Raw genomic sequence first — 72,089 nt, 5'->3', positions numbered from 1 at the left:
TTTTAATACCCATGCAACGCCGGACCTCCGGTTAGTATACATACATATATATATATATGTATTCAATGCATTATAATAATTATGCGTTATGATCTTTCATGCAATCATGGTTTTTGAGCATGCTAATAGCAACCAAGTAATTATTCCGAGGTAAGGCAAGGTAGCCGCGTAGCATTGTGTTTCACCCGCATGTCTGCGAATAGGAAATTTTCGAGTTTGACTCAAGTACAAAGCCTTTTTTTCATGCATATTTTAATCTTTATAACTGGACATAATAAACAATAAACCAACAAACCCTTAAATTTATATATATATATATATATATATACGACCAAAATGCCTGGCATTGTACGAGTATTAAAAATCAGCTTATAAACAGTGACAGCAATGCCACACTTATAAACTCAGCTTATAAACAATGCCATCTGCCATTAGCTTAGTGCAATGCCAATGGCTAACTTATGTACGCTAGTTATCTACGGCTCTTACTAGTCCATAGAATGACGTTGCACCGCAACAAAGATCGGTAGCGTGTTTTTAACCGCATAGCGACATAATTATATTGCCCAATGAATCCATCAATCTTGCGTAGCTAAACTAGTAAGGCATTTGCCTGGTGAACGAGAGATTCCGAGATCAAATCTGCATGTTGGATTCTTTATTTCACTGTTTTAATAGCTATGGCTGGACATACTGAATTACCCACAGATACACACACAGACTTTGAGATAATTGATAAAATCTATAATTGATAAAATAATGTTATAAGTTTCACGATTAATTCCGCCAAATTTCTTAACCCACTCACTTATAGATATGTTATATAAAATAGTTATTGCCATTTTCTGGTATCATCGTTAATAGCATATTAATATTATTAGGTGATTATTATTAGTATTAGATGATGAAGAGTTTGTGCCAACCACTGAAGACTGGGAAGAGTTTGAGCGCTATGTTGGCCAGCGTCAAACACTCTCCAATTACATGTAAGATAGAGCTGAACTTAACCAAACTTGACAAAATATAAAGAATATCCATAGAGTTATTACTCACATTTTTATGTTTACAATATCATGGATTCTGATAAGGTTTTGTAAAATCTGTGTCATGATTGCATGGTTATATGTTTATTCTTTTTCTGATCAAGCAAATATGATATAATAACAGGAAATGATGTTGTACAAAATCAATCTTATTGCAAGTCAACTATTGTGTTGTGATTTCAGACTCAAATCCTCCTTCAAAGAGGAGAAAATAATAGTATGTGTGACAGCACTACAGCGACTATTTCACTGTCACGCATGCGCCCTCCCCTGCTCATTCACGATGGTGCGAGAAGGCGGATGGGTAGAGTTCAAGGTTACATGTGCCTCCTGTCACCAATCGTACACTTGGGAAACAACTGCCAGGGTGAACAGAGCTCACATCATCAACCCCCTGCTGGCAGCTGCATCCCTCTTTTCTGGCGGATGCCTTACGCAGAACCTCCATTTTCTGTCGCTCCTGAACATTGCGATACCAAGCCACAGCGTTTTCCTCTATCAAAAAAGAGAATACTTGCATGGTTTGAGTGTTAATATTTACCCATAAACTTGGAAAATGTGAGTAAAAGCTTGGCACACTAATTGAATAACGACATTTGGAAACAATTTTTTTCTTGAAATGAAAATATGTCATCCTTCAAGCAAAATATATTATAATTTAAAATTCTGATTTTTCATCATAATATAACACAAAAAGGGGGAAAAGGATTCTACATTCTTAGACTAATGATACAAATTAATCTTGTATAATGAAGTTTAACAATATTTTACTGTGTATTGCTGAGCAGTACACCTTGCATAACGAGGGATTGATGGCAGCAATCGATTGGGAGCTTGATTTGGCAGGTGACGGTAGATACGATAGTCCGGGCCATTGCGCACTATACGGGTCCTACACTATGATGGATCAGAGCTGCGGTTTAATAGTCAGCAGCCATCTTGTCAAGGTAAAACTTTGACAGTTTTTAATTCACAGCCTGACAAAAACCCAAATTGTTTAGTAGTTATCAATACATAAACATGAAGTTGCTGATCTAGCTAAATAATTCATTCAAATAATGTGAAAGTGATTGTTGGTCGTAACTTTTTTTACTTTGCAGTCAACGGAGACCACCAACTCAAACGCCATGGAGCTGGAAGGCTTCAAGCAATGCCAGTCCGATCTAATTTCCCACAGCCTGAGAGTGAGGTCCATTACAACGGATGTTGTTACAAAGGTTGTGCGCATACCGCAAGCTTGTGTTTTGACTTATGCCGCAAATTCGTCGCGGTGAGCGATGGCCTTTACCTGCCTGCTTGGTGTCTAAGATTTGGGCTCTTTTCCCACCAACGGATGATGAAGAAGAGTTTGCAGACTTGCAAACAAGATTTGCGGCATAAACCAAAACACAAGATTGCGGTATGCACACAACCTTTTCCGAGCATTTGGCGATGGCTCTCCAAATGGGAATAGATTATCTACCAAAACAATTATTGAAAAATAATAATTGCTGATCATCAAAATTATCTCGATCTTTATATAATAAAATCACAAAACTAATACACTCTCTACTGTAGTAAGTGTACAAGCCAAATAATGTATAACAGTTCTCCTTGTGTTCCACGAGTTCAGAATATGTGTGTTCAACCGATGCATTAAATTTGTAACACAAGAATTGTAGATAATGCTTGACACATTAGCATAGCTTTGGTGTTGTTGGCATTAAATGAAAATCCAACTCACTATGATATTGCAGGTAATTATTCCACCCCAACTCAAGGGATGCAGGCGCCACAAGTTCGTCCACAACAGGATGCATACACAGGCATTCATGCTCCCCGCGGTCATGGAGATGATGCGCAAACTCAGCATCACGGCAGCACACACATTCAGGAAGAGATGGCATGTCTTGACAGCGCTTGCAGACACACCACTCTGCTGCCGGTGGTATTAGCTACTAAAGAAATGAACAGATATGTCTATGCAACCATAGCTAATGCATCAGGTCGATGTTATCCAACAGTATATCAGTGCAGCACTAGATTTAAATATTAAAACTGTTAATGTTGTCATTCGAGAAAAATCTGTAATTATTTTTTCGCAATATGAAGCGATAATTATCATCACTAAAATCATATATATAATAATAATCGTTTTATCACTCTCAAGCTAAAACTATTACTACTAGCTAGCTTGGCACATAAGAGTTGGCTAGTGGCGGTGCTTACTTGCTGGGAGGTTTGATTCTGTTGAGGATTTTCTTCAGATAGAGCGTCAAGCTCGAAACGCCCGGGTCTTAACTCTTCAGAATTTGACATTTTTTTATGATCGCAACTCGGACATGTACACGTATGTTGAATTGTCGGATGGAATGGCCAAGCTTAAACTGTAAAGTAGTGAGCATCTATATTTGATACGGGGTCTTAGGTAAAACCTGAAGTGTTTGTCATAAACTATTGCTACGATAAGTTTTATATTGAGCTTTGTATTGGCCTTTCAATTCATGCGAAAACATCACGTGACAAGACAATAACCAAACTCCACGGATACGTCATCGAAATCAAGAGATTCCAATCTACGGCGGCTTTTTGTTTTTGAGCTTTTAAGAACTTGTAATCACATTTCCACATATTTGCCACCTACCACACAACAGAGTAAGACATGGCGAATCTTTTGATACCAAATAACTGTAATGTGAATTTTGTTGCAAGTCAGCCTTTAAGCCTGGTTTCCATATGACAGCACAATGACCGTGGGCAGCGGAGTGATCATGGGCGATGAATTGCTAGGGCTGCAATGCAGTGTTTCCATAACGCGCAGAGGCGCCACGTTTGCATCTGAAAGGGTGGGTAACTTCCGCTTACTCTTTCGTACGGGAGACCAATTTCTTCGCGATTTTCATTTTCTATCGCTACCTGCTCCGCCATGCTGATTTCTTGTAACGGCTAAAACGTCCCTCCGTTGGCATTGTGGGATAGTTAGAGAAGGTCGAGCGGTGTATTGGAAGATACATCATCAAACGCACCCATCGCAAAAATCCATTCGGTTGAATCCTTGTGATCATCGTACGTACATCGTGCGTTCGGCGTGCAATGACGTTTCCACATCACAGCCGGCCTACGTACGACGTTATGCGCCTTGTTGCGCACCTTGCGCTGTCATATGGAAACCAGGCTTTATACGTATATACAATCTATATAAATATATATGCAAGTGTTTGTCTGTTTATGCCTAATTTATAGGGACTAGTTCAACTACCAACACATGCAGCGCTTGAACTATTAGAAGCAAAATACTATAAGAGAAAATCTTGCCTGACTTTTCGCCAAAAATACTCTCGCAGTCTGATGTGACTTGAGAGAACATGATTTTTAACTATTTAGCAGACTGGACTTGGTCAGTGCTACTGGCAAGTGCCCTTGACACCAATGCACAGGTCAGCATTTGCTACTCGTTCTGGCTTCTGGAAAATGAAGGTCTTGCCCTTTGGTCTCATCTCGGCGACTACACGAGCAATATGTCACGTACACAAGACGCACCGAGCTGCATCACAATGAAAGATGGTTGGAAACAATAATCAGGAGGCGGAGCTTATTGCAGGCGCAAGCACATATAATAAAGGGCTGACTAACATTGTTGCGATAGATGCAAAAAACCCAAGTAGCATTTTCTGTCTATCACTCACTCACCAATTTTATTCTCCTTAGTTAAAACATCATTGTGTTTGGGTCCAAGGAGGCCATAAGAGTTGTCTCAGCGTGTGGTGTGTTTGCCCAATTTTGGTGGTGGTTTTGCAGAAGGATCAGACGGTCTTCGACGGCCAGCTCAGTATCTCGACATATTTTGACTTCGATATTTACCTCCATCCAAGCTTGGCATTAACGAGCAACGAGCAACACAGCAGATGATTAATAGACAATTTTTTTGATCCGAACATTTTGACAATCATTTTGTCAATTGCTTTGTTGGACTATTTGAATTTGCTCTGTGAGTGTTTTTTAAAGACGGTGAACATTTTGTATCAGTAGATTTTAATCTTTTATAAAATCGTTTTTTTTGTATTGCAGTGGAGAACTTGTCGTAAATATGTTGTTCAATTTTAAGTTTCACAGTTTTGGTGTTGATTTAATACAATAGCAATGAGTCATCTCCAAATTAGGGATCTAATTCCACCTTGAAGCACTAGCAAGCTTTGAACCTAGCGTAAATGGCTATAGGTTCGCAGCTTGCAGAGCTGTACGCTCACACTCTCCGCATGTTTGTCCATTTTATGACATTCATATATCATTAAATATTTATTATTAAAAATATATATTCTTGTGGTTGAACAATCCATGTGTTTATTTGTTATACGTGACTTGTAAAGAGCAAAGGTCCAGGCTAAGTCCTTTACGATATGCCTAACCTGTCTGTTTAACAATTGGCAAAAGAACTATTCGTTAAGGTTAATTTCTATAACTGACGTCATAGTTAATTGCTTTCATGTTTAACAAAACAGTGTAATTGTGTGTAACTCTTGTGCAAAAGCAAGACCTAAAGCACTGTGTAAGGTCATTCAATTTAAAAGCTAAATTAAATGCAGTATGTTAAATGATGAGATATCCTGATTACACACCAGAAACTAAATAAAGCAATAATCAAAGTGTTTTTATTGTCACATCGCTTTTACCTCGCAGACAAATTAAGTGGTAGTCTTAGAGTATGCAAGATTGATGATGCACAGAGGGTGAGATACAGAGCTTGTCTAATTTAGACTAATCTAATTTACTGTATTTATTTATTGGTTTTTAAATTTTGCTTTCAGTTTGATCTTTGATTCTTATGACCAACTTTTTTACGTTTGTGTCAATTTTTTTCCTTTTGCATCACTTTCACTATGCATGACATAGAATAGTTTCACCTCGGGCTTACAGCATTTTTAAACTTATGTCATCATTGTTCTTACTCATGCTTCAGCGTTAGTTTGTTTTGAAAATTCAAAAGCACCTATATTATCAAATTGAGGTTTTGTAATGTCAAAATGTACATGAATATAGCTCTCTGCAAATTTTTGCAATAAAAAATACTTTTCTATTTTTTTTGGCTTCCCCTTAGGCGAACTTTAAAAAAAATTTTCATGAGAAAATAAAAGACTTTAAGTATCTAAAAGACAAACTTGTACTAAATAGTTTTATCTGTAGAGATGATTAAAGCCTCTGCACATCATTGAGGGCAAAAATAAAAACACAGGTTTACTAACTGCATACAGGTTCTTATATATATTTAGTTAACATATCATATGATACCTCACCTAATAAAGGTGTTTAATGTTTGTACCATCTCTAATATATTGAATGTGAATCTACAAAATGTGTTATTGTTAAAATAGTCACAAACCAAACCTTTACTTTGCGACTGGTTTCTGGCACAACAAAAAACTCATATCCCATTTTAGTCATTGTGTTGTATTAAATAAAATATATCTACGGCAACTAAGACATTTTTAATTGCAGTGAGTAGTGTAGCATTTTTATCTAATATTCATGATAAATGTGAATGATTAAATCTATTGAGTAAATAAAGCAGTAAGAAAGTTTATGTTACTAATGCTAGCCAAAACTGTTCTGTGAAAGCACATGCCTATAATCATTGCTTTCCTGGTTTAAGATAAAAATTATTAGTTAGATCAAAACCAGGAGCATCCCTGCTCAATACAAGACTGTGTGACTAGTAAAGATATTGATCATCAGCGTCTTCACAGAATAAATCATCACGATTGCTCAACAGTTGCTTACAGTACTTTGGTACTTTTCTTTTAAAGGGATAAGCAGAGAAACATTCCTATAACTTTAGCTTCTAAATATTTCAGCATAAGTTAATTGAGGACACCTGTGTCAAAAACCCTCTCACCAGAATTCTACAGAGTTTGACTGTCATGTGTTTGAAGAGAACCAGTTTATACGCATACATGGCTGAGATGATCAAAATATTCCATAAATGTAGTGGCTCCAAGAAGAGAAGTACTCACATGTATAGTAGCATACGGAGCTGTATTGCCCAAAACAATGGTCAAGAGACTGTCAATTAGTAGTTACAAGAGGGCCGACAGCTCGACTCAGTCAAGCGGGGCGGGTCTGGGAGGGGAGCCGAAGCGCCCTCCTAGGGAAGGGGGTGCGGGGGAGAAAATTTTGAGAATTAAGAGCAAAATTAGAGCATTTTAACGTGTATCTTGTATTATTTAAGGTGGATATCCAGGTCCTGCCAAGGTGAGTTTTTTGCAGTCTTGAAAGAGAGCTAGCTAGAGAGTTACATGGTTTTGAGTTGTAACCATATATATGTATATTTACATTTATATTCATAAATATACATACATGTACATGTGCACATAAAAGATTGATTGTTATAGCTTGACACCTGTCTTTTAAAAACTTGTAAAAAACTTGAAAAAATATGGTGACAGTATTAAATTATATAATTATTCCATAATCATATATGTTTATTTATAATATAAATTTATTTATTATATTCATATTGTAAGCTTCTCTCAGGTTGAGGTAGCAAAATTAATATTCAATTTAAAAAAATCATAATATAAATAACGTAATATATTATATAAGAAAGGGATAGTGACATAAGATAGACAGGATTGAGGTAATAAATTAAATAATTATTTATTATTAGTTTTTTAAATTATTATTTATTTTATAAAATAAGAATAATTATTTATTGAATTCACGTTATGATCGATCGGTTGTTTTGTTCATGACAATGAGATTGTTCAATGATCATCTATCAAATGTCTGGGACTCGGGCAAAGAATAAGACTAAAAAAAAGTAAAGTGAATTGAGAAAGAATAAAAATTAAATTTTCAACAAATAAATAAAATATTTCACTATATTATCATGGTTAATGTAGAAGTCCGTCTGCACGCTCACATGATACTTAATTGTAGCTTTACCTGAAAAAGTTTGTGATAGGTTGAGTAAATTGTGTCAATTCTGAAGAAACTTTAGTTTTTTTACTGCTGACAGGATCCTTGCTAGGGGCCATTTTGTTTGCTGATTGACAGTGACTGGCTCATTCCCGCTTCAACAGCAATGATCCCGCATTCACTACCATCCTGTTTTCAAGAGGAGATCGTTGGAATTCTCGTGCTTCGCGAGGATCCCATAGAGACATGAACACAATGAAGTTGGTCATAAAATGGAAAAGTTTCGAAATCTAATATTTATTAATTTTCAGGTTTGTATTCCCTGGTTGCAAGTTGGGGCTGGAAATGTTAGGCGACTAGCTATGAACACCTGGGGGCTTTGGCTCAAGACTTTTCAAGCTTCAACAACTTTCAAAGTATGCATAAATACAAATAATTGTAAGCATCAAAATCTACATAAATATAGTGTTTATAGTTCATGGTAGGCAAAACTTTTTCTTTATTCAACGAACGATGTAAAACTCATGACACTAAATATTTTTTGTGAGGAACATTGACAGAACAAGAGCTATTACTTATTTAGTGCAATAGCTCTTGTTTTGCCAATGTGTCCATGGCAGAAATCTTTCACAGCTGATTTTGTATCTATTTCAACATATTTATATATGTGTAATATTAGAAGATTATTTAGACAGCCTGTCCCATAGTGTTTCTCATGTGTTCCTCAATGTTTGGATTGCTTCAATGCAGAAAAGTATCTCTCGCCCGCAGTGACCCACTGCATTGGTGGCAGGCAAAACCAATACTAGATTAGTAAGCCTTTCCACATCATCGCTAGTTGTGCTAAAGCGTCTCGCTAGAGCGCTAGTTATTTAGTTGTTGAAAATTCCAAGTGAATGAGCTTACTATGGTATGGCGCCTTACAGTGCCTCGCATTGCGTGTTCGCAACTCGAGTTGCACAACTCGAGTTGTGAACACGCAATGCGAGTTTGTAAAAGTAAGGTGCAATATATTGGTGCAAACTCGAGTTAGTAAATATAACTCAAGTTGTACAACTCGAGTTGCAAACTCGGGACACTAAAATTCCCCATTACCTCTGGTTTTACAATACATACATACATGTAGTTTAATTTCTATTAGCTAATGGGTGCCTACGTATGTACCATTGTTAATATAACCAGATCTACGGTTATGCTACTGTAATACCAATATATTGCACCTTACTTTTACAAACTCGTGTTGCATGTTCACAACTCGAGTTGTGCAACTCGAGTTGTGAACACGCAACACGAGGCGCTGTAAGGCACTATAGCTTAGACTGAAATTCTTACTAATTAGCCGCCGAAAATCACTAAAAAGTTGGGGCCGCTCAGCCGCCCCAGGTAATACGGGCTTGTGACTTTTTGTGCCACATAATGACTTCCACCATATACACTTGTACACTATGCCGATTTCGCACTTTCCGAGATTTTGACAGACAAAAAGTGCTCCAGATAGATCTGTAGTCTCCTAATAGGACAATACAGTCCTGGTAGCATAGACATATTGTGTCTTCTCGCTGTTTTACTAACTTCACTACTGCATCATCGATTTCTCACAACTCCCAAGACTACCTACAATTTCTGTGACCACAAGCTTCAGTGTAACTTGGGTTACACTAACCTGATCATACAACAGACTAGGTAATTTCTTGTTAAATATGGTTCTTGTCAAAGCCTACACTTTAGATTTGAAAAATCACCGAAATGACACAAGTATGACTCATGGTTGAGTTTACTCTAGCTAAAATTTGCAAAGTTTCAGCAATGCAGGCAATGAATATTTTATTGCTGTCTTAAGAGTGTCAACACTTTACTGCTTAAGACCACTTAGCAAAATCCTAAGCTGCTTTCAAACTGCGCCAACGTTGTATTTGAGACTTCCGTCAGATCTAATGAGCTTGAGATATTAATCATCTTATACATTGAAGGTATAAATGTAGCTGAACTGGTGCAATGGAGCACCGGTTGGTTGGTTGTCCGCGGATAATACTCTACTCAATCTTGAGTCAGTGTCAACAGTGGTAAGTGAGTTACATAAATTTGTGTCAATGAATTTTCCTGAAGATGACTGTCACACCAATCCACAGCAGCCCAAGGCATACCTGAAGGAGTCCACATCAGTCCAAGGCATACCTGAAGGAATCCACATCAGTCCAAGGCATACCTGAATGAGACCACATCAGCCCAAGCCATATCTAAAGGAATCAATCAAATTTATTCTTTCTGTGAGATACACACACAAAGACTTTGTGGTCAGGAAGATGATATCCAGAAAGCTGGCGCAGACATTAACCCGCTAACTGAGAGTCTATTTGTGTCTATTCTCTCTCTATTTTTTCTGTTTTCATATCTCCAAGCAACAGCATAATGTATGTATATCCAGTAATCTGTCCCATTCCGTGACAGTATCGAGTTTAAGTGAAGTGTCAATATAACAGTTTGATTTCTGAGGTTGGCAGATTCGGAAGGCAGCTGCGGTGATTTTTACAAGCCGCAGTTTCAATTATTTTTATATCTCATAACCAAATTATTTAAATCACAGCAGAAGTTGTCACCGAAAAGTTGTCACCGGATGGATAATGAGCTTCATTTCTAGAGCTCTTTTGTCCACTCGGCCCACGAATTATTACGCTCCATTTAAGGAGTTTGGCGATCAAAAGAAGATAACTCTACTAGTAAATACGTCAATCATCAGATTCCTCCAGAAAAGTTTTGTAGGGCTGCCCTCATGCATACCTTTGATTATAAAAACTCCAGATAGGCTCACAGGCTATTTTGCAGCTCTCCTTTACGATTCTTTAATTGAAAGCTCGCAACCAATGAATACTTCAATAGAGGTTTCATGCTTTGGGCAATAAAGTCGTCGATCGGATTGGCTAATAACGAGTTACTGACGTAGAGACTAAATGAATCGTGTCACCCGATGATGAGATCCTTGGTTTTTTTTGCGTAGTTCTATGCCGTAGCCAAACTTCTATTCAGGCTACACACTTGTGAAGGCCGTGTCACCTTGCAAGCCATGGAAGTGAAAACACGTACTGTTTACTATTAGTCATCCTCATCGTGAAACATTGTCACGCGGCTGCGGCTAGATTTCATTGTGTTTTTCATGTAACGATCGGTTAGGGTCTAAATGTTATTTTTTGTGTTCAATAATTGTTTTTTTAGTTACTTCGACACTACTTTTGCGCCATTCGTCACATTGACTTTGAAGGAACCGTTTTAGATTATCGAAATACCTATTCGATACTTATATACTTTGTTCAATATATTTTACAAATAGGTGTGTTTGTATGAGTATGATGTGAAGTGTAATGCATGCTGCATTTGGCCATCCGATATTTAGGCCGTTTCAGAGTTTGTATAGGATTTATCTAGAGCGAACGATTACAGTTAAAAATTGGGAATGAATCAAGGAAATAAAATTGCAAGTTGATTCTTTTGAATATCTTTATGTCTGAAGTGGTTGAATGGTTATTGCTAATTTATGTTATCAGATTTGGTTGATAACTTGAAAAAAACTCTACGTTTGATCACAAAAATAGGTTCTAGCTACCATACGTGGCAACATAACTGTATCATGAGGTATCTATTATTCGTGTGGGTGTAGATTTGTCACTATATCATATTATTCTGTGCTATCGTTAATGTTGTTGGTATGAAAATTGAGAGGTAGATTATTGCATAATCACACTTCGTTGGCTTAGTTGTGTATTGATCCTGAATTTTTGTTTTAGCGTATTACTTGGTATGTTGAACGTGTTGCTAGTTTTCTCATTAGAGCTGTTTTCCGCAGTCTTTCTTCCGTTTAGATTAATGATTGATTGTTATCTAAAACATGTGTTAGATGAATTTTAAACAGATGACTAAAAATCAACTCTGTTGTAAGTAAAGAGAATTAGTAAACATAATACTTTAAACTAGTGGCTCTACATAAAACTATATCTTTGTTAAATTTTTTATTGAGTAGCACAACACTGCTTCCTGTCTTCAATAGAGCCGTTTGGATTAGCAAATTATGCTTATCTAGCAAGAAACTATTGAACATCTAATTTGTGCTGTTTCTTGACCTAAAGGCTCAGTTACAAAAAAAGAAAGTACTTTATTAATGCTTTTTTGACGCTGAAAGCTAAATCCCTGGTATTCAGGCATCAAGTTTTTTTAAAGCTGAATTCACTCGCTTGACGTTTTTGGAAATTCTTTGATATACTTATTATTGATAAATCTAATGTGAGCACGCTAAATTATTTTCTACTCTGTTATGATGTCTGCTAAACTGAATGCGTTGTTGAATAAGTAAACTTTAGTTAAATTAATAAATGAAAATAAACAGACTCACTACTATTTAGCCTGTGCAATAAATAGGTTTTCACAAATGATTTTATCAGTCCAGCCATTTAGTTCTGTAAGGTAATTGGCGATGTATATTTAAATATTTTTATGCATACTCAAATCTATAGGATGATTTTCTTGCGTTCAAAAATTGCTGGCTTTTGTCTTCCAAATAACTAGAAGTTCCTGTTGTGTTAGTGCATCCTCAGTAGTTGCAAAAAGAAAAATGAAATTTATCAAAATAGCTAACTATTGACTTGTTCAAGTTGGGAATCACATAAATAGAGATATTACGCGTCCTAGAGACTCTGTAACTAGCATAGACTACTTGTAATGGAAATTTACACACATTTCATTCTCTGAGGCTCATTTTTGAACGGATGCTACTCTGTAAATTGATTTTATATAGATTCAAGTTATTTAGTTTTGATTCTGATAGTTTTTGCTAATTTCTTTTCAATGATATGATGCAATAACCATGCTAAGCATATTTGGTTAGCCATATCGGTTAATGTCTGAGAGGCATGTGTAGACGTATTACAAGTTCTATTTAAATACAGTACAACCTACACTATATGATAACACACAGTTAACTCCTTGTGCCATAGTGACTAACCCTAATTGTGTCAAAAGTTGGTGCTTGTTGTTCAAGCAGAGCATAATGGGATGCTGAAAATATCTAACCTGCAAACAGCAGCTGATACTTTTAACAAGGGGAATCATATCCTAGCAGTAGTTTTCTAACTTGTTAAAACTTCCTGTACATTTGATGTCCTCTATTCTCACAACCGGCTTTTGAGCAAAGTGTTAATTTGGCAAGAAAGTATTCTTATTTGTTGCATACTCGTAAGTCTAGACAATTCTATGGTTCAGTTTTTATGGATCTAAAAAGTTGAAAAGTCCCAATCTCAAATGTCTCTAGATATATACATGTTTTGAGTCTTTTGTGCTACATATAACCTGAGTGTAGACTTCAAGCAAGTTATGCAGTTTTTGATTGAAGTTTTGTGCCCAAAAACAAGAAAACTTAGTTACAGTATTCAGCCTTACTGAGCCTGAGCATAAGCTTTAAAATATTGGCAACATCTTTGATGTTGGAATAGGTCTAAAAATAATTTTTTTTATTCTACAACTCATCCTCATTAACAAGGCGGTTCAACATGACCATCCCACATACATTAAGGGCTAAAAATTAACACTTTCGTCAAGATAAAAAATATATTTCTTCCAAGTCTCACCTAGCAGTAGTTGGTTAGATAGCAATGTTCCATGTTGAATTTGAATTGGCCATCTGCATGCTGCAAATACGGAAGACTAAAGCGTTGCCAAAAGGCAGAAAGGAAACATACGATTATGAAAGTGATAAAAAAAATTGTTGATACAAACCAATAATACTACAGTTACTGTGCAGCCAATAGATCAAAAAGTTAGTTTTCCTTGCTGAAGCGCCAAATGAGTGATTTTGGGAAGTTTTGAAATAGGTTTGGCTATTGAAACATATTTTATGCTTCGTATAATGTAAAATCTCTATAAGGTAATCATTCTCTAAATGCATTATTTGCATTGTTGTGGTGGCTAATAAAACTGAATTGGGCAAATTAGTTTAGATTTAGTTTAGGAAAGTTTCATGTCAGCTGACTTTCCCTTATTTTGCAAGTTCTATTTTTCAAGCCTTCATTTGGTACTGGAGCAGGTTGCTCAGCTAAATATATTTGATTTACAATTCCTCCTGTATTAGTTCTACGGTATTAATCTATTCTTGATTCTCTAGAATCATTGATAGTATTTTGGATGCTAACGTCAATTTATAAGACTTGGCATCATATAGCCATAGTTAGGGTTAGTCATAGTTTGTCATTCCAATACTTGTTTATGTCAGCTATTGTAACCATTGAGTGACACGTGCTACTAATGTCACCAGAATTACCTCATTTCACAAATTGTAATTGTCTGTGCAGTGGTATTCACGGTTTTGTCAGTTTGTATGATAAAATGACAATTTCTTTGCCGGGTTTTTTCTTGTCGGTTAATTGGTAGTACCTAAGCAGGTACTGCCTACTGAGGTAAGTAAGTAGTACCTGACTTACACCAGAAACTACCTACTCACAGAGGTACTACCTTTGTAAGTCAATTCACACGAACCCTCAAATTTATGTCACAGGCTGGTTAAGGTTTATGAGCTGACAAATAGTCATGGTTTGACATGGTTTAGAGGCTAAACAAAATTTTGAGAGCAATCAAACAACGAAAGCTTATGGTTGTGATAAACCTGTGGTTTAGACATGTTCTCACATGCCTGAGATGCAAGAGAGAGTCTACTAGAAAATATAATAAGCACATATTGGGCCTCAGTAAGCTGCCAAAACAGCTGCTCGAGTAACCATGATTATCTCAAACTTACTGTAAACACAATAAAATACAATTTAGGCAGTTGCTTTAGGTTTCGAAATATGTATTGAGTACTGAGACATTACACAAACTTATATTCCTGCTACGCAGTTGCATGAAGATTCTCATAGCAAGCATAAGCTATCAACCATCTCCCTCATAGGACAACATTGTTTTAAGTTTGCTTTCGCGTGGCCATGTGTTAGCGTCAACTGCTGTTTTACTCTTTTCATTTACAACTTTCAATAATTCTTATTTGGCCTGTTCAACTTCAAAATCAAGAGTTATTTTAGTTGATTATTGTCGATCATTTACTATTTGAGCTTCAGTTAGCCTTGTTGTCTGACTGTTTGGTATTTTTTTATTTTTGTATGCGACCTATTTTTATGTTACATCACTTACTGGTAAGTAAAAAGTTAGTCTCACCAGATTGTCTCCGGTAATGGAGTATGTAAGTTTGTTTTGTGATTAGTTGCTATAAGATGATGTATAAATGATCTTGCATTACCTCATTGGTTTTTAGTCAAGGCTACTTCAAAGTGGTTTTTTTCAAGAATGCAGTTTTACTCTTGTATGTAAATACTAACCTGCTGTAATCGATTCCGAAGCAAAATTGTTTTTTCAGTTTCCCATTCTGAGTAGTAATATCTGATTAGGTACTTACTCTCTTATTCTAACCAAACCCCATTATTCATGTACCCATGCTTAAACTTAGCTAGGTTGCTTCAAAAAAGCATTTAAAGTTCAACTCTTTCACTACCGCATTAAATTATTACCTAATGAATATTCTGCCCGAATTAAATAAAACGAATTTTTCAAAAAACCGATATACCGCTAGTATTTAAGAAATATCTTGTGAATAAAAGCAGATACAGTTTTACTGTAAAATGCATCTTATTCGAAACAAAATTCTCTACAAGATAAGTGTAAACTGAATTTCTCTCTCATACAATCTCCAACGTTTTATTTGCGTTGAATGAATGTGGTGTGTTTTTCTTTGCCATGACAATAACGATCTGGTTTTCAAGTTTTTAAAAATAATTAGAAATGGAATCTTTGAACCAACAACTTTTCTTTTTGTTGCACGCGATTCGTAACAAGGTTGTTTCACTGGAGACAAAATTTGATTGGTCTAGCTAATGTGTGTGCTTCGTAGTGAAAAGTGAAACCTTATTGAAAAGCCGATATATCGTTTTACGGTTAGTACTTGAATCACTGCAAATTGTTTGAAATATTTAGCCAAAAAAAATTATATTGATAGTAAGTGATTGGCAACAAGGTTGTTTCACTGGAGACCAAATTTGATTGGTCTAGCTTATGTGTGAGCTTCGTAATAAAAAAGCGAAACCCTATTGATAAGCCGATACATTGGCTTACGGTCTGTACCTGTATTACTGCGAAAGCCGATACATCGGCTTACGGTAGCAAAAGAGTTTACTCGAAAGCATTATTTCCTCGTACATTTTGTTTAATATTCATAGTGCGTATTATCCAAACAAACATTGACAGTATGAAGAACCCAATTTTCAGAACTTTCATTGGTCATAGAATTCAGTCTCTTAAAGGTTGAATTGCAACAAAATTCAAATTACAGTTATTTGATACCAAAAAATTCACCATGTCTTACTCTGTTGTGTTGTAGGTGCCGAATATGTGGAAATGTGATTACAAGCTCTTAAAAGCTCAAAAACGAACAGTTCGCCGCAGTCATTGCGAAAATGCCGTAGTTTGGAGTCTCTTTATTTTGATGTTCTCAAACATTTTGGTTATTGTTTTTACATGTGATGTTCTCATATTAATTAAAAAGTCAAAAAAGGCTCAATATAAAACGTTTCGTAGTGCTAGTTTACTTATAACCTACCATAAAAATTCGCAAAATTTTTAACCTTAGCTCGAAGGAGTGCATATCATATTCTGATAAGTATGACGAGCCTGTTGGTCACCTGTGATAGTAAAAAAACGCTGCAGAAATTGTTCGCGCTGTTTGGCAGGAAGTACGGGTCACATGGTCAGATTACTGGACAATTAGACCAAGCCAAAACAAAACTGTAAAGTAGCAAGCATCTATATTTGGTAAGGGCTCTTCGGTAAAACCCGAAGTGTTTGTCATAAACTAGTGCTACGAGAAGTTTTACATTGAGCCTTTCATTGGCCTTCCAATTCACATGGAAACATAACTTGTCAAAACAATAACCAAATGGATTGCATACGTCAGAGAAATAAACTGATCTATGGCAGTTTCGTGATGGCTGCGATGAACCGATCGTTTTTGAACTTTTAGAGCTTGTAATAACATTTGCACATATTTTGCACCACAACACAGCAAAGTAAGACATGGTGAGTCTTTTGATACCAAATAACTGTAATGTGAATTTTGTTGCAAGTCAATCTTTAAGCACTTTTCAACTCTTAAATCACAGCTGAAGAGCCTTAATCTTTATTTTTTGCTATCAGCTTGTCAATGTATAATTACCTTCAAACCATGCAGATCTTTTCGTTCATACATTGTCATGATTGTTATATAACGTGAAGGTACTTGCAGAGCAAGGCTGTCTGTTGGGTTCTTCATTGCTTATATACCAATGTCCTGAAAAGCCATAATGTCGCCATAGAGCCGTTAATCATATAGACTCGTAGACTGATAGCTTCACGCCGCTGCGATGTTGCCATTGGCCTTGACTCCTAGTAGGGCCTCAACTTTGCTGTAGACATTGTTACACTACGTAAGACCACGCAACACAGTTACACACCATTATTAGGGCTGACATGTAGCCACTCTTCCTTACCAATGTTAGGGCTGTCATGTAGCCACTCTTCCTTACCAATGTTAGGGCTGACATTTAGCCACTCTTCCTTACCAATGTTAGGGCTGACATGTAGCCACTCTTCCTTACCAATGTTAGGGCTTTCATGTAGCCACTCTTCCTTACCAATGTTAGGGCTGACATGTAGCCACTCTTTCTTACCAATGTTAGGGCTGTCATGTAGCCATTCTTCCTTACCAATGTTAGGGCTGTCATGTAGCCACTCTTCTTCACCAATGTTAGGGCTGTCATGTAGCCACTCTTGCTTGTTGTTTGAGAAAGTTTTTGTTATTCAGTTAACAAACATGGAGCCAGCATTCGCTGATGTTTCACTTTCTCCTAATTCTGAGCGCACAGAAGAGGGTAGTGGTCAGGCAACCGCAGCTAGCGAAACACCTGCTGTAGAAGTAGAAGCAACTGAAGGCGCATCTGGGAAGGCAGCTCCGGAACTTACTGCAGACAAGCTATATGAAAGTCATACCCGATATATACATAATAAAGACAAGTTCTACACTGCCAGAGTGAGTAGAAATTAATATATCTATTGGTATGTTTTTTTTTTATGCTGAAGTAACATTAGCTGGATAATTCTTTTGGTATTTACTCTTTAGTAAATCGTAAGCTTCATTAACTTTTGTATTTATTCCGTACATTTGTAGTATCTACCCATGCATGTATATAGCTGCCTCTTAATGCAGTATATAGCTACCTCTTGTGCCATGCATCTCTCTGTCTTTATATTGTGTTTCTCTCTCCGCTTATTAAAGCTTTAGTCGCAGACACTCCTTTTCGGACCAGTTTGTTAAATCTTTTAATTAATCTTAAAGATGTAGTTGCGTCAAAATTTAAGTTGATCTTAAAAGAAAGAATTTTTTTTTCTCTATCAGTTGATATGTTGTTTGTTGTGTTACGCGATCGCATTGCCAAGATATTTGAAGATTAAAACCGAAAAAATCTGATCGCCGTAAAAACGCTCAGGCCACAAAAACGTGCCCAGCCTCGCCAAAAATGATGTCACGCGTTTGGCAACCTGTCTCTATCTCTCGTATTCACATCGGCTATTTGCGATAAAAGTCTAGTCTTACGCGGCTCTATTGGCATATATCTTATTTTGTATTTGCTCATGTTGGCTAGAATAAAATTTTAAATCCTGCTACAGATGCATTATTATGAATGTTTCAAAGGCCTCAAATAACGAAAATTGAAAATTTGTTCTACTCACTTTCTCCAAATGTTGTGTAAACATTTGGGTACCGACTACCAATTCTACCGGTCTACGGTAATTCTGTCAGTCACTTTATGTAGAACGCGGTCTTTGTATCAGCAGTTCTGCAGCTACCCATGCAAACGATATACAGCCTCCCATAAGCCCCGCCCACATTATGTCGCCTATTACCTACGTACTAGTTTCTTACTAGTAGCAATGATATACAGCTGTATACATTGCTGTGTATCATTGCTAGTAGTATTCTTACCGAATACAAAAAAAGGGAAATAAGCAAGCCACCTCTTTGAAAAGAATATAGACAGGGATAGAGTTTTAAGGATGAGAAGTCTGCTGCAAACTGGATTTGAACTCACATTCTCCAGTTCTGCGGACACCCATATACCATATCCGATTCACTACAATATTCTGCAAATCATGTTTTGCATTATCTTCAACAATATTATTTTATTATATAATTTTTACAAGCAAAAATATTTTCATCTCGGCATAAAGCTTTTATTAAAAATATTCATCAAGTCGTGGCCACTCACATAGTATTAGCTGATACAATAAGACAAATTCATCTACTGCAACAAACTCAAACAAAACATCATCCAGCACGCATTCAAGTCTGGCTTTCTCCTTTATGGCAGTTTCCACACTGACAAAGCTTCTTCGGCTGGTGGGACGACATAAACATTCTGTAATCAGTAAAACAAGTAAATGTAAACAAAGTAGATGCAATAAATATGTCATTCATAGATATGTCATTCTAAAGCGTATCTATTGACAGCTTCCAAATTGGGAGTTGAATAGATTGCGAGTGTAATTTTAAAAACGAATAAACATTTAATAAAGGCCCAAGTACGCCAAGCCAACGATTCGAAGCTTTGGTTCTGGAAATTAAAGATTTGCAATGATCAATCGATTTTACCCACTTCTTACGAGTGAAAATAATTTGTAATCATGACTCTAATTTACCAAAGAAAATTCGAAAAAATATTATAGCTAGGTAAAACGGCAGATAAGCTATGAAACGATGATTGGAGATAGCAAAAAATTATCATTTTATTAATTAGTATATGTATTTAGACTATAAAAAATTATTACATTTACTAAAGTATAGAAGACTCTAAGTTAATTTACCTCTATTCTGTCTTCTTCTGCAGCAAAACGCTGCTGACGCCTGTCAGCTTTGGCCATAGGCTGTCTACTCTAATATTTTACTTAAAGTTGCTCAGAAAACTCTGAGTAGCGGTCGCTCGAACTTGAAGCCATTTTAAAACTATGTATAACTTAGTAATTGTTGAAACGCGTTGAATCAGTAACGAGGGGAATGAATTCTCTATGAAGAGAATCTTCGAGATCACAGACAACGCGTTTTACGAGTGATAGCATTTATTACGGCCTATATAAAAATTTCGCACGCATGATTGGCTAACGAATCGACCTCATATTTATCGCTCGTGGTTTCGTTTCAGATAACAAGCTTGTTACGTCACGAAATGGGCACCTGCTGGAACGTGAGCTTTTTAAAAGAGGGCCTCATTCAAACGCATATATCTCTGGACAGGGTTGGTCTACAAAGACAAAAATGGCATCAAATTGTAGCTGATGTTTTAGCCTTTTATGGGTCCTAATTTCATTTTTGACGCAACTACATCTTTAAGAAGACCATCTCGTCAAGAAGGTTTAGTTGCTAATAAATATGTCTGATCTGTGCAGGAAGGAGTGTTTGAGAAGGCCCTAGAGGATATCAAAGAGAAAGTGGTAAATCCTGTAGCTGACGGACCAGATGTGCTGGGAGCGTGGCTTCTATTTGAGTAGGTGTTTTTTGTTCTATTGCTCTTTAGTCAATAGTCATCTACTTGAAGCGTAGTTCATTAATGTTCATTTCAGCATGTTCGGGTACCTGTTGCATGAGAAGCAGCTAAGTGTTCTTGAGGCTTCAATTGTCATTTTTTCGACCAGCTGGTCACATCAAATTGTATATTTTTTATCAGAAAGTGTAGATATTTTTCTATCATTTGCAGTTTTGTTTTTTCGTTTTAGGCGATCTGACTTACTGGGTGTTTGAACAATAAAATCTACAAAACTTCCTCGCAGTTGAAATGCTCAGAAAAAAATGTGCCGCAAACTGATACCGATAGTCGTGTTTTCGGTTTTATAGATATACGAGCTCATCAGCGTCGGGTACTCATGTTTTACACAATATTGAGAAAAAACCAATGGAACAAATTTTAACCAACCCATTTTCAAATCATTTGAGTCATCTATAAAAACATATCTGAGGCTATGTTTTAAGTTTCATTTCAACAGTCATGAGAAGATACAAAATAAAATGTATGTCCTTAGAGATGTGGTACCCTGCAATTTGACTGCAATGGCTGAGTTAGTATCAGAGGGGCAGCCAGCCGCTTGACTATTGGCTAGTCATTTTTTGATTAGTCTTGGCACAAATTTTGTTTCTTGAGTGTTTTGACTGATCAAGTTTTTCGGATTTCAATTTTGACACATCCTGGAAATCAGATCACCTGAAACTGCTAGCAAAAATCAAATATTAGAGAAATATCTATCCTTTTTAGAACTTGATGTGATCACATCTGTAGTAGGGCTCTTTTTAGACTTGCAGATTTGCGTTTGGCTTTCACATTTCCTTCCTAAATTTTTCGTTTCGTGCTTCAGACCCTGCGTCACGTTTTCTCCCAGCAGCAAATGCTTCAGAATGTGTAATTCTTTTAAAGACATGTTCTCACAGGAGAATGCTCCAGTTACTTATACATTACACTATAGATATAGAGAGTCTAACGTTTGCTTGCGATGGTATAAAATGGTAATGTTTCCTTGATCAAACCTACTTTGGATATTAAGCTACTGCGGGTGTTTATTAGTGAATGGCACAAGGTAAGAAAGATAGTTCTGCCATCTCAAACCTTCCACCAATTTAATTTATGTTTTGTCACTAATGAAATTGATGGCATTAGGAAAGCTTACAAGCAGACTAGCTTTCCTAATGCCATCAAACTAGTCAAACAGGCTTGTTCAGTTATTAGCTCAATTTATTAGTAAGAAACATTTCCGCATGCCTGAAAGTTAGCAGGTAACAGGCGTGAAAAATTACTAACTTTTGTGATTGATGTGTCAGGATATTCTTTCAGACATGCTAAACAATAACAGTCATAACCTAGTTTGTGCAAAGACTGTTCAGCTCTCAATCAAAGCTTAGGTGTAGACCAGTAGTATATTTACTATTTCCTTAGTTAGTGCCTGGCTAGAGTATTCCTGTCGACGGTCGACCATTGTGATAAGACAGTTTGATAAGTGATGGTGAACTCATAAGTTGCTGATTTTTACTTATGAGATGAGACAACCGCTAGTGGATTGCTAATCTCAGAGTATGTCACATACTCTGAGATTAGCATACTCTGAGTTGTGACATTGTCAAGGTATTACCATGTTGATTGTATATAGCGGGAAAGTAGCATTCATGTGATTTTAAACAGAGCTTCAGTAGTTGCTATGCTATTCTATGCTATTCAAACCATGAACCTCTACCAGTTTTTTTTCGATACAGTGCTTCACTCGATTGCCTTGATTGTAAGGCTGTTAGCGTGTACGATTGGAAGTTCATTACAGCTATGAAGAACGATGCATCTTGCTTAGTGAAACTGTTAAATACGTTTTTATTGCAGGGTTGATCATTGGGACAGTGAAACAGAAAAGGTGGTGGTGCTGACGACCGAGTCTCTGCTTACTGTTCGCTATGATTTTGTACCTAGAAGGGTATATAAGTTTAAAAGGAGAGCTTTGAAAGACTTTGATACAGTCAAAGCTGGCGACTTTGTCTACCCTACCTACTCCCTTCTGTATGTGTACTGCCAGTGTATATGACTTGATACTCGCTTTTGTATGTATACTGCCAGTGTATGTCTTGATACTTGCTCATGTACATGCACTGCTAGTGTATATGACTTGATACTCGCTCATGTATGTGTTCTGTCAGTGTATATGTATTGATATTCGCTTCTGTATGTGTACAGTCAGTGTATATGACTTTTCACTCCCTTCTGTAAATGTACTGCCAATGTATATGTCTTGCCACTCCCTTATGAATGTGTACTGTCAGTGTATGTCTTGATATTCCCTTCTGTATGTGTACTGCCAGTGTATATGACTTGATACTCTCTTCAATATGTATACTGTCAGTGTATATGTCTTGATACTCCCTTCTGTATGTGCGCTACCAGTGTATATGACTTGACTCTCCCTTCTGTATGTTTAATGTCAGTGTCTATGCTTTGACACTCCATTCTGTATGTGTCCTGCCAGTGTATATGACTTGACACGGTTGTGTGACCTTGAATAGCGCTTAGTTTTGGTCTCTGCAGCTTTATCCAAGGGGGTTAGTTCTTGTCATACCGGATACTCTCTTTTCTGTATCTCTTGTAGTACCTATATACTCTCTTCTGTTGTACATAGAATACTCCTACAACATAAATAATCCTTTCCGAAAAGTTTTACTGTTCGTATATTTCCAGTTATATCAACAGTAGGATACATGTAAATTGTCTGATCCATTCCAAGATCTTTCCTAACTCACCCCTTCAGCCCTACAAAAAGGAAAACACTAGACTTGACATTTTAATGTAACGACTGTACAGTAACTCTGGCATTATTGGTTTGTATTGGCAACTTTTCCTCTTTTTTACCATTGCTCACTTGGTTTAGGGTCCATGATTTCATTAACTTTATAAGTTAAGGGAGCACAATCCTTCAATGTCAATTTAAATCACTTGCTCCCTTTTTTTGGACAGCCAGCTATATGCTGCAAAGAAAAAATAATAAACGAACATTGCATATGTCTAAAATAAAGTGGAACGAAAATATATCATCACCAACTCAAAAGCCGTGTCTGTCTGTTCATGGTTTAGTCGTTAGAATATACGACAGCTTTCAATGAGACTCCAACTCGCCACATTTTCATTGGTAGAAGACAATCTAACACCTGCACCAATCGACTGCTTTTAGGTATTCCTGAACTTTGTGCTGCTACTTATATTCTCTGCACTTCACCGGCACTCCTGATGATCTCTCACAATGCACTAGTCTGTCAGGATATTAGTATATTCGATATATACATATATTCTATACAATACAAATACATTGTCTTCTCTTTCAAGTGTAGCAATAGAGAAAATGATATTTGTAAGTCTAACTATCGGTCTCTCGTTATTGAAATCGAATTCGAGAACTTTCACTGACTTGACACTGTACATTATATGGAATTTCCTACGCAATACAACGCAAAAGATTTACGTTATACGAGCTTTTACTCAACTGCCTTGTCAGGTAGCTTTTTCTTTTGCTTTTAGTGTATTTTTGATGCCACCTTTTGACTAGCAAGTATTCGAAACGAAATATTCAAGTGTTTATTTGGAATTGTCTATTCTTTATAATATGAATTTTAAACCATCAGCTAAGGCGAGTCTATTTTTTCCATATTCCGCTTTACATAGTGCTGAAGTGTCAAAGTAATTAGAATTTCTAGCCCATCTGATTGGTTAAATGTCATCCACTTGCAGGAGTCTATCACCTGACTTAGTGAAGAGAAACTGCAGCGGAGTGAGGCTCATGTGGAACAAAGGGGTTGAGCCTGGTTTTCTTCGCAGATGGAACTTGGACAGCACCTCCATGCCCTGGCAGACTTTTACCTATCACCCTTTAGCCTTTACTGATGAGGGCAAAGGTCAACAGCATTACAGCGTCATGAACTTTACAGAGAGTGTTGTTCGTGCCACTGAAGCAGCTTATAGCAAGCATCACCCAAGTAAGTCAACTGTAAACTACTACATTAAACATGTGAATGGCTCTTGGATCGGACGTCAGCAATTTTTCTAGCTCGCTTCATGTGGAAGGTGCTCCTCCTTACCCAGCTCAATTGATAATTCTACAGATGAATCTTTCACCAGCTGCACTGCTACTTGACAGTAGAGCTTCAGTTTCCAAAAATCGGACGATTCGATATCGTAAAAATAGACGGTTATACCGATTTAGCTATATATCATGATATTATTATGTAACACACCTGCAAGTTTTTGTAAATATTATATGTAGTCTTTAATTTTCAAAGAAGTTGTTATGTGCTCGTGATAATTACAAACATTTCATGAGCGCCCGTGTTCATGGAATGAGCTTTTTATAAGACTAAAAGGCCTGTGCGTTTCTGTTCCAGAATCGCTTCCTTTGAAAATTGTGAGGTTTGAGATAAATCGCAATTACACGATTATATCGTCTATATTATTGGTAATATTTCTTTAAATGATCACCATTTTTAAATCGTCTACTTTAAAAACCGCCACCGAACAGCGAAATCTCCATATCATGAAGCTCTATTTAGCAATCGTGTTCTGTAATCGCTGATGTGTCAGCTATTGCAGGTTTGATACAGACTAGTCATAAAAAGAAAGTATAATGTGGTATAATTTGTGTTGACTTGTAGCCGCAACTTGGTTTCAACTTTGTTAAATTGATTTCAGACTGATCTATAACAATCAGCAATGTCGAACTGCTGTCAAATGTGTGGGAAAAGTTTCATTCTTTGTAGCATTTTTATTGTAGTAATTTTTTTTCATTTGTTTTTTTTAATTTAAATAAATCCCAAAAGTGTGACCAAACCTCATTTGCACCTAATGCTCATTGGTTGTTTTCTTAACCTGGCTCTTAGCCAATCATCACCTTTATTTTTAAGGCAAATTTAATTTCTCCCACCAAGTTTTCTTAGAGCTAGATGACTCAGTGTCATTAGTTTGTTAGTAATGTAGGTTGCTGCTAGCCTTACTTCCTCCGAAGCTACCACTTTAGTGATGTAGACCGATACTTACAAAAAAGAATCCTCTAGAGTATTGACTACTGCTCACTCGGGTTAGCACACATAGAATGTCTTCTTAAAGACACACTGTATACATGATGGAATGTAGGCAACAAGAACACGTTTTCATACTTTCTCATGAATCAGTGGTATTTATTTAGCAAATCTTCATTGCTAAAATCGTAAAACTAACCATGCTTTTTCTGTAACAGCATTGTCATCCATTATAGTTTTTTTTTAATCTGCTGTCTCTTGTCAAGGCCTTTACCTCGACAAAAAATTGTTTCATTTACCATTTCTCGTAGACTTTAATTTTGTGGGCTAATATTTGTTGAAGATAAAAAGACTCATGACTATGTCTAGTCTAGATCACATAGGAGAAGCAAATTTTCCTTTACCGATGAAACATTCACCCGCAGTTGTCAACCTTGACGCTAAAAATACTCTTTTAGCCCATTTACACCTAATTTAGCATTTGGTTCTCAAACCAAATCTTCATCTTTTAATAAACGGATTGTGCTTTGTTATCCTACAGCTGTTTTACCGTTTTTTTTTTCATTATATGCTGTTTAACTCGGTCAAGTCGAGGCTGCCCCGAAACAGTAAACAGGTAGGTAAACAATTCCTCGAAATAATTCGGGGATTTGTTTACCTACTTGATCCTATGTCCTGTGTGGTTTCGCTTTGCTTTGATACTATACCCTGTGTAGTTTCGCTTTGTTCTGGTCCCATGCCCTGTTTAGTTTCGCTTTGTTTTGATCCAATGCCTTGTGTAGTTTTGTTTTGATCCTATGCCCTGTGTAGTTTCGCTTTGTTTGACCATTCTTCCGGCTTATATTGACTTGTTTGCGCATGATACTTTCTTAAGTCAGTTCTGACGTTTCAAGTCGATCGGACTAGTTCTTGAGATATCGCTGAAATAACAAAGGCTCGTCTAACCTGAAACCTCTAAAATGTCTGCCGCATTAGTTTATAATGACAGACTGGTCAAAATCTTTAGTAATGAAGGATCAAAATTAGACAAAGCTGGAAGCTTATTCTCCTCAGCCACAAATCACTTACGCTAAAACTATATGTTTTGAAAGACTGTAGAAACTACTTCTACTCTATTGGATTCTTGTTGTTTTCATTGATTCTTGGATGCTTGAAACTTCAATATGATACTCAAGTAAAAAGGAATTGTGCTATTCTCAGTGTTATTCATAGTCGGTGGAAAGTTGTCAATATGGTCTGGGATCAGGGGACCTGCTTTGATAACAAGATTAGTCATCAGTGTTAACAATGGCCAGTTGCACTTTATAGTTGTTTTGTTTGTCAAAGAACTTATTATTCAGTGAATGATCAGTCAAGTTGTAACCAAAACATACAGATAGGTTGAGCTATCCTCTATTTGGGTATTTGTCTTGGCTCATCATTTTGAACAGAAAATGGCATGCAAATGTCTATGTGAGATCTAAGGATGTGTCATTGTTTACACTACGTGTTGACCGTCCTTCACAATACTAGTTTACTGTACCCAATATTTCGCCAGCAAAATGTTCCGCGTTATATTTTCTGCTTGTATGGCTCGCGTACATGTGTCTATATAGTTCACTGTTAGTCATGGAAGTTTAGGGTGGGGTTTAGACTTTTACGAAAAAATCACAACTGTACATTGATAAGTTCTCACGGGTGCCCAGATGTTGAATGCATTGTCGTTGCAGTAAACTTCTACCAGGATATCTGTAGTTGCTTCAGCAGTGCAGTAGGAGTAGTAAGCGTGCCACAACCATGCAGTATAATTGCATTACGTACTTTTACTGCTGCGCACTATGCAGTATTCATTCAGTACAACTATTTTTTAATGTCCAGTAAGCAGTAGTTGTGCAGTGGTTGAATGCTAGCTGCAGTAGAGGCTTTTGGATTACGCTGTAGATACACGCGCAGCAAAGTCCTGTGAAAACTAATCAGAGAATCAAGTATTGAGTTGGCTTTGAAATTAAAATTGCTAGATGTGTTGGAAATGCGGTAGGTGCATTAGAACTGCAATGCGATAACGCAGTGCAGTTCTAATTCATCGCAGTCGTTTGTTCAAAGTACTAGCATTCTAGTGTTGACTAAAGCCATCATTACACAGCCCTAATAGAGAGCAAGCTTTCACACTCTTATTATGCTCTTGTAAAAAACTTATTTACTCTCAGCACGGTTGTTTGCTTGCTGATTATTAAATGCGCTTGGACAATGGTCAACAGGTATTAGCAATTGATTTACTCTTAGTGAATAATTTATGATGCACTCAGTGTTTCAACTTTCATGCTAGTTGAGCTGGTTTAGTTTGTGAAAGCTTGTTGTTGGCTACTAATTTAACATTTTCATGTTTGGTAAAAACATATTGAAGCAGGCAACCACTGTAACAGTTGTTACTCACAATGGTAATTTTCGAACCAGATTGGTGCATACCTCATATTGTGGCAACGTAAACATTTGTCAGGAATGCCATTAGGGGGCATTCTGCAAGTAGGACATACCACAAGTGGGGCGTACCACTTAAGCCTGGTTTCCATATGACAGCTCAAGGTGCATGACGTCGTGCGTAGGCCGGCTGCAATATGGAAACGCCAATGCACGACGATGGCGCGACGTGCGTACGCTGATCGCAAGGATCCAACAGAATGGATCATTGCGACGGGTGCGCGCAATGATGCATCCCACAGTACACCGCTCGACCTTTTCAACCTATCCCACAATTCAAATGGATGGCTGTTTTCCGAAGAAGTCGATCTCCCGTACGAAAGAGTAAGCCTGGTTTTCATATGACAGCGCAATGTCGCAACAGAGGGCCGTTTTTCCGAAGAAATCGTTCTCTCCTACGAAAAAGTAAGGAAATTACCCACCCTGTCCAATGCAAGCATGGCACCTACGCGTGATATGGAAACACTGCACAGCAGCCCAAGAAATGCATTGCGCACTATCACTGTGTCGGCACGATCATTGCGCTGTCATATGGAAACCAGGCTTTATTCAAACATACTTTGACAGAGAGCTGCTAATCCAACGGATTGTTTGTCTCTTGTGATAATAACAGATAACAAGGACAATCAATCACAGTTGACATGAATATTTATCATAAACCGCTGTCACTTTCATCAAAAACAGTAAATTGTGCGTGCATTTAGTTACTGTGAGATAAGTGTTTCAATGGACATTTGCTTGTTATGGATGAGCTTGTTCCGTTCGCTTAGTTAAGACACATAAGGAATTCTATGCCAGAGGTCATAGCTGAGTACTCCTATCTCACTCAGATCAATACAGGAATGACTGAAGTGTGGAAAGTGTTTAAAATGGAATTGCTTGGCCAGCATTTTTAGCGCATTATTCGCAAGTGCCGTTTCCATCTTCTTCAAGCATGAAATATTCTTTAAAAATGTCCGTGTTAAAAAATGCACTTGATTTACCGGTTTTTCGCTGTTTCAAGTTTACAGATGACGCACACTTGCGGACTAAACGCATTGTGAAGCCTGTCGACTTCTTTTTATACATACTAGCACATTGGCAGCCCTGTGCGTTACAAAATATCATCATGCGTATTAACTATGTACACAATTTTTCTTGTAACTGGAAAGGTGATTGAATAGGGTAGTGGTAGTACATGTGTGTTAAGATCCAAGTATCTTACCGTGATACCAGGTTTGATGCTAGCCTGGTGCAATCTGTTTTTCATAACGCCATTCTCCGGCGACGGACGGACGGCCACTGCTATTATTGTACTAAGGAGTAGAGGAATGCCCAGCATTGCACGTGTAGTAAAAGAGTTTTTGCATCAAAAATTTATTTTTAGTCGGTTAAGTTTCTTTACCCAATGAATTTGAGTACCTTTAGCTAGTTTAATTTTTTACTATAATAAATGCCGTGTCCGTCCCTCTGAAGCCAGTGTTGGAAAACAGATTGCATCATGATCTATCAAGCAATCATGATATTGAAGCATGCTATTTTTACTAATAAACATTAAAGATTGCTAGATGCATAACTGTGTGCACATTTATTCCATTGTATAGGAGGTAGCATGCCCGCCTGCAGACCTGGTTGTTTCGAGTTCAATTGCATTATGTAGCAGATTTTTCTTTCCTAAAACTATTGTTATTTGTCGACAGACCGACTACTGACAAACATTGTGATTTATATGTATGGATTGTATTGTTGTGAGAGGGAACAATCCATACATAGTTGTATGTTTGCAGCTTGTCCTTGACCCTGACCTTATCCTGCCATATTGATCAGTTGTTCCTCGATTCATCTTATGCATATCCGTATGGTACTAGATATTCTATGTTGGTAGCTAGTATTCTTTCTTTGCATTACATACACAACCAATGAATAGCCCTAGAAATTTCAAAAACATTGTAGCTTAATGTTTAATGGTCCCTCTTTTAAAACAACTCACTACATGTTAGATGACTGAAAGTTCAAGGTTTTTCAACGATCTGTTCAACTTATGCTGCTGATTTCATTTGCACATGCTTGCGTTGGTATACTGCCAAAGATACTAGCATGCATCATTGCTTATAAGGCAGATCAAGGTAGCTGAATTTACAATTGACTTTAAAATCATTTAAAATATTAAAATATTTTTATATACAAATTTTAGAAGACTTGTGTTCCGCTTATATTAAGGACCGTAAAACCTCTATTTGAACACCATGGAACTCTATTCTTCAACCCTTCCCTCTATAATAGTGTTTCATTAGAGGTGACGTTCAAATAAATGGTGGGGTTGTATTTTTCAAATATTTCGTCAGAATTTTTGGAAGTTAAATTTAACTCTTTGTGGGTGAAGCGAATTTTGCCTGTATTTTACACTCTTTCAAGTGGAGCAAATTAACCCTTTTGGGTGTAATAAATCTGCTATAACTTACCTCCAAATTGTCAAAGACCTCCAATAAATATGCATTGAGAAGCTGAGAAATATCACTACATACCAGTTGATATCTATTGCCTGCAATTAACCTACGATGATCTTATAGCCTGTGTTGCAATTTGTGGGAGCTTTCAAATTTTGTAATAATTAATTCTAAATTTGAAGGCTTATTTTTATTGTACTACTATATTTAACAATGGTGAATAAAAGCTCATTGCACACATTGATATGTTACTAAAGAATGCCACTGAAACTGTCTTTATAAATGCATTAGAAGAGGAGTTATGAGCTTCGAGCCAATGTAAGCCTAGTTTACATAAGTGCAATGATGCTATCAAATAATATGTTATCAAATAAAACAAAAATTAAACAAATTTAAATTGAAACAAAAACGTTTGCATTGTTTGCTCGGCCAGTTGCTTTTTGATGGTTGCCTTTATTTGAAACTGTTTCATCTTGTGGTTTTGCAAAACTTTCCACAGTGTCTGCTGACCTCTACTCTTCTGCACTGCTGAACTAGTCAAATTTAGCGACCAAACAATTTTTTTAGTTGAGCAAAGCTTTTATACATTGCTATTTGGAAAACTTTTCACGAAAATTATGATGGTTATTTTAGCCGATTGTGTTAAGCACAGTTTTTTAGCCTGAAAATGTTAGTACAGATTCCGTCGAACTTGTTAACCATTTTTCATATGCGTCGCAGTATCAAGACTGCGTTAAACAAGGAACTACTATTAGCCTAATACAGTTGATAATTATTTTTATGGCGTTGCTTTAAAAAAAGCCCTGAGCTTTAGAGTTAAAAAACTGGCTTTGATATGAACAGAACCAACGAAAGATTTAGTTATTATTGATGTAACCGAGTTATTATTTGTAATAATTTGTGAACATTCGTTGTGATCACTTCTATTATAGGTTCGTAAAAATCAAAGAATGATAAAGTGGTGGTCAAATGGAGATGGCGTGCAGTTAAAGGATGGCGCTCTATTTTTCAACTATCCCGTAGTGGCGGCCAAATAGAGGTGGCATTGTATTAAAGGTGTCATTTAAATAAAGGTTTTGTGGTAACTCAATAGCACACACTCTGGATTTTTGTAGGCGCTGAGCATGTAATCATTTCGTGTGATTTGCTTATGTTTTGTTCATCGTAGATTCTTCTCTGACAGTTCTCAAAGAACCCCTCGAGCAGAATATCTATGTTGGCTTCCCAAGCCAGATGCACAACCAATCATTTCTCGGGATGTCAAAGGACAGAGGCTTCCTTAGTTTTTAACACATTTCCTCACCTAAAGCTGCAGTCAAGACATTCCATATACGATTAGTGACTTTTATTTCTGCTAGTTTTATATAGAAGTTCAGCTAGGGAGCCAATTGGCTGTGGTGGAATTATCTACCCATGCAGGTGGTCTGTGATATTTTGTTTTGTTTATTTGTATTGAAATTTTTATCAATAATTGTTCTTGGAAGGTTTTTGTCTCATCGAATTCATGTTAGCTGTGTAACTTGTAATTGGTTATGATATTGGCTCTTGTCACACCGCTGTATTAATTGTTTAGATCGGTTGCCTTTGCTTCTAGTTTTCCTATCGTCCTTGTCTCCTGTCTCTCACGAGATTCACTTAGCTTTTGCTCTCCTTTTTATCATCATATTGTTTTTGTTTATATGTCACCTTTAAACTAATCACAATAAAAACACTATTACAGAGGAGTCTTTATTCAGACCCACTCCTGGTATGAGCTCTGGGTTTACGAGTTAACATTCATGTTTGTTATTTCATTTCTGCACTTGGTATTTCACGCATATTTTCTGCTAACACAATTTTTTTAAATTCTATGTTCAACTATTCTAAAGTTTTTGGAACATGTTAGATAATACTATGCTGATTAGTGCCAAATTGTCAAGGTATTATATTGCCTCCATTCTTGCAGTCAAGTGAAAGTTATCACGCAGCTTGTTCTACCATTTTAGCGTAATGGGTATTTAATTACTTGTTATTGAGATATCATCTCTTAGGTCATTATCCCTCAATTCGTTCTTGCATAAAGTTGATAGTCACGCTTCTCCTTGCTGATGCTCATTTGTCATTTCAAATTTGCTACTGGAGTGGGTGTTGCCATATAGCATTAGTTTGCAAACCTTACATTAATTATGTTGATAACATTTAAATAACTCTGGCATACCAATGAACCACAGCAAGCCTCTACAAATTTTTGTCAACAAGTAACAGCTCAAGTTAGTTTTTTAAGGTTTTATTTGTGCTCGAGTTCGGTGCTCATCGTTTCTCGGGCTGAAACCATTCGGGACATCTATTTCCTTAAGAAAGGGAGATAGGGTTTGGGCTTATAATTTTGGATATATCCAAAATTCTCATCGAAAGCGGCGCATATTGAAAGCATCAATATAACAGATAATTCCGTTGCTGGATCGAATCAAGGAAAGTTATTTTAACAAAATTAAAAGTTGCCTTCACATTGGAAAGGTAACTAACTGAAATATTTTATTACCGATGTGATAGTGCTAAATTCTATTATTTTTATGGCAATTTTTATATGAAGCCAATTAGTTTTAATCTAGAATAATTACTCATTAATGAATGATGAAAAGTCTCGTATACTTGAGTACAAACAAATATCAATGATTATCATATTAAAATGTATTGCAATTGCTGTGTATTGATGCAATATTGATGCATCAGTATTGCAATTGCAATATGGATACATTGATAATTGTATATTGCAATGCATTATCATAGGACTCAACTACACTAGCTAGTAGATGTTTTGCTATGATAAAGAATTAGTTTAGTTTGATATCAATGATTATCATATTAAAATGTATTGCAATTGCTGTGTATTGATGCAATATTGATGCATCAGTATTGCAGTTGCAATATGGATACATTGATAATTGTATATTGCAATGCATTATCATAGGACTCAACTACACTAGCTAGTAGATGTTTTGCTATGATAAAGAATTAGTTTAGACGCATTGGTTATATTCAGCAATTCCGTAGCCCCTTACTTAGTTTTTTAACATCTGAGAGTATTTGACTTTTTGAACAACGGCTCCTTTGTATTATCTTTCATCATATAAACTACCTTCTACACTGTCCAATGCTGGTTTAAAGAGATTTAATTTAAAATGAAACGGTTAGGTACTAGTCTATGCATAGTAGAGGAAGCTAAACAAAGAGATGAAACTACCTACTTTAAGATAACATATTTATAGCCAATAAAGTATTATATATATATATATATGATACTTTACTGGCTATAAATATGTTATCTTAAACTAGGTGGTTTCATCTCTTTGTATATATATATATATATATATATACAGTCAAACATGGATAACTCAAACTTTACGAGACCGAGCGAAAGTGTTCGAGTTATCAGAGCCTTCAAGTTATCAGAGCACTGTCACAAGTCCATTTATTTATTTATTAGTAGATACATGTACATATACAAACCATAATATAAATCAAAAGCATAAATGGCTTGTTTCAAATTAAATGCTTCTAATGTAAGGTTTAAAATTTTTTATTAAAAAGTATAGAGATTTTTCTATCACTTGAGATTGGTTCGTTGTTTGAGGTGATGTTATTGCCAGGATATTTTTTAGATTAAATTTGGCAATACTTGATCGTTGTTGAAATGCTCAGAAGAAAAGACATCTTTTTCTTTTGAGCGTTTTAACTAAGATCAATTCTGCCGATTTTTCTTTAAGTTTATGCCAAGGTTACTTCACTTTTCCTTGCTTCCGAAGTGCCATCGCTAAGCGGTTGTTTGGTAAAAATTAAATTTCACCAAACCTTTCGAAAAGTCGTTGACAAAAATATTTCGCCGATGGTGGTAATAACGACGCCTATGAACTACGAAAAGTTGAGGTTTACTTCTACGGCTTGGAATGAAGTGATTTTCTAAAGCAATAACAACCATTTCGGTAGACCTTGGGCAAAAAAAGGTTCGAGTTAATAAAGTTGAGATCGAGTTATCTATAGCAATTTATCAATACGTGGGAACGGACCAAAAAAACCGTTAGAGTTAACCATGTGTTTGAGCTATCCGAGGGCGAGTTATCCTTGTTTGACTGTATATATATATATATATATAGAACTATATTTCCCAACTAGGAGGCTTCTATCAATATATAATCCATGTTAGGAGGCTCTGAAAAATTAGGAGGCGTCCAGGGAGCCTCCTAATTCTAGCAGTGTTTATAGTGCTTAACAACCCTATAGAAGTATTTTAAACATGATTCCCATAATTGCCTTATATATCTATATTCATATATATGGAAAAGAGGAGACAACTCCAACAAAAATGTGTAATTTTCTATCAATAAATTACAAACTCTAGGAGGCTCTTATATATGGAACTAGGAGGCATATATCAATTTTAAAATATTCTTACTTTTAAGTGTTTTGGTATCGTTTCAGTTAATAGCACAATCTATTTAAAAACATATTGCAACAAGCTTATGACTAATCATCAGCCAATACAAGGAATTAGCAGCTATGTCGGATACAGTCAGTTTTGCTAATATTCATGATAGCTTTATTAGATTTGGGAAATAAAGTTGTCTATTAACAAACTACAATACATTACAATTTATTTGCTGACCCTCTTTATGGTTTTCAAGACTGCCATTTAAGCACTCCCTTTTTTTGCACGGTTTCTCATTGATCTGCTCTTTTTTGTGAAAATTCACAATAATTGCACATTATGGTTTCCACTGATGTTTAAGCATGGCTGTAGTAAAAGTTTAAATAAGTCTATAATCAGTACAATTCATATTTTTGCTGCCGTTGCATCCAGCCACAAAATAAATCTTTTTTTGAAACTTTTCATCTGAATGCAATACCTGAGAGATGGTTTTTTAGTCGAAGAATTGATTTTTTAAATTTATTGAAATAAAGTGGCAAAAGTATAACCACAGTATATAACAGCTAGCGAGATGTGGCTGTTATAATGTTGCTGTGGCTGTTAGGACTATTAGTTCTTCACCCATGTAGTCTACTAGAGCTTGGTAGCAGCGGAATAACTACATGTAAGGGAGCACGTCACATTTGGTAAGTTGTTCATGTTATTTTAGTCAATTTACAGTTTATTTACTTGAAACATACAGTTGTAGAAAAGCAGTATAAATTTTATTTAATAAAGAAATAGGACTAGCGTAAAAAAAGTATGTTTCAATTATTATAATTTTTAAGGAATGTAGCATAGAACACGTTTGATATATATTTTTTACACCTGTTAATGTCATCCAACTGCTGATATTGTTCGGCATAGAAAAGTCAAGAAAGTTCAGCATTATAATACCATAAAGGAGAATATCAAAACTTTTTGTAAAATCTTAATTTTGGACTTTATTATTGTTACACGAATGTTCGGTTTTGTAACATCAACACAGACACGCCAGCTGACAATTAATAGTTATTTTAGTGAATCAGTTAATTCTCTAACATTAATCAATTTTCAGTTATTAATATAATAATTTTTGATGTTTTTTTATGATGATAAGTAAAGTTATTAATGTGGTTCTACCAACAGTCAAAACTGTTGTTAGAATATCATGATCATTATGTAATTGTATTATTGTTATCATGAATAGTGAGAGTTTGCGTATTTCAGTTATGATTTTGTACGTAATAGTAGTACATGCATAGGCATAAGCAAGTAAGTGGTGTATATGCGGCCTTTGAATTTTAAAACTTTTAGTATTTAGTTTGAATCTTGTGTAGTAATTGTGTAGTAATTAAGAGCTTAGCTGTTTTATAGAGCTTCAGTAGTAGGAAGCAGACATTCAAGTTTGCCAAAAAACCTAACCAGTGAACTAAAATGTGTATTTTGCATTCATTTTGGTTTGTATATCTGTTTATGCTATTTGAATTATCTATTCATTTTTTTTTAGAAACTTGGTAAGCATTAATGCCAGTATATTCATCAGATGGCAGAGAGTATTAGACAAAGTTGGATGTTCTTTTCTAGAAAAGGTATGTTGCTAATTACACGTTGATTTGCATAAAAAATATGTCAAAATAATCAAGGTTTCATCTACCGAATTTTATGATATTTTTTAACATGTACATAAGTATAGATTACAAACTATTAAACATTATATCAGTAAGGTTGTATTTTGAAATGTAGTAATGTTTGACGTTTTGGCAAAGTTACTATGATAAGCAAAACTTTAAATTCACCAACACAAAATATACTGTACAAAGTTTTACTGTAACTAGCAAATGTATACCTGACGTAAGAATGTAACAGCATGCCCAAAATTAGTTTTTCTTTGTATAGTTGCAAATAATCAATGACGCTTCATAATCAAATTAATCAATTAGTTATAGATAACTGCTGGATGAGAAGCATTGATGGCCCACACCAAAGACTGATTTGCAGACATAAAATTAAAGGTATGCGATATTGCAATAAGTTGCTGTCAACTAGCACATTATACATGCGAGCCAAAAATTAGTGTGATAATTTGATATAGCCATAGCTTCAGTAAGAAAAGTTGTCAATTTTTACAGGCATTGTATTATTTCAAACGCTTACATAAACCATTATGCCACTTTTGTGTTCTATTCATCTATTATTGGCAGATTACATAATATAAATAGCGCAAACCAATCAAAGGAATGTAGCATAGCAAAGAGATTTAGTATTGCTCTTCTTAGTCTTTATGAGTCATGGTTGCAATTGCTGAGCAATTGCATAATTATATAAAATGAATAGTTTTCCATGGTTACTCATTACCACGTTTAGTTACTCAGTCAACACTGAGAGTAATTATCAGATTTGAGATATCATGTTTAGAGGCGGGAGATTGACAAATATTTTGTTGGTTGTTACTCTTACCCTACCGTATGCGAATTTATGCTAAATCTATCAGCAACTGCCGTATGCACGTTTTTGCGAATTTTCCAACAATTGCGTGGTCACCTAATTTTATTATCCGTTAAAAACATAACGGATGATTTTAAAACTTTGATGGTATTGTCAGTGTGGTTCGAATATTTCTCTAATAGATTAGTCTAAGATAACCAAACAGTTTCAAATTTTTTATTGAGAATTTCCAAAATAAAAATGGACATTTTTGTGTAAGTTTTGTTAAGTATCGCGCAAGTCAGAAAACATATAATTACTTACATGTATGTTGATGACTCTATAGCCAATTCAAATTCAGATTTTTGTGATTACACAGATAATTAAAGTAGCAGCAGTGACTCTGATGATAGTGAAAATAATAGTTTTTTAAGTGTAAGGGACATTGTAGAGCATCGTTTTAGCTTCGTAGCGATTGTAGCTTCACATAGCTTTAGCAATGCACAAAGTGAAGGTACATTGATTTTTGCATAGCACTATATGTTAACATTTTAGCAAAATAAAATATATTACAAAAAGTTTCTAGATAAACTTTGAAGTTGAAACAAAATTGTATACATGCTTCATGTACATATCATGAAGCTAAATTGGCAATTTTCGGTGAAATGGCTGGCGGTAGGCCGGTAGCTTAGTTTGTACATGGGTGGCAGTAAAAGGGTAAATCTATAACAGAATTAGAGATACAAGTGTATGTATTTCCTTTTGAATGATTTAGTGAACTTTGATGATTCAAGACAATGAGTTTGGCGAATGATATATATGTATAAGATGCTGCTGAAGTTGCGCAATTCAACTCATGGCTTTTAATTATTACCTCAAAATGTTGAAAACACGCGATAGGAAGGGCCAGAACACTACTAAAACTCATAGTTACTCAAACCTGAAATACAGTAGGTTTTATACAAATTGCTATACAATAACAAAACTGCAAAACTATTGTTTAAAATATAAATAGCAATATATATTATTATTTTTGGCCTTCGGTATCGGGCAGCATGTATGCAGTTTGTTTGCTGATGTTAACAAAAGTTTTACTAATAAGCTACATAATTTGCTCAATTATTTGTGTCAACTTTAAAATTTAAAACAAATGTAGTGTTAGCACTTTTAGAATATACTACAAACAACGCAGAGGAACTTTTTGTGGCATCTGACTTGAATTTAAAAGTTCTCTGAAAATGCAACTTGTATTTGCCCATTTTAATACTTTAAAATGTCAAAGGGAGCTCATAATGAAAGCAACTTTAATATAATTTCAAGATGCTCAAAGCGGTACGGATGTTATGTTGACAAACATTAAACGGTCACTCTGTACTATGGCTAGTAAGTATTTACATGTATTTAGATTTTGCATTGATGCTTTCAATTAGGTAGTGTAGGAAATCTATTTACATTAGCTAAACTACCAGCATGTGCAATACCCAGCTTTGTTTCCTATCCATCCCAAACATTTTGCCAATGCTTATAATAATTCATTGCTCTTTTCAAATCTGATTTCTGAACCAAAGGTAGTTTTAGCAGTATAAGAACATATACTTCTCTTCCTATGGGTCTACTCACTTTTCTGTAGCAGCAAAGGCCATTGTTTTTAAAAGGTCTGTAAGAATTGTATTACTTATGTTGACTTCCATTGGTGCTCGTAGCAAATATAATTTTAGTACAATTTGCATCAATAAAGTTATTATCACTTGTTTGTAAATTATTTGGAGCAAAACAATATTTTATGTGCACAGCAAACATTTTTGCTGCAAGCTTACCAAAACAAAATAAAACGTTTATTTTTATGTTACATTTTAATTAAACATCATGTTCTATTCAGTTATTGCTGTCAGTACTATGCAGTTATTGCTGTCAATGTTCTTTGTGCATTCTTGGCACACTTTTATGTTAAACTTCCAATGCATTGAACACTTTAGAAATAAAGTGTCCAAACAAGGATGCATAACATGAGATTTGTCACTGACTTGTTTTGACCTATATCTAGCACTCTTTAGCCAAAGGTGTCTAGCTTTACTAAAAAATTTAGTAGTGAAATTGTACATAAATTCATTGCCTGCATACACATCAATCATGATGCCTATGCTCTTATTATGTGTGTTCTACTATTGCCTGCTTAGCTAATTCACTTTCTACTTCTCAATAGCCTCAGCCTCCGAATGAAAGCTATTGTTGTTATTCCTATTCTTTGTAACTTTATAATGAAGGAGGTTGTGGTTGGGCAGCTCATTTGCTTTTCACTCTATTAGAAGTATTGCAGCACAAGTATAACTGCAGTAATAAAATCTTCACAGAATTGCATAATGTGGTCTTATTCTCCAAGGTCTTCTCACTAGCAGAAATCACCTATGTACTTATGCAATTGTGGTTTGTGCTTAAAGTGACTCATTCTCCTAATGTGGCATGGCTTGCTATCTTCTTGCATGCTAGTCAATTGATTAAATAGATTGTAAGAAACAAGCCAACCTCTCACTCCTACACAACCTAAAGACTTATCACATAAGTTCAACCTTCTAGCGAGATTGTAGCCGCTAAACATTTTGCTTTTTTCACGCGTCTAGCCATTTAGGGTTTTGCAGCAGCAGAAGAACAGACTAATCATGTCACAATTGGTATATTTGTTTGTCACAATTGTTTTATATTACTTTTGCCAATTTTGTCATTGAATTAATTGTACCATATTATGGTGAAAAGGCATCATGAAAAAGTAATTTACTTCGCCTCAATACCAATGCAAAAGGTTAGACCGGTAGTGGCCATTTTTGACCTGTAGGGCGAGCCACTTTAAATACTATATCAAAGCAACTTACTCATGTCATCAAATTGCGACGGCAAACAACAATGCATAGGTTTTCGCAGCTAATTTGGATTTGGATTTTACTGCCTTAATTGCAAGATCGTAATATTGTCAAGTTAAAAAGGTCAAGAAACCCCAACTTTATAATGCTAAAAGAATGAAATTATTACTAATTTTCATAAAATGATAACTTTGTAATTATACATGAGGGTAGCTTTGTGAGATTAACCGACACACATTAAAATAGTTATGGTAACATATAGCACAGTAGCCAGCAATTGATGAATATCTGTGACTCTGTCGATGCTCCTAACTTTTGTAACTTTTCAAAAAGCATTAAAATAATTATGGATGCTTTTTATTCTGATTAGTAGTGTTAGCTGATTGATAGCACCAAACAGGCAGAATTATTAGTAGCCTATACTTTACTGCCCTGAGCAAGCAAAACGCTGTATCTTGATATTTGTAAATTGTTCAGCACAAGCACAAACGCGTTTTGGTCAAGCCTGGCATCGGTATTAGCAGTATTTTAGTTGTTTTTTTATTTATTATGGTGAGATATCCAACAATCTTTACCGAATTTTTTTTCGTGAAACTTTAAAATCAAAGGAGTTATTTCACTTAGGGCATTTTGTTTGCTTAAATTGACAATTTACTAAGCTGGCACTAGGCAATCAAAACGCCCTATCACTGCAGATAGGGCCTTTTGATTGCTTAATTTGACTGGTTTTTCATTGTTAGTTTGCCACAAGACCATTTGCCATGACTGGATTATCAAAGGATTACAAGTTTAAATTCTGATATTAACCCGCAATTAGTCAACAAAATGATATATGTTGCAATTCCTATTACTCATCTAGTCAACACATGGATTAAAGCCCTGTAATAGCCATATTCAGCTCAAAAGTTAAGAGATGATCAAAGATCTAGGTATCCTTCAAACCTGATGTTATGAAATAAAAGGAGTAAGTAAAATAGTAGTTTAAAAAAGATCAAACGCTTTTATTGAAAATAATTTAAAGCAAACAACTGAGTGCAATAATGTCAGTATTTTAAAAAAGCAAAACCTTCCAATGGACATGTAATTAAAACAAATTTTTCATCAAATCTCTGAGTCAGATCTTTAAATCGAGACTCTTGTCACTTAGATATCGTCCTTTCATAATAAATATATTATGATAAAAAATATAGCAATAAGATGAGCACTTAGAAGTGCACTAGCTTGTATGAGCTGCCTTAAAACAACCAAATATATATGCTTCAGTTTCGCTTCCCTTTGTTTATGTACTCTTTGATTACATAATGCTGCTCATAATGTCCAACTTTGTGTATGTTCAGGCCAATCAAAACGCTGTATCTGCAGATAGAAAGCTTTGATTGCCACTTTATGTGTGGTAAATGTGGATAGGGCATTTTGCACATTGTGAAAAGTGCTATTTCTGGTGGTCTCAGATATATGAAATTTCGAGACATGTTAGATCTCAACCTAAATTACATATAAGCACAAAAAAGTGAATTTTGAAAAACTTTTCAGATAGGGCGTTTTGCTTGCTTAGGGCAGTATAAAGTTATGATAATGTATTATTTTCATTGTAATTAACAAGTTGATGCATTTTAGTCGTAATTTGATACGGATTTAAACTAGAGGCTGAGTCATAAGTAAGTGACTGGAGTAAATGAAATCCTTTAAATTGTTGAAGCTTTAAAATCTATGTTTCAATTTTGTAGAAGAATATTGCAAGAGATAAAATATTACTGCTTCATAGAATTTTAGTAATGGGAGGTAGGGACAAGGATTTGCTGAAAAACCTAAAAACATCAGGCATCTTTTGCATCAATTTTTAATCTGCATAACATCTGTTTGGGCTATTAAAATTGTTTTGCTTATTTTGGTAGAAACCTGGTCACCGCATCCAAGCACTATATCCACCAGATGGAAAATGGTACGAAGCACAGCTGGACGCTTTCTTGAAGGGGGTATGTTGCTGATTAACGGTTAATTTCCACAAGAGCGTGCCACATTAATAAAAGTTTTATTTCAAAAAATTTATAAGAAATAATATTACTATAAAATCTATGTTTGAATGCCATGGCACTGCATTTTTTAACCCTTCCAATTATAGTGGCAAAAATTGTCGATTGTGCTTCATAATATATGTTCAATCTTTATTAGCTTCAACTCTATCTAAAACCTTTTTGTTGTAGATTTTATTTTTCCAACACGTTAAAAAATAGTACTATTCAAAAAACTTAATGCATTCCTACTTCGTGCATTGCTAATGCTATGTGAAGCTACGATCCCTTCGAATCTCGAAAAACAATGCTCTACCATGTTCCTTATTCTTACGAAACTATTACTTTGACCACCATTGGAGTCACTATTGGAGCTGCTACTTTAATTATATGTGTAATCACTAAAATCTTAATCCGTCAGTCATCAACAATCATCAATAATGTTATCAACATAAGTAATTATCTGTTTTCAATTCTGGATGTACTTGCGAAAGCTATAATAGCACTAAATATTTCGAAAATCAGAAAGAACAAATGTTTCTTTTTATGTTGAAAAGTCCTAAACAAAAATTTAAAATTGCTTCGTGAGTTTAGGGTAATTTTACAGGGAAACTTTTAGACAACACTGTCAATACCATAAAAAGTCTTAAAGACTGTTAGTTATGTTGTCAATGAATAATAAAATTAAGTTACTACGCAATTGCCAGGAAATTCGCAACATGCACATATGCCGGTCGTCCATTGATTTTGCCTAAATGCGCATGCAGCGGTGAAAGGGTTAATAAAATATTATGTAATCTCTAATTGAATCCCCATTCATTTAAACGCCCCTCTACTAGACCTGTACTATAATAGATGACGGTTAAAGATAGAACGCCACCGTTCAAGTGAACGTTACTTCTTTTGAAAAAAACACATAAAAACTATATAACACACAAACTAAGCTGTGATCCAGTGATAACATATACACTGGGCGTTGAGCTTGCAAAATGCCATCGTTAACTGCTTATTCTAATGCTGTAGCATGTGCAAGAAATTTTAGCCTCAAATAGTAGTACAGATTTCATCATATTTGCTAAACCGTTTTTTCATATATGCCGAACTATCAAGGCCGCTTAAACAATAAAATTATTATCAGCCTGATAGAGTTATTAATTATTTCCATGGTGCTGCTTTCAAAGCTTTAACGAAAACACTGTAAAGCTTAGAAGTTAGAAAACTCGCTTCAATATGCATTGACAAAAGTATTAATTGCTATTGTTGTAACTGAGTCATTGTTAGTAAAAATTTGTCAACATTTTTCTATCCATCCTGTCCAAAATCGGATCCAAAGATCAAAGAATGTTGAAGTCGCAGTCAGCTGGATGTGGTTGTCAATTAAAGGGTGACACTCTAGTTTTCAACACTTCTAGAGTAGCACTTAAATGAACATGGCCTTCAAATTAAGATTCTACCTTATGTCAATTTAGCTGTATTTCAGAATGTTATAATATTGGAGTTTTGGGTCAAGGTTAAAATAGCAAGCATAACTTTGCAAATATCGACGCAAAAAGATTTTAGTTTTAAATAAGGTTCTGCTTTAATATATTTGCAAATCATCAATGCATGAATTTAAAAAAAGAACCCAAGGGTATATTTCTCTTTGTGTAGTAGCATTTAATCAAAAATGCATTGATTTTAAATAAGTGCAGAGTGACATACATGGATTATCAACACCGAAGAGTGATTTTCAGACATCAGATCAAATGTGGGTGATGCTATGATAAGTGGCTTTAAACTAACACAATGTACTAGGAAAACAAGCGTGATTATTTTGCTGTAGCTCAAATGCAGTAGAAAAAATAAAGGTGTCTAACTTTTCAAGTATTTCAGTCAAATTCGTTGCCTACATAAATGCTGACACTAGTCTTTGTGTTCTGCTGCTGTCAGGTTACAAAACATAGCTCTCCTAGTCAGAGGCATTTAGGTATCTAGAGCAATCTAGGCATTAGTGGTTTCAATGAACACCTGAACAATGCGTGTTTAACCACAGTGGTTGACCCCATAGGTCAAGTATTAGCCTAATTAATGACTCAATAAATAGCTACCCAGTCAGGTCACACTAAGCTTAGCAGCAATCGTTCTGAACACTGGCCATTGAGACTGCTCAATGAATGTTAATCCTGATCATTTCTCTAATAGTTTGAAGCAAATAGAAATCCAAACTGCTCTATCGCATGCACACAAGTGGCACACCATTTAGTTTCATAATTAGCTACTAAAGTAGTATATAGAAGTGGTCATCAAAGTACCTTCTACAGTATATGTGTGTTTTGAATAACAATACATTGGTTAAGTATTATATTACTAAATGAGAAATGACACTAACGAGCATTAATGTCCTTATTGTTCACTTGTATCTGAGAAACCGTCAATTCTGTTTTGACTTGCCGCACATAAACCAGCTTATTTAACTTTTGAATGGAGCTGAGCAATGATATGTGATTCATCAAAGCCATAGCTTATCAGATTTTTATAAATGATAATTCACATTATTTACTATTTCAGTCAGCAGAAAACGGTAAAGTGCAGAGGAAATAGCAGAATTTGACAAGCACTGGACTGAAAAATCAGGCAAACTGCCAACAAGATCAGTGTTGGATGCTATACACTCAACGCTGCCTAACAGAAGTGTTATAGTGATTCGGGCTCGAGCCAACAACTTGCTAAAGAAGGCTGCGAGAAAAAATGCCAGCTGAATTTTTTATGTTGTTGAACCTTCTTATTATCATTGCGTTGTATTTGTCAATAAATGTGCTCTTTTTGAAGACTAAAAGAGACCAACTCCGCAGTAATGCACTGGTATAGTTATTTTGTATCAAGCAGTCTTAGCTATTATTTTATGTACAGAAAATGTGCATAAAACAATGACTATGATAGATAATACAATACCGACAGTAGATATTATCTGTTGTACTGCACTGTACACTATGATGTATTATTCAAGAAACAAGCTCTAAGATAAATTATAATAATTCTTTTAAAGAAAAACCAAATATAAGGAAATATGCCGCAGCAGCCAGTCTACTGACAACTTACTGTCAAACCGACAAGCCCAAAAAATTACTTAGAACGCTGTGCTTGACTAAAAACAATCAGAAATTCACTACACAATGAGAAATATATCTTTTTGGGTCATTTTCCAAATTTAAGTGAATGTGTCTGAGTAGAATGTTCTATCAATTTCTTGACAGTTCAGGGCATTATTATTACTGGTAAAATGTGAATAATAGCACTCAGTATTACTATTGATCAATAAAACCACCCAGAGTCAAGAGATCTAAAGTTAGAAAAAATTTGGTACTGTGCTGGGTCCAGCCCGACTGATCATTGCTAACAATAAATTGCAGTAAGAAAGAAGTTTTGAAAAGCGAAAATGCCCTCAAGATAGAATGTTATTGTATTTTTATTGGCTCTCTATGTGACATTAAGTTTTTCCCTGGGTTCTACATAGGCACAATGGGCTTGTTTGGAATCTACCCAATTTATGGTGCTGTGGTATTGCGCAGGTTTTGAAACCTGACACTCCATTCCCGAGTGGGGAAATGTTTTTACTTAACGTTCTAAGAGTGGCTTAAGATGAATAGAAAGACATTGCTGTTATTGTATGTTAGATTGAGTAACTAAGTATGTTGTGCAAGTAATTCATATTATTACTGTAGATAATATGCACAGCAAGCAAAGATGTGTGTGTTTCATTTTAGCAATCACAGTAACTGAGTTGCGTCCATGCATTGTTTTCAACTAATTTTTTTAAGTTTTTGTATGCAGTGCAGCAGCGATATGTGACTGAATAAGAAACTATAACATAGACCATATTTATAAATATTGAGTTACATTATTCGTTTATTTTAGTGAGCAGAATATTATGCAGCCTAAAAGAAAATTGAGAGTTCAAAAAGCCATGATCGGAAGATTGAGGCAAACTACCAAAAATGCCAGAGCTGTATACTGTTAAAAGAAATTGGTGTTTGAAAATTATAATGATGACTTATGCCCGAGCCCACAACTTAGTCAAGAAGCTGCAAAATTAAACTGGCAGCAGGGTCTTCTTGTTGTTGAGGCTTTTGTAATATCGCATTAAACTTGACGTCTGAATAAATTTACTCCGTTTGGTGACTAAGCAACGACCATTCTATGGTACTTGACTAGTTGAATTTTTTAGAATCAAGCATGGTGGCTGTTGTTGTTTTAAATACAAATTTATTGATTCCTACGTTAAAGTTTAACATACTATACAATATGTAAGTTCTAACAACAATTATTGTTGTTTTATACAGATTGTTGTTTTATTGTACATATTATAACAGACTCTTAGTTGATCTATAAGTGATAGCAACATCCCAAATTATGTGTAAGCCATGGCACCTCTGCATTGATATGTAAGTTATAGCAACCTCCTAAATGATATATAAATAACAGCAGCTTCCTAATTACTATATAATTCATTGCAGCCTCCTAACTGATATATAAATAGTAGCTACCAACTATATGAAATTCAAATTATAGTAAACTCTTTTGTGATCTATAAGTCATAGCAACATCCTAAATTCTATGTAACCCATAGCAACCACTGCAATGATATGTAAGTTATAGCAACCTCCTAAATGATATATAAATAGCAGCAGCCACCTAGTTAATATATTATTCATAGCAGTCTCCTAACTGATATATAAATAGTACTGTAGCTACCAACTAGATGAAATTCAAATTATAGCAAACTCTCAGGCGATCTATGAGTGATAGCAGCATCCTAAATTATATGTAACCCATAGCAGCCTCTGCAATGATATGTAAGTTATAGAAACCTCTTAAATGATATATAAATAGCAGCAGCCTCCTAATTAATATATAATTCATTGCAGCCTCCTAACTGATATATAAATAGTAGCTACCAACTATATGAAATTCAAATTATAGTAAACTCTTATGTGATCTATAAGTCATAGCAGCATCCTAAATTCTATGTAACTCATAGCAACCTCTGCAATGATATGTAAGTTATAGCAAACCTCCTAAATGATGTAAAAATAGCAGCAGCCTCCTAATTTACATATAATTCATTGCAGCCTACTAAATGATATATAAATACTAGCTATCAACTATGGGAAATACAAATTATAGCAAGGTCTTAGGTGATCTATAAGTGATAGCAACATCCTAAATTATATGTAACTTATAGCAGCCTCTGCAATGATATGTAAGTTATAGCAACCTCCTAAATGATATATAAATATCAGCAGCCTCCTAATTAATATATAATTCATAGCAGCCTTCTAACTGATATATAGATAATTGCTATCAGCTATGGAAAATTCAAATTATAGCAAGGTCTTAGGTGATCTATAAGTGATAGCAACATCCTAAATTATATGTAACCCATAGCAGCCTCTGCAACGATATGTAAGTTATAGCAACCTCCTAATTGATATATGAATAGCAGCAGCCTCCTAATTAATATATAATTCATAGCAGCCTCCTAACTGATATATAAATAGTACTGTAGCTACCAACTATATGAAATTCAAATTATAGCAGACTCTTAGTTGATCTATAAGTGATAGCAACATCCCAAATTATGTGTAACACATGGCACCTCTGCAATGATATGTGAGTTATAGCAACCTCTTAAATGATATATAAATAGCACCAGCTTTCTAAGTAATATATAATTCATTGCAGCCTCCTAACTGATATATAAATAGTAGCTACCAACTAAATGAAATTCAAATTATAGTAAACTCTTATGTGATCTATAAGTCATAGCAATATCCTAAATTCTATGTAACTCATAGCAGCCTCTGCAATGATATGTAAGTTATAGCAACCTCCTAAATGATATATAAATATCAGCAGCCTCCTAATTAATATATAATCGATAGCAGCCTCCTAACTGATATATAAATAATAGCTATCAACTATGGAAAATTCAAATTATAGCAAGGTCTTAGGTGATCTATAAGTGATAGCAACGTCCTAAACTATATGTAACTCATAGCAGCCTCTGCAATGATATGTAAGTTATAGCAACCTCCAAAACAATTTATAAATAGCAGCAGCCTCCTAAATAATATATAACTTATAGCAGCCTTCTCACTGATATATAGATAATTGCTACCAACTATGTGAAATTCAAATTATAGCATTTTCTCAATTGATCTATAAGTTATAGCAACATACTTTATTATATGTAAATCAGAGCAGCCTCTCAAACAAACAAGTTATAGCAAACTCCTAAATGATATAGATTACGGCATCTTACTAAAGGGTAGGTAAGCTGTGCCATGCTATGTAATGTTTCCATTGTGACTATTACATAAGTTACAATGGTAACATTCTAATTTATGTGTAAGTTGTAGCAATCTGCTAACTGGTAATCATTATTTTTGCTTACTCATTGAGGTATGAATTATTTTACCTTCAAATTGATATGTAATTTACAACAACCATCTAGACATTCTCCAAGTTTTGACAGTTTTTCTAGAATGCATATATACAAAGTATGATAAGGCGATGAATATATATTGTATGATACCATATTCTCCTAAAATTTCCATAAAAATATATAATAATTAGGAGGTGAATAAATATATATATATATATATATATATATCTACAATGTAGATAAATTAGACCATATAGGAGGCTTACCCATATATATTTGCGTTAACTCCTAATCCCTTATATTCCGAAACCTCCTAACTGGTATATATTTATTCAACTCCTAACTCTGAAATATGGGTATATATATATATATATATATATAATATACATATATAATATATATATTCAATTCATTATGAAAACTAGCCTTATTTTGCTACAAATATAATTTTGAGTCCTTTTAAACTTTTAAGCCTAATTTCTGCAGGTATGTAGCTACTTATGTACTGTGCTTTTGTCTGTTAATACAAACAATATTGCAGCATTTTATGTTAGTGTACAGCTCAGCAAAGCTTATCGTGGCTCAGGCTAGTGTATCTATAAACATGGCCATGAAAAATTTTCAAACTGGTTGTTCTGGAAATATAGAAATGTCAAAGTTTCCTGTATGAAAACTTATTTTATGAAATGTCTAGTCAGCTAGGAAAATATGCAGCTGGCCATGTTTAAATGTACTGTAATAATAATAAAAACATGACAAATTTGTTAAGAGAGAAAATTTGTGCTTACCTTGGCAGCATGATATGATTGCTGCACTTAAATTTGTTCTGCGCAGCAGGCCAACTGTTCAAAACTATTCCATGTATTTCAAAGGTTGACTTGCAACAAAATTGACATTACAGTTATTTAGTATCAAAAGATTTGCCATGTCTTACTCTGCTGTGTTGTAGGTTCAAAATATGTGAAAGTGTGATTACAAGCTCTTAAAAGCTCAAAAACGAACAGTTAAAAAACCCGACGGTAGGTTGGAATCTCCTTATTTTGATGACGTACTCATCTCGGCGTGGTTATTGTTTTGACACATAATGTTATTACGAGAAATGAAAGGCCAATAAAAGGCTCAATATAACACTTCTCGTAGCTTTATGACAAAAACTTCGGGTTCTACCGGAAAATTTAAATTAAAAAAATTATTAAATATTGATGCTCGCTGCTTTACAGTTTCGTTTCAGCTTGATCTAATCAGCTAGTCATAACCTAATCTGATCATATGACCTATATTTTTCTCTAAATAGCGCAAACAACTTTTGCAGCGTTTTTCGACCGTTACAGGTGACCAACAGGCTCCTGATGTTTATCATAGGATGATACGCACTACCTCGAGTTAAAGTAAAAAAATTAAACTAACTTTTAGGCTAGGTTTTGAGATATCAATGCTCAGAGTGACAGTATTACAATGATGATAATGATAATAAAAATAGACGCCTATGTACAACAGACATGGCTATATTGAATGTGTGAAGTTTATTTGTGAAAATACTTGAATGAATGAGGTTTCATGAAAGTGTAAACAGAAGCACATTGTGTTCAACCATGTCCCATTTGAGCCGTTTTGAGAGAGATTCTAACCTACGGCGTTTTTGTGATGGCTGCGATTAACTGTTCGTTTTTGAGCTTTTAAGAGTTTGTAATCACATTACCAGATGTTTTGAGCCTGCAACATAGCAGAGTAAGACATGATAAATCTTTTGATACCAAATAACTGTAATGTGAATTTTGTTGCAAGTCAACCTTTAAAAACAGCACAGAGAAGCAAGAGTTGTGATAATAGGCTATAATATTCACATGAACTGGCTCATGTAATTTATAAACTTTTGGTGATCCACTCTTTACTACAGTAAGAGCGGTATCTCTCCGTCTTTTTAAAGCTGCACTAAAAACGTTGGGAGAAAGAATTGCACTGCACGGAAATCAAACCTCCATATTCAGATTCCTAGCTATGCTCGCTACAATCTGCACTACTCAACCACCTTTTACATCTAAGATTAGTTGTGCACATTTTTATTACATATGAAAGTCTATCGCGGTGCAAGGTACAGCTAGGGCACTATCTGTGAAAATTGGTGGTGATGCTAATTGACAGTTTTTCATGTAATCCAGTGAGGGCTGGACTCATTACGTAATAAATTGGGAGTGTTGAATTTCTCAAAATAGATTCTACCCACGATTTCGAAGACCAAATGCCCTACGCTATTTCTATTCAGCGGATTGTTTTGCACTTCAGTGTCTGATTACACTAATGTATCAGTATTGTCCGTGCGCGCGAGCTGCGCTGAAAGCTGATCATATTACGTCACATTCTCAGCCGTTCACTTTATCAGATCACAGCAGCTTCAGCATCCTACTGCTCCATGCCTGAGTCACCTGAGCCGATAGCTTTGTGCATAACAACAACTGGGCCAAAATGAATTGTTAATGCTTTCAACCATATCAGGCTATTTAGGAGTTCATTTTAATGACACAATGTGATTTTAATATTAACTATCCTCTGATGCAGGTCCATTCCTTAAACTTTAATCAAGATTGTGTGAAAAGAGTGCCTGAAAATTGTTGGCAAAGGTATATAGCTAAAATAGGTGAGCTTTTAGCTTATTAGCTAAATAATGTTTCCTATAATTAGAATCTAGAGCATTACAAAAATTGCTCGCAATAATTTACGTTTGGTAACCAAGTGTGTGATTCATTAACTATGCACGACACCTTGTTATAATATTGTCGATCAGTTTGGAAAGAAGAGCTCAGACTAGTCAGAATGTTTACTAAAGTATATGACTTATGGTAACAGACTGACAGCGATGTCTACACTTTGACCTGTTCTGACGTAATACCTGAATTTAGACTGAGTCTCTATGGGCTATTTTCAATAGATAAGCCCTAGAAGCACAAGTTTTCATCTAATATAATTTTACTCTGAGATGCTCAACTTGAAAAAAATACATTCTTTGAAAGCTGCATTGTATAAAAATAACATTATTTAGGAGATTAGTTGTAGTAAAACCTTGATCAAACTAAATATTTATCAATAAATCCTATTTTGTCATTTTGTGTGTAAACGCTATTCGATTCTACATTTTTTGATCAATTTCATCGCAACGTTAACCGCATTTGCTTCGTTGTTGCTGCCAAGTTGCTAAAAATGTTTGACTTTCAAATTCTAATTGGTTTCTGGGAAACAGCATCTTAAACACACATATGTTTGCAATCTGATTGAAAATAAAAGAGATCTTGGGCATAATTGGGCCCTAGTCTTTACAAGATAAATGGGACATAATTGGGCCCTAGTCTTTACAAGATAAAGGTTAGAGTCTGTCTGTCTGTCAGAATCCAGAACTAAAGGTTAAGAAAAAAGATTGGATTGTACAGCTTACTCTCTCTCTAAATTAATCTTCAATATTGTAACTAGGGGCTGTCCAGTTGATAGATTAATAATTTAAGGTTGCTAATTTAAATTATTGCCAACTTGGAATTTTCTAGAATTGATTGTAAGGTTATAACTGTTGCATTTCATTTATGGAATACAGTAGACGCTCCCACAGTGTAAATAATTTGTTTCGAGAATATTTTCTTGAGAGCTTTTCTGTTACACAATATTTAATATGATAACAGTAAAGTACATGTGAGTTGCCTGATTCCATATAAGATCTTTCCAAACTCATCCCTTTGGCCAATCAAACAAAGAAAAAAATTAAGTTACTTTTTAATGACCAGATTTAATACAGATTGTTCACTTTTTTCTTTTCAATTTCATTTGGTTTATGCTCAAGGATTACAATAATTTTATATTAAATTAAGTTACGCTTAAGCTAAATTTCACGTTATTGTTATAGACAACAATGTCTATGTACAACGCAAAAATAATGAAAACTATTATTTATTTGTAAAGTAAAGTAAAACAGAAATATATCTTTACTATAATAAGAATTTTGTCTGCCTGTTCATCAGTCCGTTACCAGAGGTAGAGGGTGGAGAAAATAAACAGCTTTTGATGAAACTGCGACCGGTGATATTCAGTTTGATAGACCGGTGCTCTTACATCTGCATCAACCGACTGCGTGTGAGTAACAGAATAATTGTGCAGCTGCTTATTCTCTGTGCCTTATTATTAAATGCATGTTATTCAAATAGAATTTGAAAGCTCGCACTAACTTGACTATGTACAACTTCCTAGAATTCCTAATATCACTTACAACTCTTAGAATTTAGAGTAACATATAGTGCCACCGGCTTTAGTTGGCATCCAAAATATGTTTCGCTGAAGTTGAAACTTGACACCCTGTACTCAGTAACCTATTTCAGGAAATAAGTATACTACGGTATATCCAGTTGGCATGGACAAGCTGGGTACAGCGGTTCCAAAACTTTTAATTTATCTATTTGCAATTATTTTCAGATAGTAAATGTAGCTTCAGTTTATATCTAATATACATGTATTGTTTTTATGAGTCAGTACCTTACTAAGCTATGACTCTGGTATACAGCGTTGTACAGGTAGCTGCATTATAATCCTTACAGAAATCGTGACAATACAATAGGTACACAGGTCACAAATACTGATTATATATGAATAAATCTTTAAGCTGTATCATAGTACATTTCATCAATACAATCTCACCAAAAAATAATGATGATATTAATAATATTAATAATACATGTAATATTAAAAAAATAATAATAATAGGCTAGAGGATAACTAAACAAGCGAAATGCATTGCTTCACCTCAAACAGTGTCTTACTAGTATACCATATGAATGCATGGTATAGAATCACAAATTTGAGGAGAAAGTCATATAGGCATTTGTAACACCTAATGTATGTATGTATTACACGAGTTTATATACATGTCCTGTATATACACACATTCCATGTGCATATACGTGTGTTACAAATGCATATGTTCATAGCCTACCCACACATATAATTATACATATAAATAGACTAACAGAGGTAGTTGATGGCACAGTTTAGCCATACCGTTTCTTTCTGTATATATAGATTATAGATAAAAAAAGGTTACATTAATAAGGCCTGAACCTTTTGCAAGCTGATACTTTATACTTCAAATTATTTGGCACGTAAGAACCAAAATTTGTAAACCACAGAAAAATTTTCAAACATCAACAAAGGTTAGACAACTCCTGTAACAGCAAAGCTATTTGAAGTTATGCCTGATGGCCTTTATTTGCTTGAAAGAAGTTTTTAGTGGTTGGCTAACAGCAAAGTGCTATTTATATTTCATATTATAGTGTGTAACTCTCTCTAGAATTAGTGTAGCAAGTGCTCATTCTGATCTATAAACTCAGTTTAAATCAAACATACACCACACTGTTGACCTCTTTGGCAATGTTAAAACACAAACTGTTATCACTGTTATCAAGTTTTATCAGAATATTGGTATTTTCATCATTCGCAATAATTGTTGATGTTTGAGATGCATTTATATTCAGGGTGTTTCAATGTTAAAATTGAAGGTAAGTCTACAAAACTTGATTGTGAATAAAACGCTCAGAAAAATATGTGAAAGAATGATGTCACTAGTTGCTACCATTGCTATAGTTGATATGAGCTATTGCATTCAGGTTGCAGTGCGCATCTCTTTTGTGCAGGTCTTTTTGCTGCTATATAGCCGTTATAATTTCTCTTTTGCTAGGTATAAGCGTTTTGTTGCAATCAAGTTTTGTTAATTTTCATATTGAAATATCCTGACAGTCAGAATACTTCAAGCATAAAAAACAGTCACAGATGATAAAAAAACAATAATTTCTGGTAAAATTGTTTGAAACGTTGTGTAAGCTCATCTTCCACTATATATGTTTAAAAAGCACAAAGAGCATGTAAACTAGATTTTTCCACGAAGCCCAGCTAACTTAGCTCAATAGTACACTGATCACCAGAATCTTTCTCTAAAATATTATCATTGAATATAGCTTTATAATTAAAATGTTATGATATCATTATATCTTTATGTATAATCGTATTATCATTATTAGTCAGCCTTGAAAAAAAAATGAAATAACAGTCACACAGTGCCTGGAAAAATATTGTAGGATGCCCAATTTTTATCAAAATTTAAAATCTCATTTGCACTTTTGAAGCACTTAAAAGTTAAAATGCTTTGCATTGCTGACAGAATTGAAAGCGAAACTAAACTGATTTGCAATCATTTATGTTTTCATTAGTCTATACTATTATTAACTATTATTATTGTTATTATTATTAAACAACATATTTAGCTCTACTATTGAAGCGCTGGTTGATTTCTATGATTTAGGTTCGTGAGATGTCTAGTTGGCCACATTCACATGAAGTTAATAAGATTAAAACAGTTTTATAGTTATTCACTAGTACAAAGAATTGTTTCATGAAGTCACACGCATCAACTCTATGGTGGTGGGGAATGATCTGAAAACGGCATCATAGGACAGTATATTTAGGCATAGCAAGCCACTTTCAATAAAAGGTCCTAAAACTGGCTTCAAAGTTTATACTAAATACAGACATACAGCTAATTAACTTATGTTAAGATTGTTTTTGTAGGCTTATAGAGCATAAGAATATATGTTAGAGTTGGAATGTTATTATTACTTTCATGCCTTAATATACAAGCTTAATGCATTTTTGGACTGAGCACATATGTCAATTTACTCATATTTCAAGGAACTATTTCCTATAGAAAATACCTAAGTACAAATTAATACGTTATCATACAATGAAAAAAACCACCTAAACAAGATATGATGGTGGAAAAAGTGTTTTTAATTGATGTAATTCCGTAAATGCGCTAAAAAGTAACAAATACTTATTTAGTTGTTACGATATGCAATAAAATGTAACATCACTATGTATATTAGTTTATGGAGTCTTTAATTTCGAGGCAGAAATTGCGAATAACAACGGTCTGAGAGCCTTGAGAGAAACGGGCTCGATACACTAAACTTTTGAATTTATTGAATAAATTTGACTTTTTAAACACACACTTGAAGGTAATTTTTGCTCTTTTACTAAACTTCCCTTAATTTTGCCGTCTTATTTTTGTAGTATCTGTTTCCGGTTAACCATGATTTGCCTCACGTTCACTATAACTTTTACCCAACTTCTTACAAGCTTTCGTCAAGCTGATTCGAGAAGAAAGACTGAGCAATGCTGTTCTCAAAATAGTTGGTTGATGGATCGTCACAGACATTAACCGAATAATTTGTCTCGAGTGAAACTGCTTAGCACAGAAGGGTGATTGAGTTCTCTTCAGCTACTAATATACAGCAAGTCGATGTCTGGGCAAACACAGCCCAGGTTGCTTGGTTTGATGAGATGACGCTGTTAGCAGGCCCTTCTTAGGGTGTGTCCCCGTTAATCTTATTATCTTTGATGAAAGTTTAATATTTATCATGTGAACAAATAATACACCTTTAAAGTTTTTTATTAATTTTATTTTATTGGAAAGTATTTATTTTTTCACTCATATATACACAGTTACTAACTCTGATGCAAGTTCATTGACTTCATACGAAGTTTAATTATACATGTTTTAGTGATGCAATGTGTGACTTATTGTATGTACTTATTGAGATTATAGTTTTATGTAACTTAAAACTATAAATGCCTGTCTCTTGGCAACCCTGAGGCCTACCTAAACACCATGATGCCTGTTCGTCTGCTTGCCTGCCTTCCTAGTTGCCTGCCGGTCTGCCTGGCAAATGCAAGGCCTGCCCAAATACCACGAGGCCTGACTCACTATCATGGGGCCAGCCCAAATACTGCGACACCTGCCTGTTGGCTTATTCACATGACATACCAACTAGCCAATCGAACTAGAGCTTTAAGAAAGAATGAAGTTTTTCAATTTTATGATAATTTTCTGCATCTGATTGAAATATCGCATTGATTTGCTATTGAACACTTTTATAATACGAATTACATTTGTTAGCTAGGAAAAATACAAAAACTGGTCAGCTGTATTTGTTTTGAACGAGGAGCCTACCGTTTTTGCATTATTCTCACTCATCTTTATTGGTAGTTACTTTCAACTTTACTAATAAGCATCCGTAGTAGTAGTTCATTTTTTGTTTTGGTTCAGTTTTTCTTGACTATTTTGTGAGTCTTTCCGCAACTTTCTTCCCTGATTTCATTCATTATATATATTATTTCAGCTAATAATCATTTAGTTTTATTTATGTATTTATTTATTCCTTTAACTAAAATTCTTTGGCTGTTATGATTAATACATAGTTTTAGTGTCTACTGTCACATTGTCATGATTTGATATTGCGAAAAGCCTTTTAACATCATGAAGAAATGAAAACAGATTAATTCAGAAATACTTCAGTTTCTCTCTACAGGAAAGTTTGCCTACATCTCATGAAAAGGAGGCAAAGATTTTTAGCCTCAGCTGGGTTTGTAAAAAAGTCTGGGAGCAAGTCACATTAAGACAGAATGGCCTATAATTGGGTCAGAAAATAATCTCTATCAATGCACACTTATTTTGAATTCTCATATGCTGGCGGGTCTCGCTTAAAATGTGAAGAGTTTTAGCTCAAAGTTAGAAAACATAAATGTCTGCATAGCAAAATAGATTTTTAAAACTTGGTCGAAAGAATTTTATATCATATTCATAAGTGACATAACTAAATTCACAACCGCCCAAAGATATTAAAAACTGGGGCAAGTCAGCTAGAGAAATGTTGTAAAAGCATAAAAACAAAGCATTGTTAGCTTGGTTGATGCCTCATCCTGTGGATCATCACTGGTAGCATTACAAAACTGACTGCCAGTCCTGACCATCCAGCTAAGACAATACCGTACTGCTCTCCTACACTCTCAGATATATACATGTATGCTGCAACATACTGACTTCTAAATAGTCAGCATGAATAATAGTATAACTTTCTACTCTTTGTTCAAACAGTTCTAAACTTGGCAATGGCAACGGACATGCTTCGTCACACAATTAGTTTAACTAATGGTTACAGTAGATCAGTGGTAACAATATTACCACTGATCTACTGTAACCATTTTACTGTGCATTTAGCTTCAGCACATATTATGTGCTGAAGCTAAATGCACTTTACCAGGCCTGCCAAATAATATCTGTTTAAAAACTACAAAAACTGTTTGCAACTTACATATCAAAGTAGTTCCAGACAAAGCTCCGATTTTTTCTGCATACAGCTCTGGGTCAAACAACAATGCCAGTAAGTTGCCACCATAAACCAAGTTATTGAAATCCCCTAGCAGGCTGTCAAAAACCTAAAAATTATAATACAAATCCTATCATAATTACTCAAGCTGATAATTAGCTGTTATAATACAAATTTACGTATAAATAAAACAATTTGAAAAAGGTCTATAGAAAAGTAAAACCAAACACGCTAAAATTGGATTGGTATGCTTGGGCAAGTCCCTTATTGCATATAGGTGGCTATGAAAAAGTTAAATATGGGCGAAGATCCTACTTGACAATTTTGTACTTAGTGCAGTGAAGGTTGGTCCCTTTCAGTAATAGCTAAGGAGCAATGCAGTTCTCAATAAAGAGTCTAACCCACGTCATTGAAGATCAAATACCTTTCCATATTTTTGTTCAGCAGATTGTTTAGCACTCGAGTGTCTGATTACACTAACATCTTAGTATTGTCTGTACTCACGAGCTGCGCTGAAAGCTGATCATGTTACATCACATTCTCAGCTGTTCGCTTTATCAGATCATATACAGCTTCAGCATCCCACTTCTCCATACCTGGGTGACCTAAGCTGATGGTTTTGTGTTTAACCCCTGCGCCAAAAATAATTGTTAGTGCTTTCAACCATATCAAGCTATTTAGTAGTTCATTTGAATGACCCAAGGTGATTTTAATATCAACTAATGTGACGCAAATCCGCTTTTTGTTGTTTCAATCATAAGTGCGACGAAAAACATCACTTAGATTACAGGATTACATAGATAGAATACCCCATGTTTCAACTTATCAGCTAAATAACCATCCCATTTGTGAGAAGATATTGGTTAAATTTAATTTAATCTGTTCTATTACATCATATAATATTCCAAAAGGGAGGTACAGTATTATAAACTGAATATTCAATTTAATTTTTTCTATTATATTATACTATATTGCAAATGTGACATACAGTATTATACACCGAATATTCAATTCAATCTGTTCTATTACATTATAGAATATTTCAAGTGTGAGGTATAGTAATATACACTAAATGTAAACTATATATTTTTATCAACTTTTGCTCAATTTGTTTGACTGCTAATTTGTTTGTCAACTGTCAACATAGACCCACGCTTCTCTATTTGTTTTTATTCCTAGATCCCCTACGACCGACTAGGAAAATCTCGCATCTTCTTTTATGCAACAGATAAGGCTAAAAATTAACACAATGAAAAAGAGACATAGATATAAATAGGAATATATAAAAACAATGTTATTGGAAAGTCATTCTAAGAAGAATTTAATGTTTTTACACGATGCAGAATGTGAAAAATGATTCATGTTATTGTCTTTGACTTTTTTATCTTGCTTTTTTGCTATCATCTGATCAAAACGTGGTTCTTTGTGAGTAAGTGAAATGTGCAGATTATTTTTTGGGGTTGTCGGCATTATGATATTTATTAATATATAAAAGAAATAAAAATGTGGACTCACATAGGCAAAGGGTTGTGCCAATAAATACATTTTGTTTATCTTTTCGAGGGAGCACCTCATTCTAAAAGCCCTGACATAAACAAATGTGTGCATCTAATTGATACATATCAATTGGTATTGATACGTATTGATTGGTATCAATTCATATCTGCAATATTTTTGTTTTATATCAGTTTTTGACTAGTATAATATATGAATGCATGAGATAAAATCACTAGTTTAACTAGTTAAGCATATAAAAACGTGTAACATATAATACATGTATGCACTACACATGTTTATATACATGTATTTCTAGATGTTACATACATGTATACATGTGTTGGGCATGCTTATACCTACATATATATCATATGTACATATATAAATGGACTAACAGAGGTGGTTGGTGATCCAGTTTGGTCACGTAGTTTCTTCTGTTTATATACAGTATAGAAAATATATACAGGGAAAATTCCTTAGTAAGGCCTATATACTTTGCACTTACATGTATATACTGTACAGTTGACAATATTGCATATACTTTAAATATTTAACTTGTAAGAAAACAAATTTTAAGCTGCTGAAATATTTTATAATCATACCTAAGGTTAGAAAACTCCTGCAGCTGCAAACATATTTGAAAATATCAACTGATAACCTACACGTATATCTGTTTAAAAAACTATTTATTGTTATCACCAGATGCACACATATGATGATCACATTTGCTATTCTAAATTTCAAACTACATATCATGAGAAAAGTGTTTTGTGTAACTGAAATAAATTAAGAGAAAAAATAAAAACAATTGCAAAGGTTTTCAAACTTTGTCAAACAGCTTTTAAACTTCATACCATGAAGAAACTTTTTCATGCAGGTCAAATAAGTTAAAAAAATAAATTCACTATAAAACAGTTCAGATGTAAGTGTAAAAAATTAGCAAGTAACAACTAAATTAAATCTGTTTTGCTACGATTACAATAAGAGATGATTTGGTAGTGATACAAATAATACGAAGTGAGAAAACAAAATAAAGATTCTGAATATGTTGAATTAATAATAACAATTCTTGCATAGAAATGTGTGTATAAAAAGTTACTGTTCCACCAGCAGCCGTCCATCAAAACTCTAAATGCAACGATACTGGTACCTTTCGATACTGGTACCTTTCGATACTGGTACAAATGTAAAAATGAGATATTGTACTGTCTTTTTCTGACTGAGCGGTGAGGGAATGTAGAGGCAATTCTTACTCAAGATAATACTGTTGTCCGTGTGAAAAGTATTGAACTTCACTGCAATTTAACAATTGAACCTTTCAAAAAGCCGAAAATAAAAGCTCACAAAAATGCAAAAAAGCATCGTGTTTCATAGAGTTAAAAGAGTTCATAAAATTTAAATTAATGCATCATTTTGGTGTGAAAATGGAAAAGGGTGTATACGTTATGTAGTAAGCTTTTGTAGTCTTGTGGTTAAAGCATTGGATTATCAAGCTGCATTCGCAATTTGTGTGAGTTCAACTCCGGTAAAATGTTAAATTTTAATTTTTAAATTTTAAAGGCTATATCTAGACATACCGAAAACATAAGATAAATAACAAAGTTTGAGAAATATATATTTATATATATTTCTTAAATTTTATATATATATGTATATTTATTTATACATACTGTAAATATAAATAGATATTCATATATTTATATATATGTATAAATATTACTGAATGCGCGGCTAATATTAGTCTTTGCAAAAAAAATTATTTTATGTTAAACATAACAACAGTTGCCATCCTACCTTTTAAATTTTGTATCACGAGAAAATAAATTTGCGCAGTTTAAATAAAGTAAAAGACAAAATAAAAACAACTGTAAAGGTAACAACTGTAACGACCTTTAACTAACAACCGTAACTTTTAAACTTCCCATTATGAGGCAAATGTTCTGTTGGGTCATATAAATTGAAAAAAATAAAACAACTATAAAAGGGTTTAAATGTAAATGTGAAATATTTAGTAAGTAATAGCTAAATTAAGTCTGGTTTGCTACGATTTGCTACGCTTTTTGTTTTACCCCTACTCTAGGTAATACAATTGTCCTGTTAAAGGAATTGGCCTTGACCACAATTTAGTAAATCCAGTGGAATGCGAAATTTTAATTCAAAAATTTTAATAGCTTTAGCTGGACATACCAAAGGATAGACAGACAGACTGACAGATGGTTAACTTTGGGAAATATGTTCACTTTATGCCAATCAGCAAATTACTCACACCTTAAAAAAGTTGATAGTCTAAAGAAAATTAGAGGTCAACCATAATGAGCACTCTTATCATAATTGTCACACATGATCAGGGTTGGCTTTGGCGTCTCTGGCTCAAGAGGGATAAACAACGGTGATAACAGCTTGGATTTGAACATTGTCAAATAGCTCAACGGTGTATTTTTGACTTAAACTGTATCTATAAATTACATAGGACTCTAGTATCTTTACACTCTGCTTTATTGTTCTTAAAGTTGAGTTTCTTTTGAGACGAGTCCATAAATGCGTCATGGTGTAATGATCTGATTGCTTGGCTCTCAATCTTTGTTCATGGCTCACAAAGTAGCCCCGCAATCTGTTTCAACAGGCAAAACATACTTGAAGTCGCTTTCATAGGTGAACAATACTGCACTAGTATTTTAAATGTAAAATGGTTCTTCTCGTGTTCCTTCATTGTGCTACTACTGCTCTGGTGGTAAACCTTGTTGCTTGTATTTTTCTTTATATTATCCTAATACGAGTATATGTTGCTAGCTATGCATTAATTATGTTTAATATATTAACAATATCTAGTGCAATAGTGTATATTGTAATAGTTGCTAGAGGTTACAGCAGTCAAATATATACAAGACTAATAGTTTGAGACAAATCACTACATTTAAAGACCGATTTTGGAGATCCATAAGTGGAAATTTTGAAAAGCAGGTAAAAGCTGTAGCCTGCCGATTAGATTCCTAAACACTTATCAAGTATACTTTAGAGTATTTTGTCGCTTTTCAGTTGCTTTTTTAAAAATGAACATACACAAAGTTTTAGGTTTCATCAGAAAGTATCAGTATTTTTTATCATTAGCAATTTTTGTTCATGTTTGAGGTGGTCTGGCTGCCAGGATATTCGAAGAAGAGTTATAAGTTTTCTCAGTGCCATATCTCGTGCTGACTTCTGTTCTTTTGCGGGAATAGAGGCTGTAAAATTGACAAAACTTGATGAGTGTTAAAATTTTTTGAAGAAAATAATGTGTCAAAATGATGTCACTAGTTGCTATTGGTGCTGTAGTTAATATCGGCTATTGAGCAGAAATTGCAGTGTCTCTCGTTTATATTGTGTCCTTCTCTTTGCAACTTTAGACATCATTATTGTATTTCCGTTTTATCTCAGCATTTAAATCGTAATAAAGCTTAATCAAGTTTAATCTTGAAACACTCTAGCCCTCAGACTAACTCAAACATCAAAAACATTACACTTGATAAAAGCATATCCATACTTTCTGATAAAATTTAGTAAAGTTTTCAGAAAATTTATTTTCAAACATTTGTTTGAAAAACCACAAAGAACTCGTAGAAATGGTTTTGCCATGAAGACCAGCGAAGACTTATAATAAGTTTTTTCAATTGTAAATTAACTATAATAGGAACCCTCTAAAACATTATCATTATATATATCTTTATAATTGTATCATTATATAGTAATATTATCATTATTAGTCATTCTTAAAAAAATAAATTAACAGTCAAATAGGGCATGTAAAAATATTCCACCCACTTTTTAACAGGTCGTAAAATATTTTTTGCACTTCTGAAGTAATTGAAATGCTTTGTGCATCATGAACAAAAGTGAAAGTGAATCAAACTTATTTCCAATAATTTAATTTTTATTTGTCTAATTTAGCATTTTAAAGAAACTGCAGCAACCTAGTTAGATGCATAATTAGATCGCTGGCTGACTTTTAGGATTTAGGTTTGTGAGATGTTTATCTGAATACTTTTGCATGAAGCAAAGAAAGATTGAAAGTAAAATTTTACATATATTAAAAAAGGAATACTCAGTTTTATAGTTTTTCATTTGTAGAAACCATTTTTTTATGAAGTAACAAGCAACAAGTCAATAGTGGTGGGGAATTATCTGTAAAAAGCAATATCGAGCACAATATTTAAGTATATTGAAATCCACTTAGTAAAGCAAATTAACTATTGGTATGATTGTTAGGAATACCTATAGAGAGCAGAAAGATGTGCACTATGATATACTCAATTACACATGTAGACTTCTAATAACAAAAATATCTTGGTTGAAATTGTTCCAACTAAAAATATTCAGAAAATGATTAATCTAAAAAGAATCTAATCTAATTGAATCAAAGGGCTTATCTCAAAGATATATGAGGTTTTAGCTTATAATTTTGTTAGCTTTATACTAAGTGCTCAACAATTCTACAGTAAGTAGTGTCCAAGCAGTAAGCGATTAGATAAATTGTTAAATATAAACTCAAATATGATAAAAGTTTGTTTAGACAGGCTACTTTATATATTTAATATGTTAAAATAGTTAAATTGTTTCATCTATCTGCATATTGTTCGTACTATGCAAATTTTCTCATATTGACGTAATAGAAATGCAGATGTATTCAATCTACTTCTACTGCTCATGTGGTAATAAGTAGCTTGGGTAACCCCCTAGCCTCCCCTCCACTCCCGCCCCCCTCTCCCCCCTCGGTGTTTGTGTATCAACAGCCTCAGTTTATATCCAAGTTGAAAACTTCCAACAACTGACTCATTAGCAAGGCTATTAGCAATTATGAGCGTCCCTTACGTTTCCAATTGATGACATTTTATATAAATAAAAAATGTTAATGGGCTTTTTTTAAAAGATGTATAGTAATAATGTTACCCTGTGCGTGCACAAGCACTTCAGGCACCACAAACTTCACTTGAAACGGCTGTCACTAGTAAAGCTTACTCGGTCTAAACCAAACAATAAATCTAAAAATAGGTCAAGCATCGCCGCAGAATGCGTCATCACTTCTATAGGCTTATGATCTTTTCATACCTTTGCATTCTTTGTTTAGGTAAAGCTAGATGTAAGCTTCATATTACGACAAGGGTCATTACCTAGGGAAGGATTTAACTTTCCATTTATTAATGATAATGTTCACGGTGTGACGCGCGAACTGAGAGTGCTATACGTCATGCAGGTGTGCGACTCTGTATAAAACTGAAGTTCAAGGCTATGTTTAGACATTCGTACGAGAATAGCTGACATGGCCAAGTTTCAAAACCTGTTCTGCATCGCAATTGCTTTGCTCGCAAGGAATCTCACTGTGGTAAGTAAACAGGATTTTATTCCTAATGTACAAGTACTCAATTAACTGAATACTGTGCAGATATAAAATGTGTACTGTTAGATATGAGATTTCACACTTTTAATAACTTTACATTGAGATATTCATCAGGTTTTGTAATTGAAAATATGTTCTGTTTAAATGTACATTGTAAATTGATTGGTTGTGAAAGCAAAAGCTTTATAAATAGATGGAAAATAAATGGAGGTCATAATATGATGGCTAATTAAAATAGTCATGGATAACTTTTCATAAATTTATATAATTATGTTTTATTGTCCTCTGCCATTTTTTTAAACTTTAACAGTGTTTTTTTTTGTTGTTTTTGTCTGTCTGCACCTCTCAGTATTACTTATTTTCTACCTATCTTCAGAACTACACAAAATAATAAAAAATTACATGTGTTTACACATAAAAATGTTCTAACTCTTATAAAACTGAAGAGCTGTTGAATAAAAATGCATTTATTTTTATACATAAATATTTTGAAAGTAGCTTGCAAAACTTAAAAAAAAGACTGCAGAATTATTTTAGTGGATAGCAGTTAAAAGTGTTCTTAATAAGTTTGCGATTGACTTTTTAAAAAATGCAGTAAATAAAATAATAAAACTAAGTAACAAGAAAAGCCCTTCAGCTCACCATAATGATGTGAAGTGTAAGTTCATGCTAAGCATAATAAAGGGTATTTCCAGAATATTGTTGACTTTTTTTGCACGTTTACGGTGTAATATTTTTAGTTTTTTTTTCGAAAACCTTTGCTTAAATGTATTTCAATATTTAAAAATCTTACACAAAGATGACTGTCAAAAAGACAAGATCTATCATATAAATTTAATTTTATAATTGCAAATTTATTTGTAAATGTTGATAAAAAGTTACCTCTACTGTACATTGCAGATGTGATCTAGTTTTGATATTATACTACGTGAACTGCGTTTTTGTTGCTATTTTTTTAATACTTTCACGATTCAATATGCATTGAAATAATTTCATATTAACTGACAGGGTTTAAGTTTGCTGCAATTTGAATTTTGTGAGCTGAGTAGTTCTAACAAGTCTATATTCCGTTTAGAATGGCCTCAACACAGTAGAAGTAACCGACTTGAGAGCTCAGATCCGCCAAATGATCATTGATGAGCCGATAGAAGAAGGAAGACAGGCTAACGACCAGGTGATGATTGCGGGCCTAGTAAGACTTTCTTTCCATGACTGCGTTGGACCACAATGTGATGGTTGCATCAATCACGACAACGCAGAGAACGCAGGTAAATCCTGTTTCGTGATGAGTCTAGCGCTAGTAGAGTAGATTATTTGGGCTTACACATGTACATGTTTACACACCCCTTAACTTCATGTAAAGTTACTGTAATAATGCACGCTAAACCAAGTAACAGTCATAGGCAAACAGTTTTTCCATACATCTTTCAGGTCTTCAAGTGTACATAGATCGAGCCGAGATTCTGTACAACAGCCTTCAGGTGGCCATATCTCGTGCTGACTTCTGGGCTCTTGCCGGAGTAGAAGCTGTAACATTTGCTGCAGAAAAAGCAAACTCTCCACATCCTGACATTCAGTAGGTTTACTAGTGCAGTAGGTTTGCCAAGTGCAGCAAAATAGTTCCCTGGGTATTCTAAATTTTGGATAATTATAAAAAAAACATTTTGTGTCTTTTGGGCACTAATAATAAGCAATTCAAAGTGTTATTTTTATAACATATCTAAAAAGCTTTCAAGTTGTAAAATTGTTGTTGCTTCAACCGATCTGTGATTCAATTTTTAAGTTTACGAAGTGCAGTAAAATATTTTCCTAAACATTCGAGATAAAGATAAAACAGCAAACTTTGGTTTTTTGGCGCTAATAATAAGATATTCAAAATGTTATTTATAGAGCATGCTTAAAAAGCTTCAAGTGGTTACATCTATGTTGCCTCAAAAAGTCTGTGATTTAACTTTACAAAGTATTACTCTTTGATGAAAATATAGCTATTTATGTATTCATTATTTATGTATACATTAACAACAATACTACGTGTTTGTGAATTTTTGGAACAAATTTAGGTTGTGCTTTAAAATTTAGGTTTCGTTACGGGCGGTTATCATGCCAAACCTCTCCGATCACGACTGATCTGCACACGTTTCCTAGTTCACTTGGTGATACAGACCATGTACTCCAGTTCTTCCAGAATCAGTTCAACTTTGATGCTAAGGAGACGACAGCAATACTAGGTTAGTGGTGACAACAAGTTGCAGATGCTTTATGACAACAAGTTGTACGTCCTATGGGCTTAGCTACCACTTAGTCTTGAAAAGGGGGTTTGTAGGAAAGTGGCGCTCAGTAGTGGCCTAATCATTTCACTATCTCATTGTGGCTCTGATACAACTTGGCACCATTTAGTTTATAAACTGGCAGGTTATGTACCTGCTTGCCATTAGTTTGGCACAGTGCCAATGGCTAGTTTGAGTATGCTACTATCCATATTGGTAAACTTACTAATGAGAGCCGTGAGAACAAGCTTTGGTGACATTGCAAATCACAGAGTTCTACGCGTATTTTAACCAAGATAACGGCTCCTATCGCCTAATAAAACCACTGCATTTTGCTACCCATTAGTTGGTTAGTTAATTGCCTGATGAATGGGGGCTTCAAGATCAAATCCAGCATGGCCCTAATCTTTTCATTTTTAGATTTTAATAGCTATAGCTGTAAAAACCAAATGACAGACTTTGAGATTTATATATATACAGTAGATAAAAATAAATGTGAGTGTTTATCTGTGCAGTTATAGCGATAAATTTTTAGGAAGAAAAGTTAAGTTTTGCAGAGGATTCAATCACGGAACCTGCAGGACCGGTGGTATGGTAGTTAACCCTACACTACGTTGGCCTTATAAAGTTGCGAAACTTTTTGGCAAATACTTATATATCACATGCTACAATACTAGCACCCCTGGCTCTTAGCTTGTCTGCCACTATATCTTTAAATTTGAAAAAAACTTTGCCTCTTTTCTTTATTTACAGTTTTGTGTTATTTCTTTATTTATTTTGATTAAAACTATTTTTCTATAACTCTCTATTTTTGATCAACTTAATTTAAAACAATGTCATTTGTATGATTGACTTTTGTTGAGCATGGATATAGTATAATAAAATGCACCATTTCCTTTTCTCAATAGAAAAATATTGAATTTGTTACAAACGTTTATCACAAAAGTTCATGACAGCAATTGCTTTAAGTATTAGCTTGCACATTTTTTCCTGTGAGTTCAACAAATTTGTAGTTCAGAATTGAACCGACAAAAAGTAGGTGTCAGCCAGCTCAAACATGCTGGCCAAATATAAAACTAATCAAATATATAAATAAATAAGCACCTCCATTGAAAAAAATAAACTAGTATATGTTGGGTATGTTAAATACACATTTAATTTTTGTTTGAAAATGCTTTTACTACCCCATCAACACCAGGTATGCAACTGGTTTAATTTTAAAAATGACATTTTCAACTCAGTTTTCATTAAGTTTTCCTTTGCCAAATTAGGGTTTTAAATGAAACCTTAAAAAAATGAAAAAAATGCCACTTTTTGTTGCATTTATTTTTTATCAATTAAATCAATTTATTTAAGCTCCAACTCAAAATATAAACTTGAATTATGAAACGAAATATAAGTTTAAATTATGAAAGCTCATGACTAGCGTATGCCAAAATGATTACTCGCCGGATTTCACAAAAGTCATGTAATAATTTTTACAACAGGTGCGCACACCCTTGGAAATGCCCATCGACAAAATTCTGGATTTGTGCACCCTTGGGTGACTAGAAAACACCAACTAGACAATGCGTTCTACTCAGAGCTTCAAGATGCTACGAATGGCTGGAACCAGAGATCCATACGACAAGGGGGTGTCACCCGATGGTTTTGGGTAAGTATTCTCCCTTCTGACATCTTGGTCTTTTAAGAGTACTTACATAATTCTTTCTTGCAACGAGGCTACCTACGCAGCGACTGACTTTCAAATCACTGAATTGAAAAATTTACGGTAGCTTTTTCATAGATCGGGTTACTATAACCGATTTGAGCAGGCTCTTTGAAAATGCATCAACACGTCAGTAAATTTCATAATCTGGCGTTTATATAAATTGCTTAATAATATTTCAGGCTGTGATAGCTAAGCTGCTCTGAGTCTACTGTATATTCAAAGTTTATATTAGATTTAAGCAGTTATGAAGTATTATTGGAAGACAACTCCAAGTCTGTGGTTACACATAAAAGTAAACAAATGATAATCGCTAAGAGTTGATAGCTAAGGGCTTAGAAAATAGTTATTCATATCTATTCACGCATATATGAAATATTTGCACGGGCTTTTAGGTTTTATTGCGATTCCTGAAAAACATATCTATGTGCTACTCTAAGTAAATCTGAAGTTTGATGCTGTATGACTACAGCAGTCACAATAGTTAAACTTTTAACAGCTTGCAAAATGACCAACTGTGTTTCAACTTTAACAGAAGCAGTTTTTTTGTTTAGCAAAGCTAAAGGAACTTCATAAAGACTAATTAGTTTATAATGTCTTGCTTTTGGTAAACTTATAAATCATCACCAAAAGTGCTAAACTGATGATTTTAACAGCAGCTAATTCTAGTATACATGATATTTTCTTTGCTATATTTTTGCTCATGCTTAATAAACATATTTTGCTAGAGGCAAACTAAATTTGTTTAGAATATTATTTAAAACATCACAGGGCACTTTTTTAGTTAATACCAATGAATTCTTAGTTTAATTTTAAAACTCTGTTTTTCTTGGCATAAAATCTTTTTGGTTTTCAATTTTTTGAGAGAATATTTTAATGATTTTAACCTAGCTCATTAGGAAAGTTTTGTTCCAGCAATTTGTAACTATTCAATACACTTATCACCTCAGCTCAGCTCACTACAGATTAGCTCTTAGTTATTGAGAATGTTTCTATTCAAAGTGGATAAAAAACTAATATCAACTGCATTGTCAGCTAATAAAACTACTCATATGTGACTAGACAGATCTACACTGAAAAACATAAACAGAGGCTTGTTAATTTGGTCTTCCTCTTTATCGAGCTTAAAAGTAAAACACTAAAAAGTTCAGCATCAAGTACTACTTTGCAGGAGAGCACGACTAATCCACAACTGCTGATGTTGAACACAGACATGTGTCTGATCAAGGATATGAGCAGTGCAGACGCTGAAGGAATGGTCAACTGTGACTACAACTCGTGTCCTACTCCTCCTGGTGTTACTGATGCCTGGGTTACCTCCTTTGCTATCGACAACGCACTCTGGATAACAGAGTTTGCAGCAGCATTTGAAAAAATGATTGAGAGTGGCTGGACAGGACAACTTAGCCTTCCTGGCAAGTAGTATTTAACTACTAGTTCGCTTGCTAGTCCACCAATAGGGATAGTCATGAGAAATCACTACATTAATAATTATCCCATGGAGTGGTAAGATGAGCAGGTGGTGTAGTGGTAGTACACTTGCTTTTGTAATTAGAAGCCCCATTTTCAATTCCTGTGTAAGGCAACCTTTGTTTCTTAACGCTCCTGGCTCCCATGGAATGGTAAGCAAACCAAAATAGTTTGGTTTTCGCAGATTTACCAAAACCAGAAGTAAGAGTGTAATGACACAATCTAAATTGTAACAATAAATTTAAAAATTGCCAATTACAAAAATAGATAATGGTAAGAAAGATTAGCTTTTTGCAAATACAAAAAACCCGTTATATTAAGGTAATATTGTGTTTGTTATTAACAAAACGTAATAACAAAGGTAATATTAATTAATAATGAAAAGTGCACATTTGATGTTTGCAACCACAAAAAGAGTATATAGTACATGTATATGGTAAGAGTGATGGGTTAGGCAAAAATGTCTTAGCCTTGTGGTTACGTCTGATTGTTAGTAAACTTGCGGTTTTAATGTCATGAGTTCAAATCCACTACGAAGATGGTTTTTCATTGTGAAAGCTTTATCGATATATCTGGACAGACGGAGGACAGAAAAACTTTGAAATTTACAGATCCTTAGTTGGTTGATTTTTAATTTATTTTGGTATGTAACGAAAAAAGATCTATTTATTAACGATTACAAATGTCAATAAAAAGTTATACATATATAGAACAACAAATTTCACCTTACTTTCCTATTTTCTGATGCTTTTTCATAAATTTTTTGTAAGCTTAGCTACCCAAACCTGTATCTACTTTTTTCACTAGTAAGCATTATTACTTAAACAAGACATTAACCTTCAATTGTCTACATTATCAGGCTATGAAGTAGAATTTGGGTTCTGTTTTGAGTTCTAAATTGAGTTCATCACTGCTTCCCCAAGGGACAGCCTTAACGCTGGCACTACTTCTAAAATGTATTCTGCTGTCGAAAAAGATCTAGTAACAGAAACCCGTAGCCAATGCAAAGACCTTTGAAAAATAATTTCATGTTCCCGGCAGAGGACTGAAATAATAAAATATGTATTAATAAATATTAGTAATAAAAATAATATATAAGCTCCCTTTATTTTTTCCCTTTACTGTATAATGAAACAGGCAAGAAACCGTATAAAAATATTATTAGGATCGCTAACGCGTCGGATCAGTTTCGGCCAAACTATAAACGTCTGGAAGTACTAGTAATATAAACAAAGACAGACACAATTTGCTAAATACATGTATATAAGAGTGATTATATGCGGATAAAGAAGGATATAATGCCAGAAATAAGTAATAAGCCTGCCATTCGTCGCAGTACAGTTGCTTCCACTTGAAAAAAAAACTGTAAGTGTAACTGCCCTGTTAAATTTTTCTAGACCAGAACTACTAAAGGCAATTTACCGGTAAAGTGTTTTGAGCAATTTTCAAGATTTAGCCTGAAAATAGTGATTAAATAAGCAAAATTAGTGGATTTCCAGCAGTTTTGTAAATTTTCTAATTTCAGTCTCATTTTGATATCATTTTGCAGTTTAAAAAAAATGTTTATATAGTATTTCTGAGTTTAAGAGCTGGAAGTAGGCTATGTTATACAAATGACAAGATATTACCACTAAAACTAGTCATATCTACAATACGTAAACCAGTAGTAAATAAATTTGAAGATTGCTAAATCCATCAGCCACAATACAATCACAACAATATATGTAGCAAGAAATACAGAGTGAGACCCACTGAGTTCTTACTATGTTAACACTTATTTATAATTACATTGATTTTGTAGAGGAAGTTGAAGTACCACTACCAGATGTCACAAGCGCCTGCACAAACAATCTTATCGAAAACCCTGAAATGAACAGCATTACCGGTAAGATTTTACCGCAGAACCAAGCTATAATAGATTTTAAAATGTGTATTAAGTATTGTCATAAGTAGTTTACTCTAGGACTAAAAAGTGGGTATTTTGTGTTTAAA

At 34.4% G+C, this 72,089-nt stretch overlaps 2 protein-coding genes and 1 long non-coding RNA gene across 3 annotated transcripts; all 3 read left to right on the top strand.

The window, feature by feature from the left end:
* Nucleotides 1-17,777: 17,777 nt before the first annotated feature.
* LOC137408361 (tumor protein p63-regulated gene 1-like protein) lies at nucleotides 17,778-32,363 on the top strand. Its single transcript, XM_068094860.1, has 5 exons — nucleotides 17,778-18,021; nucleotides 20,433-20,530; nucleotides 22,400-22,573; nucleotides 24,290-24,534; nucleotides 31,621-32,363. The coding sequence occupies exons 1-5, from the start codon at nucleotides 17,806-17,808 to the stop codon at nucleotides 31,740-31,742; spliced, it is 855 nt and encodes a 284-aa protein (XP_067950961.1). The 5' UTR covers nucleotides 17,778-17,805; the 3' UTR covers nucleotides 31,743-32,363.
* Nucleotides 32,364-36,376: 4,013 nt separating this feature from the next.
* On the top strand, nucleotides 36,377-44,992 carry LOC137408811 (uncharacterized). The gene is made up of 4 exons (XR_010980138.1): nucleotides 36,377-36,467; nucleotides 36,819-36,890; nucleotides 42,053-42,133; nucleotides 44,717-44,992. It is a non-coding gene; the product is annotated as an uncharacterized lncRNA (long non-coding RNA).
* Nucleotides 44,993-64,574: 19,582 nt separating this feature from the next.
* Nucleotides 64,575-70,050, top strand: LOC137408108 (putative ascorbate peroxidase). Its single transcript, XM_068094501.1, has 6 exons — nucleotides 64,575-64,637; nucleotides 65,728-65,920; nucleotides 66,084-66,228; nucleotides 66,732-66,880; nucleotides 68,407-68,573; nucleotides 69,799-70,050. Exons 1-6 carry the CDS (start codon nucleotides 64,575-64,577, stop codon nucleotides 70,048-70,050), a joined length of 969 nt encoding a protein of 322 aa, XP_067950602.1.
* Nucleotides 70,051-72,089: the final 2,039 nt, after the last annotated feature.

Source organism: Watersipora subatra, chromosome 11 (genome assembly GCF_963576615.1).
Source record: "Watersipora subatra chromosome 11, tzWatSuba1.1, whole genome shotgun sequence".
Lineage (NCBI taxonomy): Eukaryota > Metazoa > Bryozoa > Gymnolaemata > Cheilostomatida > Watersiporidae > Watersipora > Watersipora subatra.
Note: the sequence above shows the minus strand (reverse complement) of the source record. Positions and strands in the feature narration are given on the sequence as shown.

What these genes read in the sequence shown, in the direction of transcription:
- LOC137408108 (XM_068094501.1), top strand. Translation starts at nt 64,575, where the DNA reads ATGGCCAAGTTTCAAAACCTGTTCTGCATCGCAATTGCTTTGCTCGCA. An exon ending in TCGCAAGGAATCTCACTGTG is followed by an intron (nt 64,638 to 65,727) that starts GTAAGTAAACAG and finishes TATTCCGTTTAG; the next exon opens with AATGGCCTCAACACAGTAGA. An exon ending in GGAGACGACAGCAATACTAG is followed by an intron (nt 66,881 to 68,406) that starts GTTAGTGGTGAC and finishes TTTTTACAACAG; the next exon opens with GTGCGCACACCCTTGGAAAT.
- LOC137408361 (XM_068094860.1), top strand. Translation starts at nt 17,806, where the DNA reads ATGGAGCCAGCATTCGCTGATGTTTCACTTTCTCCTAATTCTGAGCGC. An exon ending in ACAAGTTCTACACTGCCAGA is followed by an intron (nt 18,022 to 20,432) that starts GTGAGTAGAAAT and finishes TGATCTGTGCAG; the next exon opens with GAAGGAGTGTTTGAGAAGGC. An exon ending in TTATAGCAAGCATCACCCAA is followed by an intron (nt 24,535 to 31,620) that starts GTAAGTCAACTG and finishes TGTTCATCGTAG; the next exon opens with ATTCTTCTCTGACAGTTCTC.